Here is a 60,948-nt window from a genome sequence, read left to right on the forward strand (position 1 = left end):
CACATGAGTTCTTGCATATCATAAAACTACTTCAAATTGAACCAAACAAAGCAACAGGAACGATTCACAGATTCCTTCACATTCTCGATTCTTTTCACCAAATTTCACATTCTCGATTCTTCTCACAAATTCCAAACGAACATTGTAATGATAGATAATTCCATCAATAAATCAACTGACAAAACCCTAAAACCCTAACTGACCTGAGCATAAGAACAAATGTTCAAAACACCACCAACTTTGGTAATAACTCTGCCTATTCGAAATGATTCACATAACCTTGTAAAGAAAGCTACTTTGGACAAAAACCCTAAAAACCCAAACTTTCACCATTCTAGTGACTGACCTGAGCAGAAGAAGAAGAACCCAGGTGGTCAAATTTCAAAAGAGCCAACGCACCAGACAAATCAGGGTCAATCCCGATGACGCAGCTTGACTCAGCATTTTCCGGAGTCGTATCTTCGTCTTGTGAGGTGAGAGAGAGAGAATCCAACCATTTCTCCTTCATCAACGCCACGTCAATAGCTTTCGTCGTTGGAAGAGCACTAAACGAGAAATCCCGTCGCCGCCGGAACGGGGCTGTAAAAGACGGCGAGGAGAGAGAAAGGAAAGGTCTGAGCTTTGAGAAGAGACTATGCATCTGTGGCAGCGACGGTTGGCCGTACGCCGTTGTTGCCATTACAAGAAGGATTTTAATCTCGGCAGCCCCTGTGCTGGAATCATTCTCTACTTAGCCCCAATATAAAAAACATATGTTTACTTAATTATTTTTATTTAGAAAAATAGTAAAAGACAAATAAAACTGGACTTTTCGACTTATTTACTGACCCAACCTTATTTTGGATCTAGATCCATATCAGTTTCGGATTTTTTATCCCCAATTTTGAAACCTAAAAACTCTAATTTTTTTTCTTCTCTCCACGACACTCTTTCATCTTCTTCATCTTCTTCATCTTCTCTCTATTGGAGACCGGAGACTAGAGTCGTCAATACGACAAAGACAAAGCTTTCGATCTCTTTTCGTCTTCTTCTTCTCTCTTCTTTCAATTCCGTCGATACTCTTTCGTTTTCTTCTTCTTCCCTCTCTTGTTTCTATCGATCCAAAGATCCATTCTCTTTCTTCTTCTTCGTGAGAAATCCCGCCGTGAATCCGAGGAATCCGCCGTGAGAAATCATCTATGTTTTCTCTTTGTAAGATTTCTCTTGTTTGATCCATTTTTTCGATTGATTGTTTAATTGGTTTGATTAGGGTTTGATTTTTCTTTGAAGGTTTAATAGGGTTCGATTGATTGTGTTGGGTTTAATTAAGGTTTGGATTTGTTTGAAACAGATTGATTATGGATTGGTTTTCGATTGAATTTGGTATTTTTTTTTCTTTGAGGGTTTAATAGGGTTCGATTGATTGTGTTGTGTTGGGTTTAATTAAGGTTTGATTTTGTTTGAAATAGATTGATTGAATTTTTTTTTTATGATTATAATTCGGATTTAATGTTTACAATTTGGATTTGAATTACAATTCGGATTTGAAATTGTCTCTGTTAATACCCATTATGACTAGTTGTATGATTACAATTTGGATTTGATGAATTTGTTCCGTATAGATGATTTATGAAATGAGTTAAAAACTAAAGATTATGAGATTGTTTATCCTTTGAATGTTTGATATTGAATATCATGTGTTGTTGTAGGTACTAATCACAATGATTAATTAGAGGAGAAGGATATAGTTCTAGAAGGGAAAGATTATCTTCTCCTTGGAGCAAGAGAAGGCGAGAGAATCGGAGCAAGAGAAGGTGAGGAAATTGGAGCAAGAGAAGGCGAAGGAGATGGAGCAAGAGAAGGCGAGGGAACATGAAAAGATTATGAAGAAGTGTTGGTGGTTGGGTTATTAGATACAATTGAGTTCGGCTTGTATTTTGGTTTCTGATTTTGATGTATAAATCTAAACGTTTAGGTACAACTGGTACGATCATGTACAACTATGTTTCTGGGTTTATGTTTTTTTGATTATGTTTGAATCATTGAATCTGAATCTAACTATGTATGAATCTTTTAATCTGAATCTTAATATTTTTATGTATGAATCTATGTATTGAATATAATCTAAGAGGTTTTGAACCAAAAAAAAAAAAAAATCTAAATTAATCAAAAAATCTGACAAATATGTAGGTTTGTAAGGGTTTTGGAAAAAAAAAAAAAAAAAGTGAATCTAGTTGATATTTTGGCATACCTGGCGCCGTTATTTTGAAAAAAATCTGACAAATGGCATACCTGGCGCCGTTATTTTGAAAACAATTATTAAATAATAGCTCAAATTTGTTCATAGTTGTACATTTGTACTCGGTTGCACATTTTTGCTCATAGGTGTACAATATAGAGATTTTAGTAAATCTAGTTGTTATCAACTATAATTTAATTTTTGTTGGTGGAACCGATGGTATTGCCTCATAAAAATACCATTACTTTGTATTTGTGCATTTATATTTATCAAAATACAAGTATTTCAAAAATTTATAAAATTTTAGTTCAAATCTACAAAGTAACCATGAAAGTATAAGGTTGTTAGTGTATGAATGTGGGATTTTGAGTAAGAATTTCAGTATTTTTAAAAATTATGAAATATTTTGTCAAAAACTTGTTGTGTAGTTTCATTGCCATCGTGTATGCATTTTTTAAGTTTTTTTTAATTTGGTTTTAAATTTTCATATTATATAAAATTCTGAAAATTGGCTAAGACATTAGACCTTAGTTGTACCTGTGGTACTTAGTTGTACCCAGACTGACAAAATTTGCACAAATACGAGAAGAAAATCAACCATAGTTGTACATGCTAAAACTTAGTTGTACAACACAGAACATATAAGTTTCACAAACAAAACCAATATAAACAACATCGTTTCTTAAATTGACCTAATAAATAGCACTGAGAAATCAACCTTGGTCCCCCGCATCGTCTCCATCATCGTCTACATCGTCTCCATCAACGCCCAAACCGCTCGATCCATGCGACCTCTTCTTACGTCCTCTTCCTCTATGTTCTCCGACGAAGGGGAATCTTGTTTCTTGTCTTCTTCCTTGTTTTACCTCATAATCTGGAGGATATGCAAACAGTTGCATTATCTCCTCAGGAAGAACACATTGACTATTATGGGGAACCGGATAAATTATCCTCGTATACGCCAAAACCTAAAGCTCGATCCAATAATACTTTGAGCACAAATCATGTGCCCGAAGATCGGGAGTATGACTGAATTCCTTTTCATTGTCCCTGAAAAAAACAGAGAGAAAAAACGGCCTATAATTTCATAACTTTCGTAGCAGACCATCAACATAGTTATACACATTTGTCCCAGTTGCACCAAACTTAGGGTTTCCGTAAATATTCTACTTAGTTGTACCCAGTGGTTTCAGTTGTCCCAAATCTGCAATCCTAAAATATTTCAACAAATAACCCTATTCAAGCTACGAATTCAACTTAATCATACTACACTAAGAAAACAAGTATACTTACCTTACAGTATGGTGGGAATAGAAGAAAAAGAAGAGAAGAGATATGTCTTTGGAGATGCAAGCTTTAATGGTGAGCTTCAATGGTAGATGGAGAAGAAGAAGAAGAAGAACGCCGGAGCTGAACGTCGGAGCTGCTGAAGAACGTCGGAGCTGCAACGTCGGAGCTGTTGAAGAAGAAGAAGAAGAAGAAGAAGAAGAAGAGAAGAAAGTCTTGTAGGTTTAATGTCGTAAAAGGTGAGACATTTGATAGGTTTGTTTTTTTAATGAGAGAAGAGAGAGAAATTTTTTGATTGGTTGAATAAAAAATGTGTTGGTTTAAATTAAATGTAAAATTAAAGGGATAAGGGGTAAAGTTGGTTTATGGAAAAATTGGGAAGGAGAGGGGGTAGTGAGAATAAAGAGGGGTTTTCCAAAAATTGATTCACCCCAAAGGGGCTAGAGAGATTAAAATCCTTACAAGAAGAAGCCCCGAATTAGAGCAAAACTAACTCTCAATTTCAGTTTTGTATTTTATTTTGTATATTGTTTTATTAATATTTTATTTAGATAAATTATTTTGCTGGAAAAAATTGTATTCATACAATTCTCACGAATTAAGCAAGCTTTGGTTTCAAATTTAGCACATAATTTCTAAAATTCCAAAAAAATAGCACAAATCTAATATTAATAAAACTAATATAAATATTTGATTAACGTTTTATGCGATCATATTATAATCGTGATTTTCAATTATAATTAATTTATTATTTTAAATAATTAGATAAATATAAAATAGTTATTATGTAAATTCACTAATGGTAATTTTGGAAATTTGTGAATAGTGTATTATAATTATGCATAAAACTTGTTTTAGTGCTATTGCATGGTATTTCCATAACCATAAATGCAACTTTTATTTTAACAACTAAACAAAAAAACAACTAAATTTTTATCTAATACTCCTTTTGATTTACTTTGCTCTTTTAGAGCATCTCCAATAGTTACCTTCAAATATATCTTCAAAATTGAAGGTAAAAATGAAGCAAGGTTTTTCCAATGGTTTTTTTCATTTTCTACTTCAAAAAGAATATTCTAAGTATATTATATATATGTTTTATTATTAATTATAAACAAAACTCTTTACTTTCTAAACTTATGAATTTTAACCCATTTATTTTATAGTAAGCAAATAGTTCAACAAATTTTATTTAAAGTACATTATTATCACACTACATAACATTAATTAAAAAACATATTTTTATGATGCAATTGTAGACATATACTTCTCCCACAAATGATCAATTAATGCATTTCGAAGTGAGAAATGAACTTTTTTATCCTTTATTTTTCTGAATCGAACGAGAAATTCTTGGAATTGGGTATTTTCATCAGAAAAGAAATGAAGAAAAACAGAATCAACAAGCTCCATCTGGATCAACCTCATTTGGGCAATATTTTAATTATCTTAGTGGATCCGGAAACGAATTACCAGATTATTAAGTTTTTAATATATGCTATGGTATATTTTTTATATATTTAATGTTAGTATTAATTATGTATTTTAAATTTGAAATTTGAATTTTATGTTGCATTTTAAGTTGATTGGATAAAATAAAAATAAATATTTTTTTGGTATAAAATAAATACTTTTTATAATTTAAAAATCATTTTGTAAATAAAAAAGTTCATCTTCAAAATATGAAGATATGAATAGTATACTTTCAAATATGAAGATACACTATTCACTCCTTCATTTTGAAGGTGAAAATGAAGTACCATTGGAGAAGATTTCTTCATTTTTATCTTCAAAATGAAGGAAAATGTGAAATTTGAAATACCATTGGAGATGGTCTTAGAGATTCAAATTTTAATTCTAAGTCCGAGTGTTAGTTTTTCTTTAACTTGACATTTAGGTGGTGTTATTCAATGATGGATTTTAATAGAATTGAAATCCAACACTAATCTAGTGTTATTCAACTAATGATTCTAAATCTAACTTTAAAATCTGGTGTTATTGGATCTTATAATCTGGTATTTTAAATCTTAGTTGAATAACACCAAACTTTTAAAATCTAATGAAGTATAAGATCCAGTAACACTAGATTTTAAAGTTAGATTTAGAATCATTAGTAGAATAACACTGGATTAGTGTTGGATTTCAATTCTATTAAAATCCATCATCGAATAACACCAGATTTTAAATTCTATTAGATAAATTTCTGACAAAGAGTAAATGTTAATGAAAATCCTAAGGAGGGGTTATTGGTTCATGGATTTATAAAGAATTAGAAATCCAAACAAAAATCATTTGTTATTTAATCATTGATTTTAAAATCCTAATTAAAATCATGTGTTATTGGTTCTATGATTTATAAATACTAATTAAAATCCTATGTTATTCGTTTAGTCATTTTTTTTTGGATTTGAGAATCCAAATTATGTTTTAAATGGATTTGTATGGAATTGAAAGAGAAAAATAGAAGGATTCAAATCTATGGGTAAACACATGTTATTTCAAAATCCATATATCTTGATTTCATAATTAATAGAGATTTCCAAATCCTATATGGATTTATAAATTTTTTTTTTTTTTTTCCGGCAAATCAAGTATATTGATATTAAAAAGTGTTTACAAGATACATTAACATTTCGAAACGACCAATTACGCAAATACATGAAATTATTACAATTTCGATGAAGGAGTGGAGAGTAACCATGCTATCTTTAGACTTATAGGCTAACAGATATAATCTGTTATGTCCTCCCTTCACACACTTTTTATTGGCTATCAGCATATAGCTGAAACTCCAAAATGCTCTTGGCATTACATCATCTAAAGAAATGAAAATAAGTGTCGTTGGAAATATTTCTGGAACTTGTCGTCTCATTGTAATCAAAGTACTTGATAGTTCCCGCAAAGATTCTTTATGTTCATCGTGATATATCCGTTGTTTTCTCTCCCACGCTTCTTGCCATAGTGATTGTTTCAAGTGAAGCCAATCAATATTTGCAGGTTTATCCCATATAGGACACAAGTCCCTGACGTCTAGTGATCCTCTATACCAAGGAACAAATACAATGTCGGATTTTATGAATTGACCTTTTGCAAACGTTGCCTTTATGTAACGAAGCTTCTCAGCAACAACATCAACATGTTGGTCAAAATCAGAGACAAGAATATAGTCTCCCCTAACCTTATTTGCTTTCTCTATTAATAGAATAATATGGTTTGAAAGATACTCTGCAGGAGTGGAATTGATTTTGATGCTTCATCTTGGAAATTGGGAGGCCATCGATGGATTGTTATCATCCAATAAGCCAAAAACCACAGACCTCTTTGAATCACTGAATTCATCTCTTCCTCTAACGATTGTGGAAGTGCCACCGGTTCATCATCGAGTCCGAGACTAATCCTAATTTCGAAGCCCAACAATGTCTCCCTCAAGCCAAAGGAAACAAAAGGAGAAAAGAAGTGACCACCAATAGGTAAAATTATCGACATCTTCGTGAAATAAAGAATCGAGGTCTCCATCGCCAAAACAAACATAAAACGGCTTCCGCTGATGTGATCAATTAAGAGTCGTATTCCACCGTTTGCAAATCTGCAAATAGGAACTCCTGGATCCCAAATCTGGGTTTGAAAGCCCTTTCTCAATTTGAAGAAATTAACGTCAAGGTCATGGGCTTGACGATGTTGAAGAGGAATGTGTTCAATATTGAGACAACGGAGGCCGCCTAGACAAAACTCCAGCGGAAAGACGCCGCCACTGTTCCGAGACCATTGCCGGATTGTGGTCGGAAAGAAACTCTCATGAAAAGAGAGAAAAAGCGATGAGACATTGAAATTCTATCACCGAACAAATTGATTTGGGAATCATATGCCGATGTTATTAGTTATCTATAGAAGAAAGTTAAAGCAAGGAAAAGGATCCGACCGACGCCAGAGAAGCCAGCGCCGGCCGGGAAACGCAGAGAGACCGGAGAAGTTAGTTTTCGTGAAAAGTCGTCAATTTGGAGAGAGAACAGAGCAGTTCCTTATAAATTAATAAACCAATAACACCCCCTAAATTTGAGAGTATGGTTCAATCTGATCATTTTGATGATGACACTAGTTATTTTAGTAAGCATGATAGTGTGCGAAATGGATCTAATGTTGAAAAACATGTTCTTGAATAACAAAGTTCTATTGTCCTCTTTTCTCGAGGGTTCCATCTTCTTTTTAGACGAACCCACACACACACACACTCACACAAGAGAGGGAGGTCACACACACACGAGCGTATTTTACATATTATTGAACGTGTTTAACAATATTAAAACCTGAATATCTCTAATCAATTGTATTAATTTTTTCCTATACAACACCATATTTCTTCTCAAATCGAACAACCTCATTTTCAAGTGACGCAATAATTTCATGTATATTTTTACTATTTTATCAATAAATAATTAACGATCAATTATACATTGGATACAAGAGAAAACACTTCTAAAATTAACATCCTACTCCAAGATGGAGGATGGCCAAAGACGCTTCCACATTTCTATATCTTCTTTACATTTTAGCTTTCGAATTCCTCCATAGAACCCGTCTTCCTCGTTACCTTTCTCTCTATGATCTCTCCTGTTAATCATCGTTTTTCTCCACCTTGATCCGACTGTGTACTGGTTAAATTCCAACACCATCATCTCTGTTTTCACCATTCATCAATACTTACCACTTAGTACAACATGTGAATGCATATTTGGACACAACATTAGTAGAGAAAGGTTAATGCTATATTATTAGGGGGTTATGTTTAATTCCATGCAAGTGGGAAGAAATTCCCAAACCTTTTCTTTTTTGTGGTGATTCTAAGTCAACAAAAGGAGGAAAAAAAAGATTTTTAGGAGTGATAAAGAATTATTGTCCCTTGAATAGTCACCATATTCAACTAATTTTATGGAATCTAATAGCCTTTGTGAGCAAATATTTGAATGTGACTTCCAATTTTAAAATAGCCAACCAAGACTCCATTTCTAGACCAAAGGAATATAAAGCTGAGGACTCACCGCTAATATGGCATTGACAATGGTTAAGATTGCCATCACAAGATTCCAAGTGGCCAACAACACTATACCACCATCCTACACAACAACATTACACAAGCTTGTTTAGAATCATATTATGTCCAAACCACAAGCATTATAGATTATTAATACCATAAGGAAACTCTTTGTTCCTTCTCCACTGGATCTCTATGTGATCTCCAGGTTTTAATTCGTTTAGAGAATCTGACACATAGAGATGATGAGGTGATGCATCAATGGGAGCTGCTCTTATCCTTTCCCATGTCACATCCTTTTCAATCGCAATTGCTCTTCTACCATGTGGTGGATACCTACAATCCTCAATATAATATAGTCTATAGCTTTCTATGAAGAATATATAAGCAAAAGATTGTGTTGAATGTGGACATGAGATATTTTATACCTAGCTTGAAAAGTATTAGTGTGGGTGTCATAGCTGAGCTCAGCATCATAGCATGACAACATGAACCCTACATGTCCATTCTGCTCTTACACCAAAAGGTCCTCATTACTTTAGTCAAACCCATAAAGCATAAAATGGAGTAGTTATGTTTATGAAATATAGATGATTACCTCACGGTTGTAAACTTGAGCTGGAAACCAAAAGCGACCTGTTTCAAGGGAGAGGTAGAAGCTCATGGTAGAATCAAGAGGAATAGAAGATGGATATCTCCTTCTATGATTATCATCTCCTAAAATCGATGAAAGAGATCGAATAAGAGATATGATTTTGGTCAATCCATGATGACTAGTTTGGTGATGAGGAGAATCAAGATGATATGGAGAAGAGAGATAGCATTGCCACTCTTTGTGAGCAGAAGGTCCAAGGATTTTTCCCCATTTTGTCTTCAAGTGTTTCTCCCACAGATGATCACTTACACATCTCTCTCTTAACGAGCTACAGACCCTAGCCATGCTACATAGTCCAGAGGGTGAAAGATTGTCAAGAATGCAATCGAGAGGAAGGTCAGGGAGGTCAAGGATCGACATTTGGCCGAGCACCGGAGAGGCTAGATCAGGTGTGGTTGGGTGTAGACTGTTCGTAAAAAAGTTCTTGGAGAAGTAGAAGGAGTGCAAAGTTTTGGTTTTAGATACCCATGGAGGAAGGGGTAAAGATTTGGCAAAGAAGAAAAAAGAGAGACAAGTGATGAGTAAGTAGAGAAGCATTTAGAAAGTACTATTTTTGTTGGAATTAAGGGATAACATAACCAACTCTTGAAGACAAGAAACAATTCTTTCTCTCCCTTGTTTATGAACTTGAAACCAAGTTGTTGAAATCAAGAGAGAGAAAGAGAGAGTTGGATTATATATAAAAACATAAACAACTAATGAGGAAGAAGAAGAGGAGGAGGAGGAACAAGAATTGAGATTCCCTTGGCACCTCCACCTTCAGAAAACAGATTTCTTTCTTCTTCCTCCCAAAGTCTCAATTCTGAAACAAAACAAAAAATATGCTAACAATCAACTGGTCCTTTCTTATAAACCTCCTTAATTTAGTCAAAATTATCTATTTTTCTAATCTCTCACGAAAAATAGCAAATACTTTCATTAGGATAATTAAGACGAGAGGTTACTACTTAATTACCTTTTTTTGTCAATAATCTACTTCTAAATTCTTCAATATATATCTCTTACTTGCTAATCCATTATCCTTTCTCTTTTAAGATTCATATAAAGCAGCTTGACCTCTATTGGACTCTTCAAATAGCAACTGATCTAAAACTTCAAACACCAAACATATACATACTTCAAGGTTGATTAAGGAAATATGGAGTCATCAAAGAGAGATGATTATCAGGTACATATTTCATTTGAAAGCTAGTTCCACATTACAGTCAAATAGATACCTAGTTCGTTCTTGGACAACAAAAACAAGCCTAAAATCCAGAGATCGATACAACAACTCCTTGATCATTTTCGAAGTTTCTACTCTCGAACATAACATGATAAGTGCGATATTGATGAGGACTTCAAATGACAAGCATGCTTCAAGATATAACTCACAAAATCTCTCTCTTCTGGTCTTCTCGTGTACCCAGCAAACTCGAAAATTTCAAGACTATCCAACAAACATTTAGGAACAGAGCTCTCATCATTATATTTCCAGCTAGCATGTTCATACTCCTCATCAAAGTCTGGATCATCCTGAGATTCAATTTTTTATTTTAAAGAGAGAATTAATAAGACTACACTATAGAATGCTTTTTAGATTGTAAATGAAAAACCTTACATCGACAAGAAGCTTGAGGACTCGTAGTTTAGGAGAATCTTCGAGCAACCGAACAAGTAATTTCGACCAGTTATCGCGGTATATATGTAGCTTCAGATGTTCAAGCTGATTGAAGTAAATACCATTATGATACATAGACTGCACACAAAAACGTAACCAAAAAGAAAAGGATTCAGTCTCAAGCCAAAAAAACAATTTAGCCGTTTTAAGTGCTAGTAATAAAGAAGTATATACCTCGTCTTCAATGTCGAGATATACGAATAATGACAGGCGTTTGACAGATGTGATTGATTCGAAAAGCCTCTCAATCTCTTGCTCAACACTGAGATCTGCTTCTTCCACCTTAGGCATATACGTAATCAAATACGAGAAATCTTCTCTATAATGGCCCAGAACTTGGAAATATTTCAAAGAAGGAGTAACTATCACATAACCATCACAAGAATAAGCCCCATCTATCGGTAAACTTAGTCTCAGCAAAGACGGAACAATAATAACCAAGGTTTTCACATTGTCATGCCTATCTCGATGAATAGTCAAATCTTCCAGAACAGGACAATACGATAAAAGCAGTCGAAGAGAGTCTTCGCTTGAGTATGATACACCACTAAGCACCAAAGTTTTCAAAGAAGGGAGACAAACCGTTCGAGGAACATCCACAATAATGCTATTGCCTGTAAGTTTCAAAGTAATGAGCGATGTGCAAGTATACAAGCTGCTTGGTAATAACTCAACAGGTTTGCCAGGGAAAGACGACAAATCACAATAGTTGATAATCAGCTCACGAACGCAGCGAGAAATCGTAGTACCAACCCAACGCTTAACATCCTCCGGTTGAAATGATTTATCAAAACATTGGAAATGAAAGCTTTCTATAACATGAGATTTAAGTAGTGGCAGATTCTTGGTAATGAAATCCCTAATAGGAAGATCTGGTTGGAAGTGATTTATCAAGAACTTGAGTTTAGGCACCCACAACCAAAGAAACTCCCATCGTTTAGACAACATGCTAGTCGATACAACTTCTTTTGTCGGAAGAAAGGATAATATCTTAACTAGTAATTCATCAGATAACCCACTGATTCTGTCCATTTCTTAAACAAAAGCCCAATTGTAGTAAAACGGCTACACCACCACCAATAAACTGAACTTCGAGTTTATCATTTAGTTTTTCAGACCCTAAAAAAAAAAAAAAACAAGTAAACGCAGTAGAACTGAAAAGGATTTGTCTGAAATTAAAACAAACTTAAACAGAGGAACGAGTCAAAGAACCCTAGAAAAAAAAGCTGGAATGTTGAAAGCTGAAAAAAACCCTAGAAAAATACCTGTGAAGTTTCTTTCTTTCAGTGGAGGCTGGATTTTCGCTCAGGAGGTTGGTTAATCGGAAGCTTACTAGAGAAGTGTTGTCACTGAGCTCTAACATTGTGGTGACTGCTGATTGTATTTGAGTGTATTTGATGTAGCCCATTATTAGGCCTTTGATAGATTTTCCGAGCCCAATAACGTTTTGTTTTTCTTCGTAAATCCCCGCGGGATATATTTTTATAAAATAATTTTATTTTAATATAAATATAATTAGAAAAAATTGATTACACTATTAAAATTTGATATTTTGCATATTATATATTACTTTTATAAAATAAACTATTGATATAAACTCAAATATATTTTAGTAGAGTTACAAACTAAAATTTGTTTTCTTATAAAATCATATGAATTTCAATTTTAAGATTCAAAAACAAAACCCCCCAAGGATAGCTTCTATTTTTTTTTTTTTAATTTCACTATCAATGTAAATTCTAGTGCTAAATTTAATACTAATGGTTCATCTTTATAGGATTTAATAATAAAATGATTTTCGTTCATTTATAGATTTTTTTTCTATATTTATCTTCATTTAAATATGATTGCTAGGTTTCATTCTAATGATTTTATTCTATTTTTTTATTCTAACTAAATTTAATTTTCATGAAACAGATTATTTATTTTTAAAAAATCTTAAGGACCAAAGTTTTTTAGTGAAGCTCTTTTTATTTTCGAAAAAAACTTTAATTTCAAATTTTTAAATATGTTGGGAAATTGATAAAACTATCCATTGGATCACAAAAACTAAATATAATGATACATGTATTAAAAGTGAATTACCAAAATTTATTTGAGAGGTAAAAAAATTTATTTGATAAATGTACTAGAATAATTTATTTTATTAAATATTACAGAAGTAAAAATAACAAATATATGAATATGATAGAAAATAATCAAACTTCAAAAGTAGAAAATGGAGATGGATCTTTTCAACTTTATTTTGTTGTTGTTTATTTTGTTGTTGTGGGATGATTGGAATTGAATTAATTTAACTATTCATCACCAATAAACCTGAAAGTTTTGTTATAGCCATCAAAACTTTTATTTTACATATGTGAATTTAATTTAAAAGTATTAAAACTAAAGAAGAAATAAGTATAATGGCGTTAGAAATAAACTAAATCTTGAAAATAATGTTAGATATATATCATACTTTCTAAAATAAATTGAATTTTAGTTCTACACATCCCATATTATTGACGATATTTTTAATTCTAAATAGTAATTCCCACACTTCTATATATTTAATTAAGTATGTTTTTTTAAAAAAAAAATTCAATCTTACACTTTCCATTTTCCAATACAATTTAACTATCTATCTCATCATAATAAACTAGATTTAATTCCACACACTTCATCTTAATGGATAAATGCTAAATATTTTATATCAAAATAATATTTATATCATATCTTAGTTAATATTAAAAATAATTAACAAATAACAAAACATAATTAATAAAAAATAAAAATCCAAAAATAATTTAAAAACAAACATTTTTAAAAAAATAGTTTTTCTATGTAGCGTACTCTCATAAGTTAATTTTACCTCCTGTCAAATTAATTTTAAATAAGTTAAAACTTAAAACCTGATAAATAAAACATAAATAAAAGTATATTAGCATTATCATTAAGTAATCAAAAATTCATTCCTATGAGCTATTTTTTTCAAACTTATGGTGTTTTCACTTATAACTGTATACGTTGAAATTCTTAAAATAAAACATAAGTATAACTATACTAATATTCTCATCAAACATTCAAAAATTATTCTTATAAGCTAATTACATGTTCAAATTTTTGTTTTCAATTAATGAATAAAAACACTATATTACAATGATAAATACATTTTTTATCCAATTAAATTAATATTAAATAAATTATAATATTATTTTTAACTTCAGTAGTCATTGTTTATTAGTTAATAGCTATGTTAAATTATTTTTTTAATTTATACATGTCAAATTTAATTAGAGCAATTGCAAAAATACCCATTTTGGTATGTGGTTTTTCAAAAATACCCCCTCCTATTATCCATTTTTAATAAGAGTCAATTAGCTGCATGCTAATTATTTGAGAAATAATTAGGTGTGACATACACAAGTTTTTTTCTTTGCAAAACAAGAGAGAGAAAACTTTGGTTTGGTAAAATTCGGACGAAATTGCCCCTCAAATTAAAAGCGGAAATTTTCTGTAGAAGATATATGCGTCATGGAACTTACAGTGGGCCACCACTTATTAAATGCTTCCATCGATAATATATTCTACTACATAATTAAATGTCGTGATATCTTGTTTTTTATCGGATACATGGATATATATCAATACATCGTAATATTCTATTAATATTGTTTACATATGATATATCACTATAGAACATTGTAGTGGTTGTGATAGGTGAGTGAAGTAAATTTAACATTGTAGTGGTTGTGTTGAATTGTATGTTAGTGGCGGAGGAGGTGATGGTGATGTGAATGAAGAATATATTGCGGTTGAAGAGAAGGTGGTGATAGTGAAGGGGATAGAAATTATATTAGCGATGACATAGGTGAGACTATGACGATAAATGAATTGAGAGACAAAGATGCTTAACCATCACTAGATTTGCTCTTAGCGTCGTCGGTTGACGGTGTCTCAAATCATCTTTAACAGAAGTTCAATAATAACGAACGACACTCAAACATACGACGTCTCTATACCAAAATATTTTAAAGGTTTATGGAGTACATTTTAATCAGAAAAATGCGACGAGTTTAATGAATTTAAAATATCATAATTTTAGATGCAATCAGTTTCACAATTAAGAAGAATCGTTTGTTTGGGGTTTTCATAAAGTAAAGAAAAAAGAAAAAGAAAAAAATAAATAATAAAAGGAAAGAGAAAAGAAGAAGGAAGGAAGAAAGAATGAAGTGTTTGATTTTAGGGGTATTTTAGTCTTTTTGTCATGTTTTCAAATGATCATTTATTTACAAGTTTGTCATTTCTCATTTGACTTAAATACTTCTCAGTCTTAGGGTATGTAATGTAATTACTCTTTTAATAATACTCCTCTTTATGTGTTAAATGACTAAATTATCCTTCTTAATTGAGAGAAAGTAATAAAAAAGTCAAAATTTTCCTCCAAAATTTATTTTTTTCAGACAAAAAAATTTCCGCCAAAAATTTATGGGTCGTCGAGTTGTAGCCCCCTGCAAAGTTTGAATTCTTGCTTCAGCCCCATGAAACTTTTGCATCTTGCCCTAGCCACACCAAAAAACTTTGACAATGTGTATCCCCATATAATTTAAAGGGATTTTGGTCTAATGTGTCATTTACTGTAGCAAAACTTATACAAATTGCCACAAAAAGTTTTCTTTTCTCAATCTGCCATTTTTCCACTTTATGGCAGGCAGACAAAGATGAAAATACCCTCCGACGAAAATATCTAAATATCAGATATTTGGTGGACAAAACTTTGTTTCGGAAAATTTTGGTAGACAAAAAATATTATCCACATTTGAAACAACAGATTGGGATGATATTTGGTGGACAACAAATATTGTCCACATTTAAAACAACAGACTTTAAAGAAATTTGGTGGACAAGAATTCAAAACGGCATATTTCGAAAATTTTGGTAAACAAGAAATGTTGTCCACATTTGAAACAATAGATTGAGAAGATATTTGGAGGATAACAAATATTGTCCACATTTGAAACAAACAGACTTCAAAAAAATTTGGTGGACAAGAATTCGAAACGAAGTAATCCAAAAATTTTGGTAGACAAGAAATGTTGTCCACATATCTTCTTCCTTCTCAGATTTAGATTCGCTTCCACTTTCCAAACCAGATTCAGACCCAGATTTTTAATCTCGCTAAATCGCCAACGATGTATTCCTAGATCGAAAACGTGATGAACTCTTATATCTAGGGAGATTGAGCTTCATTTTTTAGAGAAAAAAAGAGAGAGAAAGAGAGAGAGAGAGAGAGAGAGAGAGAGAGAGAGAGAGAGAGAGAGAGAGAGAGAGAGAGAGAGAGAGAGAGAGAGAGAGAGAGAGATGAGAGAGAAATGAGAGGAATGGAGATTGAACAAAAAAACTCTCTCTCTGAAGGGTAAATTGGACTTTGCAAGTTGGGTTAGAAATTGGATTGTGACACAATTGAAAAGGATTTGTGGGCTGTGGCAATTTTGGTAAGAATTGCTACATTGTGTGGCACATTTCTTAGATTGCTCTAATTTAAATTTCGGGTTCTATCCCCGCATCTGTTAAAAACAAACGATTTCCGTCTATTATGTTACTAAACCGGATTAAAATCGTAATGAACCAAAAATTTGAACATAACTCAATTTTGCCTAGATTCAGACCGTATTCATTCCTCATAACATCATTCTCTTCTCAAATTTCGTTTTACAATTGACAAACTACATCCATATCATTATCCATAGCAAAAGACATCAATCCATGACATTAGTTAAAACAAAAATGAATTCTGAAGTATCACAAAAGACAAAGCCGAAAGCAAAACCGATTCACTTCTTAGAAGGCAAAAGCAAAACAAAGATGCTCTTCTTAGAAGGCAAAGCATTATTACTACCTAATCTGATTGATAACTAAAACATTCTAGTCTTGATCCATTTGAGACATTGGCTGTGTAGATTGACTAGAAGAAGGTTCACCATGACCCTGAAAATGAAATCAACAAAAATGAACACAAATCAATATAAATAAACAGAGATGAATAACAGATTCCAGAGATGAATAACTTACCCTTTTGGCTCGTTTGGCACAAGACCGAGTATTGTGACCAGGTTGTCCACACTTCTTGCAATGCATTGTTCGTTTCTTCTTCTGTGATGGAGAGATTGGAACTTCTTCTTCTTGTTCTTCTTCTTGGATGGAGACTCGTTGATTCCTTTTTTCCTTTTTTGCTTCTTACTCTTCTTCTTTCTTCCACGTTGTGGTGGTTCAGGAGGTTCACCAACCAATGACACATCACCTCTGGCCCAATGGCCTGCACCTCTAAGTGGAATGATGTTATCACCATATAACTCTCTCAAATGCGAAGTAAGAAACCAATCAGATACGTAGTCATCTGAATTAAGTTTCTTAGTCAATATTACTGCATAGCCATGTTCAAAAGGGATCCCACATATGTCCCACTTAAGGCAAGTTCATTTTCTGCTTCTCATATCTACTCTCTTTAAATGACCATCGATTTCAACCTTAAATCAGTCAACATCAAACACTCTCCGTTTTGACTACAATTATGATCAGTTTTAAACATTGTGACCTCCCATATGTTCTTCTTGGTACTTAGTGAGCAGTATATTCTCCAATTGCAACCATCCATACCACATTTGTATGCAAGCTTTGTCTGATCCCACCTAGATTGTTTTATATTGTTACCTGTTCTAAGAGCATAGTCCAACACAGCTTCCTTAAACGCAACACCACTATAAAATGTTTGTCGATAGTGTAACCTTCCATCTCCTCGTCGTCTGATCCGTTGGGCTCCTCGATTCACATGAACCACTTCAGCATGTTCAGAGTCGCTGTCACTTTCAAGACACATTATGCCGCATCGGATGCTCATCTCTAAATTGAACAACAATATCTTCAATTTCTAACTGAAACTTGTTCATCAACTCTTCATCACCACCTTCATCGGATACGCTATCGCTAGAACTTGAATCATTGTCATATCCATCTTCATTAGGAATTTCAAAGTCTGGGTCACTTGGATCACTTTCATCTTTATAAAACTTTTACTTGGATCACTTTCATCTTTATAAAACTTTTATAAAATTTCAAAGTCTGGGTCACTTGGATCACTTTCAAAGTCTGGGTCGCGACCCAAAATTTATAAAACTTTTGTAAATCTTTTTAAAATCCTTATAAAATCTTTTGAAAACACTTATAAATCTTTAAGACTTTTGTAAATCTTTTTAAAACCCTTATAAAATTCTTTTAAAACCCTTGTAAATCATATAAAAATATTTGTAAAATCTTTTAAAAACCCTTGTAAACCTTTAAAACCCTTCAAAAACCCTTGTTAACACTTATAGCCTCTTCTTAAAACCCTTGTAAATCATTTTAAATTCATTTAAAATCCTTTAAAAACCCTTTATAAAACCTTTTAAAACCCTTTAAAAACCAATGTAAATATTTTAAAACTCTTGTAAACCTTTAAAACCGTTTAAAAACCCTTATAAAAATCTTTTTAAAACCCCTGTAAAAGTTTTTAAATCATTTTAAAATCCTTTAAAAACCCTTATAAATCTTTTTTAAAAAACCTGTAAATCTATTTAAAACCCTTGTAAATCTTTTAAAACCCTTGTAAACCCTTTAAACCCCCTTATAAAATCCTTTTAAAACTCTTGTAAATCCTTTTAAATCCTCTTAAAATCCTTTAAAACCCCTTGCAAAACACTTGTAAATCATTTTAAAATCCTTTAAAATCCATTGTAAATACTTTAAAACCCTTGTAAACCCTTTAAAACCTTTTAAAAACCCTTATAAAATCTTTTTAAAACCCTTGTAAATCCTTTTAAAATCCTTTAAAAACCCTTATTAATATTTTGAAAACCCTTTTAAAACACTGGTAAATCATTTAAACCCCTTTAAAAAACCCTTGTAAATCTTTTAAAATCCTTATAAAATCTTTTTAAAACCCTTGTAAATCCATATCCCGCAAAGCTTTCTGGGATCATATTTCCCGCCAAAAATAAAGGGATCACTTTTTCTGCCAAAAACAAATTTGGTAGGAAAATTTTTGTCGTTAAAATTTTTCTTGGAAATTTTTTTGGCGGGAAAATTTTGTCGGAAATATTTTTGGTGGGAAAATCCACTTGTCATTTTGTTGACTTTCTTATTTTCCAAATAGGGGTAAAATGGTCATTTAAAATTGAAAGAGTGCATAAATGAAATGGCTAAAAAGGGGTATTTTTGAAAAGGGGTATCAAAAAAAGGGTATGTCTAACAATTTCTCAATTTAATAAACCAAGAACACATGTAAAAACAAACTTTGCCAGCTTTCTCTTTTTGGTTAAGAAAAATAAAAGTTAAGAAAATCAAGATATAGACATATAAATTAGTATATGTAAATATGTTTCTTTTTTAGTTTTCCTATTTTTTAAGAAAATAAAATAAAACTTTTATAACACAAGTCAACATCTAATCGATAGATTTGACACGTGTCACGATCATGCGAGTTACTAATTTTAAAAACCAAGCTTTATATGATAAGATATTACTATATTAGAACATGTCCGATGTCCGGGTTTTAAAGTTTTGTTCTCCGTGCTTTATTATTTTTCTTTTCGGAAGGGTGACTGACATTCATTTCGATATTTATTGCATCCACTTATTAGTCGAGCTTTGTCATTATTTTCGTGCAAAAATATTTTCTTGTTCTCTTTGTAACAAGATTGACAATATTTGACATATAGATGATGAGAGAGAAAATGGGGAAAATATCATTTAAATCATCAGTTTACAATTTTCGTTGGTTTAAATCATGAACTCTAGACCTGGTGATTTAAATCCTTAATTTTATGTTGATTTTTATTTTAATCATGAATTCTAATTGACAAAGCCAAGTGAGGCACATTGCTAAATGACTAAACGGATCAATAAGACGATATCATTGCATAACTGGCACTTCGAAGCTATCAAATAATTTTTCTTCTACACCAACATGGTTTCCATCTTCCTCTTCGTCTGATTGCCTCGTTTAGCCAGTGAACGATGTGCCTCAATTGGCTTAGTCAACGAGAATTCGTGATTAAATTGAAAGTCAACATAAAATTGAGGATTTAAATCACCATGTCCACATAAATTGAGGATTTAAATCACCAGGTCCAGAGTTCATGCTTTAAACCAACGAAAATGGTAAACTGATGATTTAAATGACATTTTTTCCGAGAGAAAATGGAGTAAAGGAAAAAGAAGGAAGAAGTTGACATAGATGAGATAAAGAATTCGAATGTTACCAGCGGATAAAACAGTGTCGGCTAAATAGATTGAACGGTGCAATACAATTCAAGTGCAGTTCGTTGGAGAGAAACATACCATACCAAACAAGTATGATTAATGTGTAACAAACGGTACTACACAATATTTGAATATTAATTATCATAAATACAGTACGGGTATAATAATTATCAAATATTAACTAGTTTTTAAAAATATTTAGAGTGACCAAACCAATTTTTATTGAATAAAAATGTGTAAATTAATTTGTATATATTATTTAAGAATATTTTCAATTAAAAATATATATAAATTAAAGAAACCGCATCTAGCTACATCAAAATTGGTCTGATTCATACTTGTATTCACTTTTTTAACCACACTAGGCACTATTTAAATTAAGGTATGAACCCAAACTGCATTTCACATATATGTGTGATTGATAAATAAGATTATCTTTGATACAAAAGCTACATATATCATCAGAAAAGCAAGCAAAGCCGTAGGCAGCCAAATGGCCTAATCCTCGCTAGAGAACAAAGGCAACAAATACGTGCTTCTCATTCATTACCAAAGTGCATATGTATTTTTAAAGCTAAAACATAAATTCTACGCTTTTGCATTTTTCTAGCATTATGCAACTTTTTGAATTGATAAATTTTCATATTGCATTAAAAATATAATCCCGTTAGTGTGCGGGTTACCAATCGAAGTAAAATTAATAATAGTAATACCAAGATTCAACCACTTTCATTCACACGACTACTCATATATTATATGTGTTTGTGCTTTTAAAAAATCACCAATTTGAGCATGGGAGAGGATAAACATATAATTTATCATCTTATTAATCAAACAGTTGCATAGAAATATTAAAATATCTTAACGATTTTTCATCTATAAAAGCAGCATATATTTTATATTCAATCAAAACAAATAAAATTTTATTGATGTTTTTGATCTTCCGACTCTATGATAGGGTTCCTGGCTCTCATTGCAACCGGTGGAGATTCGTAACATTTTTTACGACAAGCCGCACATTCTGATGCTGGTGATGAACGTTTACAATGCTCTCGGCAAATCTTACTGCATTCTATCTCCGTTTTTGCTTCGCCTTCTATCACAATGACCGCTAGTATCATCATTATCAACGCCATGCTAATTACTTTCCCCATTTTTCAACTTTAATTATTTTTTTCTTTATGTTTATGAATGAATCTTATGAAAATGCCTGTATTTATAATTTTAGACCATGATGACTACACTGTTATTCAACTAATATTAGTCAAAGTTTTATTGTTTTCCATGTTTGGTCTCAACTTGTAAGGTATTTGTTTTTGATATATGTCATAATTATTGTTCAAATATTTTTAGATTTTGATGTTTGAATTCTCCAAATGGACCTATGTTTATATTCTAATATTTTTTACTAATTCGAGCATAGTAATGAAAAATTACATTTTTCTTAGTTGACTGCATTAAAAAGGAAGAGAAATTGCACTCTATAGCTATATAACAATTAATAATTAGTAGGATAATCATTTGAGATTAAAATTCAAGCGTTTTTTCTTTACATAAGTGATACAATACTTCAAGTTACAAATCGATAAATTTCAAAATACAATGGAAAATATATCATAGTTTACTATCAAATGGCGAGAAGACAAGTTTACATATGTAGAAAGACAAGATGGAACATAAACACCACAATTTTATGATAGCTAAGATGTAATAACTTGCAAAAAGATCAAAACAAGATTGGAAGACACAATTATATTTCTCCTCTATAGCCATGAAAAAAAAACAAAATAGTCTATTAGAATTAGATATGGCCACACTCTTATGGAACTCCAGTATTGAGCAGTCTCGAATACGATGTTCGAGACCACCACAATAAGTACAACCCTTGACACCACTTGCATTAGCAATGGTCTGTTTTTTCCACTGGATCACGGGTAACATGAAAGGGCGGAGGCAATATGACAAAAGGGGTCTCAATTGACAGCCATGAGTTTTAAAAAATATGTTGGTTTTGTTAAGTTTTAAAATTGACCTTCTTCACAAAATATTATTGAACCTCCATCAAATTAATATAGCCAATACATAAATTAATAACTATAATATGTCAACTCAATTAATTTTATCCAAAATATATACATAACAAAAGTAGATCATGTGGATTAAGGGTTAATTAATGCTTCTACACCAAGAGTTAATGACTCATTGGTTGATTAAGGGTTAATTAATGTTTCTACACCAAGAGGTTTGGGGTTCGAGTCCCAGATACTGCGATTTATTAATAAATTTGCAGATTAATGGAGGCAAGTGTGCAAGAGATCTCCAACGATATACAATTATAGCCGTTCGCCAGGATTCTACGTAGAGAGAAAAGTGTTGTCAGGTCGTGGATCATTGAAAGGTGTCCATCAAGAGCACCAAAAAAGAAGTGTCGTTTGTCGTGGATCTAATAAAAGTCGGAAGGAATTGTCCGTTGTAGAATCGTCGATGTAAGTATGTAACAGTTCTCATAATTTGCAATAAATAATAAATCCAGACGTTAAAAAAAATAAAAATAGGTCCATTAAAGATTAAACCTAAATATTATTTTTAAAATAGGCCCATTAAAAAAGTACGTATTTTTTCAATCCTACTAAAAATCTTATCTCACAACCTTTATTACAGAAATAGAACCCCAAATGCCTATTTTGCAAATTTTAAATACTAACCCGACTTTTTATCTAACTAAGTACCAAAAATTGTCTAAATCAACAATCTTCACCCATAAATCAATTGTCCAAAACAACGTTTTAGTTTTATTTTTTGTTTACGTAGCATATTAAAAAAGTTGATAGTTTGGTATTAAATTTTAATTAAGAAAAGTGTTACTTTCCCACATAACTTTAAAAACAATCCGTTTATTTTATTTATATTTCTTTATCAAATTAAGAATCCGTTTATTTATAAGATATCGGGGATTTGACTTATAAGTATGAGATCAAGATGTGATAGAAGTTAAAGGAAGAATGGGAAGTCAAGCTTAATGTCTTCTTTCGGTGAGGGAAGGTTTCATATGGACAAGCTCTTCTTTATTCGCTCCCATGGCGAGAGCCATACGACCAGCCTCTAAGAATCGTTTCATAGCATCTTCCATGTACCTCTTCCCTTCAATCACCGTCATTCCTTTGCTTATTTCTTTAGGAAATGTTGTGAGCATATTATCACCTTTTAGAACCGCAGCTAGTTGTACAAGCTCTTGCTGAAACTCAGTCAACAAAGCTTTCTCATTCGCCTCTCCCATTCTTATCTTAACCGGTTCCGGTAGCGTCTCGGGACAATCAGTTCGAGGCTCCTTTCGGATCTGTAAGATGTTCTCAAAAGTCCCAGCCCATTCATCTCTCTTCGTGAGGAAAGGCGATGATAGATTGAACAGTTTCTTCACAGTCGCGGGGATTGAAGAGTGCTCGTACTCTGACGATGGAAATGGAGACCCGTTTGGTCCATGTACGACCGTTCCTTTCTCTATCCATGGGGACACTGCTATTGTTGGTACACGAATACCTAACCTGTTAAACTGAAATAGGAATGGATCCGGTCCAACTATACCGTCCGGGCTAGGAACATTGCGAACGGGTGTGGGCACGTGGTCAAAATATCCACCATGCTCGTCGTAAGTGATAATCAATAAAGTTTCGTTCCACTGTGGGCTCGCTCTTAGGGTCTCGTACACTTCCTTTATAAACTTCTGAAATGTGTAATAACGTACCAAGTTTTACGTGAAAATAGTTTATATGATAATATTTTTCAAACTAACTATAAAATAAATATAAACAAGGGAAACAAACCTGTCCTTGGTAGACATCATGGGATGGATGATCATCAGAAGCCGGTTCCAAGAGGGTGTCCATGTAACGTTGCTCAATGACAGTGTAGGCAGGGAGCTTCCCATTCTTTGCATGATCCTTGAAAGAGTTCCCATAGCTATGGAACTTAAGCACGTATTTGAGTTTCCTTAGGCTTTGATAAAACAATACCGCCGGAATATTCTGGTAGTATATACCGAAAGAGAATTCTTCGTCGTCAAGATTGTCGAAAATGGTTCTTTGAGGATAACCCTTTGCAAGTGAGATAGGGTTGTTGCTGGTGGCTCCCGCTGACGTCCCTGAGTGCACGAACATTCGGTTTGGTTGTGTCGATGATGGAACCGATGCAAACCATCTGTTTTTTTTTTATATATATATAAAAAAAATCAGATTTATTCCATTTTAGTATCAAATTAGTACTAATGATTTCAACATGAGCTAACGGTCGTTTTCCCGAAAAACTAAAATAATACATGAGCTAACATGAGCCAACGGTCGTTCTCCCCAAAAAAAGAAAAGAAACATGAGCGAACGGTCAAACAACACCACCACAAAAAGAGAGCGCCAATAAGACTATATTATTACGTACTTAACAAAAAACTAAAAAATATTATATCACGTAATAATAATTTAATAATACTTCCATAAACCATTTAACAAAATAATAAATATCAATAAATCTTCCATATAGAGAGGAAAAAACAAAATTGTAAAGGAGAATATATTGAAATTCCATGCATCTGTTTTCATCTCAATTTCAGAGTGGAAAAATATATTAGTACTACTGATTGTTGTTAAACAGTATACGGTTTTAACATGAGCTAACGGTCGTTCGCCTCAAAAAAAAAAAAAAAAAAAAAGAGCAAACGGTCAAACAACAACAACAATTCACCACAAAGAGCTCGCCATAACAATACTGCACAGTCTGTACTTATTATTATTAGATACTTAACAAAAAAATCAAAAATATTATATTACGTAATAATTATACTTCAATAAACAATTAAACAAAATAAATAGATATTAATAATTTTTCCATTTAGAGAGGAAAATATAAAGATAGTACAAAAGGAGAAATGTGGCCGAAAAAAAAAAGTAAAGGAGAAATATATTTTAAAAGTGGAACCATGCATCTGTTTTTCCTTCTTAATTTCAGAGTGGGGGAAAAAATTCTGATTTGGATTTTTAGTAATATTTTTAACGAAAACTGTGGCGTAATATATTAATATAGTGTTTTAAGATATGCCAATAAGACGACAAAGGATACGACAATAAGATTATGTGACGTAATAATAATTCCAAAAAAACAGGGAAAGTATATTATTATTACCTATCGAAAACAGCGAACTCGGAGACAAGAGACTTGTAGACAGGAACCTTATCGGGTTCGAAACCATTCATAACACTTGCCGACATGTTACCACTAGGGTCCTCGGAATATGCTTGTTGAACAAACCCGTTCATCGGTGGAGGATCCATGGATGTATCATTTGACCCGAATACTTGCTCCCTTATTGCTTGAAACGAATGACCCGGGTCTGGATCTACGTAATGCGAACCCGACCCGAATTTGATTTTTTTAGAGGAAGGGTCCGACGCTGAGACCGGGTTTGACTCCGACCCGTCAACACCGTTGATCTCCGGGTTTAGTTTCTTCATCCATCCAAGCATGTGATCGAACGATCTATTTTCCATCACCACAACTACGATGGTTTTGATCGGACTTGTTGCATGAACATGGTTGTATAAAATTGTGACGGCTAGTAGTTGAAGCAAAGCAAATGTTTTAATAGACATGTTGTTTTGGGGGGATTGGTAGATGTTGATGGTGGAGATGATAAATAGGTGGATAACTTTATAGGCTTCTTTTTCTATTATTTGTTTTTTTTTTTTTTTATGTTTGGATTTTTCTTGGTGTGTATGTTCTAAATCTCTCTTCAAGCATATATATATATTAAAAAAAAAAGATTAACACAAGTACATGGAAACGAATTTTAAACAATTTTTTATTTGCCCAAAGAAACAATTCAAAAGGAACATAATTTAATAGAAAATCTCACATTTTTTTTATATTAAAAGTTAAAAGAATATTCTAAAGCAGATTGTGTAATTAGACCTCCAGTTATTCAAAAATCCAGAAAAATTGATTACCAAATACAAAGTTAGCATATAATAATGGTAAATAATTGCAAGCCTTAAACAAAAAATAATATACTAACGATATATTGACAAGTGAAAAGTTTGATGACAGTGATAAAAAAGATGTCAAACATATCTTTGGATTATTATGGTTAATAATTTATAAAAGACTAGCAAATTTTGCAAACATATCTTACTACCAAAACAAGCAATTCAATATTAACAGAATAAAGAAAGATATGTTAAATTTTTTGAAATAAACAGAAAACTGTTTCTTAAGCAAATTAAAACTCATCTAAAGATTTATTAAAAAGCATTGAAGAAAGTAATTTGTTTGTAATAACAAAACGAATAAACTCTATTTTCCATCTAGAAAATGTTTACATAAAATTACTTGTTTATGTAGGTCCGAGTTACACATTCTTCTTTGAAATTGAACTTAGAAACAATAAGAAAAATAGAGAAATGAGAACATAAATTTTAGAACATGCTAATCTCATCTAAAAACTTAGAGATAACAGTCACTCGTTAGGAGACTGTACAATTAAAACAAAACCAGCATAATTTGATTCGAAAGCATGATAATATATCTTTATTATACGTAGAATAGTCTTTATCTCCCAAATTAAAGTTTTCAACTTCTAGTGAAGTGGGAAAGGGTTTCTGGGGTGACATTGCCCCTAACGACATGGTACGACTCTACGCTGAAAACAATCTGTAACGACCCAAATTTTGAATTAGACCGCGAGCCCATTAACGAGTTAAACCCGCAATAAACCTTAACTATCCCACAAGTGTATAATAGAAAAACACAAGTTTCGAGACAAGTCGCAAAAAACTGTGTAAATGCGGATGAGGTAATATAAATTGAAGAAAGTAAACGAGACAAAAAATTTGTTAACGCGGTTCGTTTTTTCCTACTGCCCGGGACCAAGTCCAGATTTCGATTTCACTAGAACAAGAAAACAAATTACAACCAGTTCGCAAACGCGTAAAACAAGCACAACCCTCTTGATTCACCGCTCCGTTCTATTAACATGAAATCTTAAGGATAAATCTCTACCCTTAACTAAACTCTCCGAGCCTAGATTTAATCAAGATAACCTGACCCTGAGCTAAACTCCCCCTGAGTCTAGACTTCAATTCTCCAAGTCTCTGGAACAACCACCACACACGAACCGTCACACCAACGAACCCAACGATCACCAAGATTCTTGCCAATATGAACCATCAACACCAATACACAAATAAACTTGATCACACAAGCACTTAACCCGCGAAACTACGTCGCACACGATCACACACACAATCTCTCACATCGATTTTGTCTTCAAACAAAGATATTTTTCCTTTTCCTGACTTGACAAACGCTCCAACATCCAAGTTCTCGAGCTTCTCATCAGTTATTATGCATCTCATCTTCCTTAATCACTTCTTGTACTACTTTCTGTACTACTTCGACGACTAGTATAGAACACCAAAATAACTGCATCAACAATCTCCCCCTTTTTGACTATGTATGTGAACTCAACAACTCTATCTTCAATGGCTCCATCACCAGTAACACAGCAACACCGGCAGTTCCAATCTCCCCCTTACTTGAGTCACTTCATGGTCAAAAACTAACCAAACGATCGCCTCCATCTAAACGAAGAATGAAATCCCATCGCACCATCACTGTAATGATTAACTCTCTTGGACCAAGTATTCCTGAATTGTATGAATCCATAACACACGATTCTTAGCTCTGGTTTACTTCCTGAACGATCTCCTGAATGATCTCCTGAACAATCTCCTGAATCATCTCCTAAACGATCTCCTGAACCTCACCCTGATCTACCCGAAACAAGACTAAATCTCTATCGAGAGTCTGCTCTTATACCAATTGTAAGTGCCGATGAGGTAATATAAATTGAAGACAGTAAACGAGACAAGAAATTAGTTAACCAGGTTCATTTTTTTCTACTCCTCGGGACCAAGTCTAGATTTCGATTTCACTAGAATAAGAAAGTAAATTACAACCAATTCGCAAACGTGTAAAACAAGCACAACCCTCTTGATTCACCGCTCCGTTCTATTAACATGAAATCTTAAGGATAAATCTCTACCCTTAACTAAACTCTCCTGAGCTTAGATTTAATCAAGATAACTTAACCCTGAGCTAAATTCTCCCTGAGTCTAGACTTCAATTCTCCAAGTCTCTGGAACAACCACCACACACGAACCGTCACACCAACGAACCCAACGATCACCAAGATTCTCCAATCTGAACAGTCAACACCAATACACAAATAAGCTTGATCACACAAGCACTTAACCCGCAAAACTATGTCGCACACGATCACACACACAATCTCTCACATCGAATCTCTTTGGGATTTTTACTCTTGCAAATCCACTTTATCATAAGGTCACGTCCTCCCATAAGGAAAAAATTTTCCTTTTTGCCAATTTCCTTTTTTTTCATGCAAACTTCCCTTTTACTTATATGAATCCTTTTATCTTCAAACAAAGATAATTTTCCTTTTCCTGACTTGACAAACGCTCCAACATCCAAGTACTCGAGCTTCTCATCAGTAATTATGCATCTCATTTTCCTAAATCACTTCTTGTACTACTTCCTGTACTACTTCGACGACTAGTACAGAACACCAAAATAACTGCATCAACAGGCCGTCATGTCTCTCAGTAAGTCTCGCAGCTTTGACCAGAGTCATCTGTTTTTGTGTCGTTGTGACTCGATCTTGACTCGAATCTTGTTTATGAACCGTTGTAGCACCACCCAAGTCATCGGAGACTCTCGTCTTACTCAACCTGTGTCACCGCGTGAAACATCTTCACCGGAGAGGTAAACCCATGAACCATAGATGATATATATGTCTCTATATTGCTTGATTGTTGGAACCAATATAATCACTAAACTTGAAAAACTATTATAGACTATTATATACTTCCTCCTCTCCGGAGAAAAACAGTATTTCCCAAAATAGAGATTTCAAATTTTATAAAAATATTTACTCAGATGTTATAGAAATGTTGAAATATTACTATCATATCATACATTTCTTTAAAATTACTCATATGTTTAGTGTTCTTCTGTAGTTACAATTAACACCCTTGATTAGTTTTTTCTAGTTGAGATTTTTTATTTCTTTTTTTAAGTAAAAAATGATTAATGAAAATTAGTTTAGTCCACCTCATTAAGAGAAAAAAAAATTAAAGCCACGTCATAAGAGAAAAAAAAGAAAGGAATACGAAAGGTTACATAACTTATTGTTTCACGGCAAATTTACATGTCACGGCTGAGTTATAATGTTTCATGAAAGACGAAAGGTTGAGTAAATTTACATATTACGGCTGAGTTATAATTATTCACGGCTGACTTATCACACCAACTTCACAAGGTTATCATGCGTTGTTTCCGCATATATTTTCACAACTCTACACCCTCTATCGTCGGTGTTAAATATATATTTGTGTTTCTTTACCCAATTACCGAAAACAACAATTACCGGAACCGGATCTATCATATATCGTGAGAAAGATGAACGAAAATGAAGAAGAATAAGGAAGACGATGACGAATTAGATGTTCAAAATTTAAGTTCTGGATATCTCTGTTGATGTGAAAAACACAGGTGAAAAACAACACAGTGAAGAACAAGACAAGTAGAAAAAAGACGTTTTGTATTTCCTTTGATGATGATGACATGAAATGATGACATGGAATGTTGCATCCAACGTCATTTTTTAATTGATGAAGTGGCAAGTAAGCCACGAAACGAACATATAAACCAGCCTAAATAAACAAGCCATCAAACAAAACTTTAAGTCAGTCGCAACATTAAGACTATTACAGTAATTAAAAAACGAAAAAATGGCTGCCAAATTCATTCGTTTAATGTCGTAACTCAACCGAAAATCTTTAACTCAGCCGTATCGTTTAATAAGTCGGCCGTAATTGCATGCTATTCTAGTAATTAATCTTTTGCTACTAAGTCAGCCATAATTAGGCCGAGTTTTCCGTTAATCCAGCTCATTACGACTGATTTATGACACACGAACATAAATCAGCAGTAACGACATTCCATAACTAAGTCGTCTTTGATAAATCAGCCAGCCGGAGAAAGTTAATTCAGTCGTGTCGAAGCAATAACTTAGCCAAAATTTTGACAAATAAACCATCGGGTAAAAACTCAGCCGTAACTTAGGCTGGGTTAAGCTCGAAAATCAGCCATTTTCTCATAACTCATACAGATTTCATTAAGTCAGCCGTAACTCGAGGCTGGATTATACTTGTAAGTCAGCCGTTTTCTTATAACTCAACCATTTTCCTTAAATAAGCCGCAACATACCGTAACTCAGCTGTCATTGCCGCTTTTACGGAAGAGTTCATTAATACATGTCAGCGATTTCTGACGTGGCGACGTGGTTTGTCTGACGTGTCAGTGACATTCTTTGTAATTAAGTTTTTTCCTATAACGTTTAACAGGGGCACGCTGGATATACAAAATATATTCGAAATATGATAGTTATAAAAAAAAGATCTGTATGTTTCTTGTCATTTCAGCTAATTTGTATGATATCTGAGTAACTTTTCCAATTTTATATGACTCGTTAGGAAGCTACCAAAAAGTATTATACCCGAACAAAACATTCATGTTTAGAGAGAAGGTGACACTCAAATAAAATAATATTTTATGGTTTTTTCCACCAGACCACAACTCTATATTTTGACAAGTATTATCACATTTTATCTTTCGTTGAGTTTTTCTGAGGTGAACAACATAGAACCTAAATCTATCTTCCAGATTAAGTGTTTGAGTTTTGGTGGCACACTAATTTTCCTTTTTTGGGCTTTTAAAACATTACAATGCATATCCTGGTCATTAACGCCTTCCAGAGACTAGGTGACTAGGCGAGCCATTATCCTTATTTAATCATATATCTCTAGAGTTTGCATTGTGTCATATTAATATACGAGAACTCTAACTAATGTGCCACTTCCTGTTCAAAAACTGAGTAAAAAAGCCACAAAACATAAATCTTTCCAAATGTGCCATAATGGTGGACAACATTTCTTGTCTACCCAAATTTTTGTATGTCGTTTCGAATTCTTATCCACCAAAAATCTGTTGTTTCAAAGGTGGACAAGATTTTTTGTCCACCAAATATCTTCTCTATCTGTTGTTTCAAAGGTGGTAACATTTCTTATCTACCCAAATTTTTGTATGTCGTTTTGAATTCCTGTCCACCAAAAGTCTGTTGTTTCAAAGGTGGACAAGATTTTTTGTCCACCAAATATCTTTTCAATTTGTTGCTTCAAAGTCTTGTCCACCATTATGGCGCATTTGGAAAGACAAATGTTTTGTAGCAATTTCTGTAATTTTTGCTACAGTATATTGCACATTAGACCAAAACCCTTAATATATCAAGCTTATAAGTCTGATATATCGCAATTAAAAAAACCAAGACTAAGAGATCAAGCAAGCACTTAACGAGCCGGTTCAAGAAATTTGGACAAGGAATGCATTCAAAAATCTATTAGCTAGGGATGACGTCAAGCATTTTTCAACGTCTTTTAAAGTCATTATAAAAATAATAATATTAATAACAAACAAATGTAAAAAAAAAATCAGATTTTTTCTTACATTCTTTTCTATAATTATAAAAATTATTATTAATACTTTTAGTTTTAAAACGGCACAAATCGACATTGGTTTGAGTTTTTAGAGTCACACTATCAAAACGACGTTGTTTATTAAGAAAAGTGACATGGCATTGCCACCATGTCAGCTAAATCAGTGGTTGACTAATTCATATTTAGGTCACCTCTGTTTTAGGCAAAAATTAAAAAGTTAGGATAGTTTTTAAAAATGTTTTAAGCGCCGAGATAGGAAACAATATTAAAATCTTTGTTGAGGTATAACATTAAAAATATATCGTGCTGTTTATTTTTCTGACATCATCTCCAAATTAGGGTTCCCATTGATATTAAATGTCGTTGCATCAGTACAACTTTCTCCAGCGGTAATTTCATTAGGATGTGCCTCTTGGGGGAGACCAACGTTTGTCGTTGTAGTGTTGTTGGTCCTGCAAAATTGTGAGTTATTAATGTTACCTCTTTCCCTTTGTATTTCCAGCTCATGGCTCATGAAATCAAAAGGGTATTTTCTAGGTTGATTCATACCCACAATTGGATTATTTTTCATGTTCTGATGTTGTAATGGTTGAGAGGCAGATCCAACGAAATCCTTGAAAGTCATCACTTGGGGGCAAACTGACATCGTCTCCAAATTAGGGTTCCCATTGCTACTGCTTTTATGGTATGGATAGTAGCCTCTACGGTTTGGATTTTCATACCCAATTTGCTGGTATATTACAGGTTTAGGCGGTTTGGATGTTGGAAACCATTGTTCAATTAAGTAATAACTTTTATTCTTCCTTAAACTATCAATGTTATTCATTTTTGTTGCTTCATTCGTGTTCCCAGCTCTCTCATCATCTTGATCACCTCCTAAGAAAGCATCATTTGTGGTGATCTTAAACTGTTCGACTTGCGTTTCAAATGGAAGCACAGGTAGATCACGAAGAGGAGAAAACTGCATGAAATCTAGCTTCTTCCTAAGAGATATGATAGTATCCCTTGAGAAAGATAGTAATGTATAGATCTCACTTAAGTTAAGAGCATTGATTGTACGACCGCATTGCATCATCAACTCATTAGTGACATACTCTTTACTCTTTTGACAACTCTTTATCATTTTTTCATTAACCTTATTTGTCTTCTCATTTAGATATAATTCGACATCCATCTCTTTCTTAATATGCTCGTACCTCGGTAAAGCAAAGAAATCGTCTAGGAGGTCACGAGCCGTCTCAACTGATGGCCAAACCACTGGCTCAGCTTAATTAGGACTAAAAATGATCATACAAGCATTTACATCACACAATATGGATAGTTCCTTCACTTTTTTCAATAACCCTGCCCTCCTTTTCCTTAAAATTATTGCTCTTGTATTGTCATTCTCTATCCATGCAAGTTTTACTTTTTTTTCTTGTCATCGTCACTTTTTAATTTTAATCTCTCTCTTTTAAAATTAAAATTATTGTTGGGTAGGTGATGAAAGAACAACTCGAGAATTCATTTATATAGAGTTGAAGTAAATGGGTGAGATTTTGGACATCAATTCTAGTCAAAAGAAAGAGACAATGTGAATGATTCGTAAAGATATAAAATTAATTACTATTTCTTAAAAAGTGTTGACTGTTTCTTGGGTGTGGTTATGATAAACCGAACCTTTTCTATCTAAACCAAATTGAGAATATATATATCCATAAACTTAGAAAATCTTTGATTTGGTTAAAAATATTTTTTTTCAAATATCATTCATAACTTAACCGATTTCAAACCAAAATGAAATGAAAAAATGTTTTTAAATAGTAAGCATAACTTGCCTAAGAATTGAATTCAAAGCTAAATTAAAATTCTACCAAACTATATTAGATTTTGTTTTGTTTTGTTTTATATTTATTATTCTTTTTCATAACCAAATTAGTATACCATAACTGTGTCCCGGATTAAACCACCAACATGTTAGAATATCTATGTGGTTGTACTATTACTACATGGAATCAAAACTAAATTTCTGTCCAAATTTGTAATCCCATTCAATATTCTGAATTAATGAGTTAATTAACTTTTCTCTCATTATTTAAAGCTAAAAGATATATTGACCATATTATCTTCATTATTGTGTATTAGATTAATTAGTATTGTTTGAAAATTATTTGGAAACTAAATATTGACTATACATTTCCTTTATAAAAATCATTTTAACATTTTCATACAAATTTTTTTTTTTCTAAATGTTTTACCATATTTTGTACACAAAAATGACTTATTCTTTACTTATTTTTATTTTTAGTTTTAATGTTTTCTTATCAAACGTTATATTAAGATTATAAAATAATATTGGTATGGTCAAGAAAGTCTAACAATTTTTTTTTTTTGACAATCAAACTCCATATATTAATTCACGAATAAAAACTCTCTTATAGAGAGAGTCAGTCGGATACCGTCGAACTTACATGGAAAAAACAAAACCTGCAAATTCTTGCACATTTAGCAAGATGATCGGCGGAAGTATTACCACTACGAGGGATATACTTAATACTAAAAGTAGAGAATAAGTTCTGTAATACACAAAATCCCTTATCTCTGTAGAAAAAGTAGGTCACTCCTTGGGGCTAAAAGTCATCTCTAACAGATCCCTCATCCTCTGTAATACACATATATTAATTTACGGATAAGAACTCTCTTCTAGAGAGAGTCATCCGGGTACCGTCGAATTTACATGGAAAAACAAAACCCGTGAATTCTTGCACATTTAGCAAGATAATCGACAGAAGTATTACCACTACGAGGGATATATACTTAATACTAAAACTAGAGAATAAGATATGTAATACACAAAATCCCTCATCTTTGTAGAAAAAGTAGGTCACTCCTTGGGGCTAGAAGTCATCTCTAAAAGATCCGAGCAATCCGTCAAAATAAGGATAATATTCATCGAGATCGCCAGTAAGCATTTCATCGTCCACAAAAGAGTCTCCAATTCAACATGCAGGGGAGATAGACTTCTGCGTCAGCCCTTTAATCCTAAATGCAACAATCTTCCTCCACACAAAACAGTCCAACCATGTCCGCTCCTAGACTCCATTCCATGCTATGACCCGTCAATAAAGCATACCAATCTATCCGCTAGAATTGGCGTCACTTGCACTATATGGTTCCTCTCGGGTTGGGGCTCTTCTCACCGGTTTTCTTGCCTCCACGCCTCTTCTTCTTGAATTGCAATGTCCAAAGTGTTCTGAGGTGGTTCGCTCATATTATCGAAAATCTTTCGATTTCGCACCTTCCAGATTTACCACAAGATCCATGGAAATACTCTAAGGCTCTCCTTATCCGCACCCGCCTCTTTACCCTGCCAATACAAATAATCTAGATTATTGTAAAGCGAAGGTAAGGTGAATAAGGCTGGAGATGATGGGATATTGGAGAGGGTCCATACTTGTCTAGGTGGAGGGCATTCAAAGATCAAGTGATTAATCGTATTTTCTTCTGCTCCATATCTAGGACATCCTTTACCCTCTACCAACATGGAGATAAAATAGTCGTTGGCACGAGGCCAAACAACCTGACACACATTACCACACGAAATGTTTTAATTTTCGCATAGTTTTTAATTTCCAAGCTTGCACCTGAAGTGCTGTGACACTAGATCCTTAGAAGAGGATGGTCGCAATCAGGACGAGAAATAGTTTTCGCGGCCTCCTATCCAAATTTGGCGGAATAATTGCCAATCTAACAAAATTTTAAAAGAATGATACTAATATATTTTTAAACAATGGACATTTCATCACCCTTTTTTCTTCGTTTATCGATCTTGCTTTTTTGGCTTCTCGTTGTTGTGAGGCTGTTGAAGGTTCTTTTTGACTCGGAATGTTTGTGATTTTTTTTCCCAGGATTTTGTTCCTTAGCTTTGGTTTGTATCTGAACTACTCAATTTTTTTTTTTTTTTCTGATTTCAATAATACTCTGACGCTAAAAAAACTATAAACCTAGGTTTTTTTAAAATAATGTTATTAGTTTTTCATCAAAATAATTTTATTGATTTGACTAATAAGATGAAACATTTGATGTCATATATACATATTCGCAAAAGTATTGTGAATTTTCAGATTGACCAAATTTAATTTGGTATTGATCAGGTACAAAATCAAAACGTGTTTGCAAAAAGATAATAAGCCCGAGCCCGGCTCGGCAGCTCGCAGAAGTTTGCTTCTTCTTCCATAATTGGTATCAAGGTTTTGAACCTTGTTAGAACTTCTCCACTATATATAAGAGGAATTTTCACTTTATAGTTTCCAAGCAACCCACTTTAGACTTTCATTTCTCATCCACTTTAACTCCAATTTTGACATATGAGTACACTACGTTATAGTGCTCGCATTGAGGAATCCATTGCTAATCTGCTTATTCCGATAAAGGAATTCACGCGAAAGTTACCCGGAAAACAACATATCTAAAAATTGAGTTCCAACAAACATTTGCAGTATCAAACGGTTCCAAAATAGTCAATGGAGCTGACATTGAGCTCTTATAAATTCAAAATTATAAGTAGACGATTAGGTATTCTGCTTTCTTAAAAGAAGATAAATTTTACGGTTATTACTTCTAAGTAAATTTCAGATTAGCGTCATTTACTCATCGATGATTTGCAAGAAATTACAACTTTAATACTATAGTACCTTTGGGGAGACTTAAACAAAATATACTCTATGTTTTATATTAAGTGCTGTTTTAGAATTTAAATACTATTTTATTTTAAACTTTGTAATACAAATTTTTTATGTAAACGTCTGGCAATCCCTCTCCTCTAAGCTAGTTTTTGGGTTTGAGTTAGGTCCACACTAATACGATATCAGAGCCAAGTTCCAATCTTCTCAATTGTAAGCTATTACCTGTGGATGTCCAGTCCCACAAACTTCATGCTTTACATGTCCAGTCCCGAGCGTCAGGAGGGTGTATTAGAATCCCACATTGGAAGTTGGCAAAATTTCTTGGACCATATATAAATATGTGACAACCCTTCACTTTTGAGCTAGTTTTTATATGTAAATTAGGTCCACGCAAATACAAGGAGCTTCAAGCTGAGCTAGCAACTGACGAGAGAGCTGTTCAAGCTGTTGAAGTGGATAAGATCATACCGTTAGTCTGTTAATAGAGAAAAAATTTTAGGACATTTGAGTGTAGAAATACAACTACTTGTAAAATCATTCTTTCTGTTTTGACATATTGTTAGAAAAGATTATGTTCTTATCATCGTGCGACAAAGTGAGTTGTTCAAATAAGTAATTCAGCTGAAGAAGTTACGACACTGAAGGAGCAGATTATATTTAGATTCAACGAAAGACATCGAAGATCAAAGATATGGAGAAATTTGGCTTATACATGCATTTAATAAGGCACAAGTAAGTTTAAACTTTAAACACAAAATATAAAGAAGGGACCAGTTGTTTGGATATCGCCTACGACCCCGTGTAGACAGTAACAACCACAAATCCTGTCATCAGACCGTAATTTCACTGTTGGTCCAAGAAAACCACAAATATTTTCTACTTTCTCATCAAACATTTACAGACGACAGTATTTCCCTATAGAAAAAAATAAAAAGCAAGGAAAAGATTGAACTTTACAAAAGGATATACAAAAGGAAGAAATGGTCAAGGATGCGAAGGTGGAGGAGGAGCGGTAAGAGCGTAAGTGAGACTGTTGGATGAGTTCTCAATAAAGCCAGCCACTCCTGCCGCTGATTGTGTATTTGATGGCAGGAACAAGTCGTGCTTTTGGTCTTTATATGCACTCCATACCTGTGAGAAATCCATTTGGGGTTAAAAAAAAAAAAGTAAACACTTTGTTGAACAAGACTTTATTCGTAGTTTTTCAATATCACAACTTACTTCTGACGCATCAAGTATCTCACGCACTTTTGAGCAATGTGCTCCTTCTGTTGCAAAACCATGCAATACCTGAGACACATAGTAATTATTTCATCAATCACATGTGTAACAAACATCTCGCTAACAAATTCAACACTAACCTCAACTGCAAGCACCCGCCCGATCGATGCTTCCGATTCATTCCATTTCAAGTGAGAACTGAGCCCGTACCTTCCCCCCGTCCTCCAGTCAAGCAACCCAAGAAGGACCTCAATAAGACCAACCCTACCAATTTTCACAATCATTTGTCTCAGCCAAGTAGATATATCCCATTCAAAAATGGGCCCAAATTTCAAGCCTTGTAGCCACTTCTTCTAAACGACTATTTTCCACAATTTTATTCTGTAACTAGGTATTGTCAGATTAACACTTCAGCAGTCTTAGCAGAGTTTGCATTTAGAGATAATTAAGATGTGAGTACCCGTCAGCTTGAGTACCAAAGACATTATCATATAGTAACAGGATTACTCACTTTAGACCCTGCGCAACAAGTGCATCTCTGGCCCGATTTCCAGCCACAACAACACGCTTAAGTGTCTCAAGTGCCAAAATGCTTCCACCAAGCCATCCTATTGCTTTCATGAGAAGTGGAACCACCTGGTGTTTAATCAACTCAAGAGTCATTACACATGTCATAGGTAACACCAATTAGTTTCAATTTTTACCAGCGTGTGCTTAGTAGGAGGAGAGAAATAGAGTAGAGAACCTGGGCATTTCCAGCACTAGTTGCAGCCATTGCTTCAGCACATGCGGTACTAGCTGCAAGTTGATGAAGCACACGTAAACAACTAAGGCGCACGCGTTCTTGAGGGGTTTGCCCAGGTAGACTTGAGGGATCAGCAGACTCATTCACTCCATCAGATCCAATTTCTTCAGCCTTCACTTCGCCAGAAGACATTGTTTCCCGCCTCCCCTCATACGCCACAGCAGCGACAAGTTTCGGGACATACCCGAGATATCCTATGTGATCTGCAAGTGCAGGATGCACACGCAACAACGAAACCAATGCAGCAGAGAGAAGGAGAGGGAGCTCAGGGTCAACAGGATGTTGTTCATAATGTGTTGCCGCCATTGCTGACAAATACTGATCCAGTAGTCCTTCCAAGAATCGTTTTGGATTTCTCAGAGGAAATTTTGGATCTTTTAAGAAAAGCCTGACATTGACTCCACCAACCTAGACAGAGAGAAAAATTTCATCAATAACTATGCTTCAACGCAAAGGATCTCTTTCCCTATTGATCTATATATTGGTTTAAATAAATAAAAATAACCTGTAGCTCGTATCTCATTTCTGGTTGACCAGATGACTGCTCTGGTACGTCCCATTCAATAACAGAACCCTTCTGTTGTTCACGATAAATATCTGATGCCATGGTTGCAATCTGTGCGGATAAAGATGCTGCCATTGCTGGTGTCCACACAAGTTCTGGAGTCTCTGTGGTCCGCTCAAGCGCATGTACAACAGCCTCCCCAGGTCCATCACGAATTATAGATACAAGACCGTCCGGAAGGAATCTCACGAGTGTGATAGCAACTCTAGGCCCATGCATTGGTTGTGCGACGAGCTTACCCAACAAAGAAGCCGCTGCAGCTCTTTGCTGCAAGGGAATTTCTTCTGCACAAGACCATTTTGTGTCATTGACTCCATATTGTATGTAATCAGAAAGCCAATGGGAAAAGAAAAAGAGTTCAGAATGATTACTTTGCAAAGGCAATAAAAGTTCCAGAATATATACTACTCCACCATGTTTTGCAGCAGCCCAAGCAAGTTCTGGTGTGCTTGCCAAAGCATAAAGAACATGGAGAGCACCCTCTCGAAAAGAAGGTGCAGAATGAAGCATTTGTAAGAGGAGAAGAAGACTAGATCCATCAGATACCATCGTCTCCAAGCAAGGAGCATAAGCAGTTAGACGAGAGAGGACGTTCAGGCAGAGTTTTGGAATATCCGTTTTTGATGCAATGGACACCGAAAAACATTCAAAGAGAGGTAATAGTCTCTCCTTAGACGAAAACACTGAAGCCAGATCTGGATACTTTGTAAGCAAGTTCTGAAAAAAGAGGCAAAGAAAAAGGTCAGACATGCTGAATTCTAGGATATCTACACATTCACATGCGCCATATGATTACCTGAAGAGCAGTCAATCCTAATTGAAGGTGGTCAATCAGAAAACATTCTTCCTTCTTCCCCTCAGATGATGGCTGATGATCGGAATGTTCTTCAATCAATGACGGTTCTACGACGCTACTTTGAAGTTCCGGAGTATAATTAGATGAGCTGCCGTCTTCGATCAAATTTTGGTCCTCGGAAACAGAGGGCAACTCAGTATGCACTAACGATGATATAGAGTCGATCAGAGCATTGCAGAATGCTTCTGGTTCACTGATCTCTGAGTCGGGCTGATCATTATAGACCTTCAAGTAAACATTGCCAATAAAGACCTCTTTTGACAGTGCGTCATATGAAAAAGATTGAGCAGTTTTCAGATCATATGAACCATCGGGGCACTGGCAGGTGCGTTGTTCATCCACAAAATTTAAAAGCTCTGATCGAGTTGCAGAGTTCCAGATAATCTGTCAAACAAAAATTTGATCCAATGATAAGCATGCACCATAAGCTTAACATGCTTTTAACACTCAATGAAGTGTTCATCAAGATTTCGTATGAGCATGTAGAGAAATATCTTAAGAAATAGAAATTCTGCAATATGATGGCATCAGACATATCTTTTTTATGAGAGATACAAAAACACAAGACCAAATATACATGGAAATGTGAATTCTAAAGATGTTTATGCACCATTCATTTCAATATCCTGCTCAGACAAACAATTCAGTAAAAAGAAAATGTTTACCTCCGGTGTCTCCAAATTTGTGTTAAGTTTGGATAACAAATCCTTGGCAACTTCATCTTTCAACAAACTAGCAAGTTTTGGAGTCAGTAATGCTCTGATAACATCAGCCGCAGCAGCATTGTAAGGTGTCAAACTCTCATCTGCACATAGTCCACTAAGCCTTGATAGGGCTTGCGATGCTTGTAAGGCATGCTCATTCTTGGCAATTTGAATGCTAACTCCGACCCCATGAGACTCGACAGAATTAGATTCCTCTACAGTTGAGTCATACTGTAGTAATAATGGGAGAATATACCTGATCAAACAGACACACAAATCGAAAGAAGCACAGCCGTTAGTCATACTTGTCAGAAGCAAAGGTCCAAATGAGTGTAAGAAAGATACAAAGTTTAGTTGGAAAACTGTGCTGCTGACTATTAGATCGCTATGCCTTCATAATGATTATATAGACATTATACTTGGAATTTTACATGCATTGACAGTGATGCCACCAAGATTATGTCTTGTGATTGATCAAAAACATATTAACGGCGACAAACAGAACAAGAATATAGCTCACCATAAGGCACCAGCCTTTAGCAGACCATGCTGAAGTTCAGGGAAGACAGAAACCTTGGCAATAGACTGGAGAGCAGCATCAACGGCTGCAGGCACAAGTTCTAGTTCCGTACAGTGCACAATGTCTTCAATCAGACTGGGTAACTCTAGAAATACAGCCCTTGCACTCTCAAACTGACTTATTACAGAAAGTGTACGCATTACATTTGTGACAATGATTGCAGCTGGTTCGTGTTGTGAAGTTGTTGGCTGAACCACACACATGCAGCGAGAAAGAAGAGTCGATAGAAGCTGCACACCACCATCTCTCACTAATTCTTCACCATTCAACGACGAGGCAGCACAGCTACACAGAAGATAGGAAAATAAAATAGATAACATTGAAGGAACGGAAATAAATAAACATAGAATTGCACAGTTTTAGCAAGAGAAATAAGTACGTTAACGAAACAAGCTCAGATGCTGCAACAAGAAGAGGGGATCTATCATTAGATAGAAAGTTGTTGTCATCCTTGTCCACTGTAACTGCATCAAGTAACATCGGATAGCCAGCATATTTGAATGGCCGTAACACATGTCCATAACGTCGATATAAGATGCACTGCGCTTTCAGTAAAAGCAGCAACCTCCACGGCTGAGGACCTTGCAATCCTTGCATTGTTGCCTATAAGCAGAAGAACGGATATGTATAGTATGATAAATATGAAATCTAGAGACAGAATTATATATATAAACACAATCATATTTATGGACCTAAAACACTAATCTACAGTGGAATAGTTTCAGAGATGGGAGTACACAATAAAATTCTTAAATACAAATCGACTATGTTCTTAGCGGAACTAAATGATAATTGATAACTTCATGTACAAACTATGATTAAACACTTGTTTGACAAGCAAACACCGAAAAAGGAAAAAGTTGACCAATGTTATCTCTACTAATAAGAACACAGTAACATAATGAAGGAGAACTCAATTGCTACATATAGCATTCATCAAATAACTTGAACATAAAATAACTGCTGGTATCCAAGAATTATGTACTTTTCAACATATAACGTGACCATCCAATGGTCCAATGTTCTAAAAGACAGGTACAATAACAGACAAAGATGGTAAACATATAATTGAAGAAAACATCAAATCCCAGATAATGATCAGAACTTTGTAGACGTACCTGTAGGCATTCATAAGCTTTTTGAACAGCCAGGAACTTTTCTCTTCCTTCTGGATTCTTGTCAGGATGGTACCTCATCGCAAGCTTCCTATACTGGCGCTTTAGTTTCTCTTCATCAAGGTTTTGAATTTGTTTGGATATATTAGATATTTCCTCATTCAACTCAACTGGAGCAGTCCAGTTTAGGTCATCACTTGATGCATCATTCAGGGATATTTCTAGAATTTTGCAAGCTTCTCCTTCAGAAAGATCCATGGGTTTCCTAGTCAACTCTTCACGCCACATCACAAGTAATGATTGTAAGAACTCGACATGTTCAACAATCGGCCAATTAGGAAATCGAATCTCATCACATAAATTTCTGAGATAATAACGGTGACACCACATCTCATCTCTAAGTTCTGGATACGTAACAGGTGGCATGGGAGCATAATCATAGAGAGAATGGCAGTGCTGTGACAATTTCTGAGGATAGTCACCAAGATGCTGCAAAACCTGAGGAAATAGAAACGAGAATTAAAACTGAATAATTGAAGTGATAGTTTACAGATAGTCTTCAAGAAAGTGACCTTAAAGCCCACAGTAGTGAATATGTAAATACCTGACATATAAGATTTTCTGCTCGCATTTTATGTGTCCATATAATCTCTGGAGTATCGGAATCAGAAACCATGCCAGCTGCAAACGCAGCTGGTCCACTGCGCTCTAATACATATAATAAGGACTCTGGGAGAAGACCACCCAATACGCTTCTTTTAGCCAGGGGCAGAGAGGAGGAAACAGTAGCTTCTTCCCCACCATGAAAAGCTTGATGCACATGGGTGACCGAGAAGAGTTGTGCAATTGAGTAAAGATTGGATCCAGGGTAAGCAAGGGCAAAGTAAAAGGCCCCTGTACTGTACAGGCGGATCATCGCCTTGGAGTTTCTGGTAACAACGTCTTTTAAAAGAGCAGCACCAGCCTCCACAATAACTGGTTCGCCAGAGAGCAGAGCCTTTTCCAAAATTTAGAAAGACATCAGATTAACATAGGGTCATAATAAACAGTTTTTGGTCAAGGGGAAAAAAAAAACAGCTCAGATTACAACTCCCAGTTTTCCAATGAAGGAAAATTAAATGAGCAGAATTTTCAAATACTGACCGATTATTTTGCAACTCATCTCTAAGATAATACTGAAAACTAGCACATAGACAGCAGGCGTGCCTAATGCCATTAAATAGTAGGGGAACTAGGATACTTGGCTCAGCTTAATAACACCTACCAAACACATCATAGATGCAGCTAGAAGAAGAATTATGGAGAGAAAGAAAGACATTACCTGAGCAATATGAGGAAGACAACGTGTACTAGACAAGATACGTTTTACTCTTGGTGTTGGAGTTACAATCTCTCCAGCGTCATCCAAATCTGAATGTGCCGAAACCATGCTATGTAATATGGACAATGCAGCATCCCCTACCTGCATAGTGTTTTATCAATTAGAATAAGTATTGCATAAACATGTAGGAATGAAACAGAGGAAAAAGGTAATGGACATGAAAAGCATTTGTCTTTTGGGATGTTAAGCATGATAAATTGAAATGTCCATAGCCAGTCACACATAAAATTAACCGTAAAGCTTAACCTGAGTAGGTGTGAGGACTGGAACTCGAACAGCTACTGCCCATCTAAGTTCACGGATATCACGCAATTTCTTCCAGTCTAACATTCCTAAAGCCCGACACTTAGTTGTCCAGTCAATATCCTTTTTGGACCATAAACTTCTGATGACGTCCTTCTCTACAGGTCCCACTTCTGCACCACCTTTGTCTATGTACATCCATTCCTTAGGTGGTTCCATAAATGCAGTAGCAGCAATTAAATTGGACTGTAATGGAATAGGAGTCCTCTCCGAGTTTTCATGAACAACAGTCAGCAGATCTACAGCTAGGACACAACCACCAACCACAACACAACCTTCAACATTTAACAAGACCTTAACTAGAGCCTGCAGGTACGAGGAAAAAGTAAGCAACCAAGCATGAAAAGAATATCTCCAGAATGATTTTGTATGTGACGACGTAAAGCATACATCAAAATCTAATGAAATTAAGTGGAGGAACAAGAGTAACTAGAATTAAAAGAACAAGAAAGCAATATTTTAAATAGTTAGTGATACCTTCAGGAGAAGTAGTAGGCGATGCCTCAAAGCTCTATCATTCGTCCTATCTATCAGTGTTGTAATATGTGCAGTGCCTTCGAAAGGACCTATTGTGCTGTAGTGTTGCTCATAGACAATCGCCATCGCTCTTGCACAAAGCTCCCTAACAGAAGCTCCTCCCCCTCCACCAAAACCATCAAGCCTACTCATATCACACCAGTCGCCTGATGAACCCAATTCATCTGGAACAGCACCATCGATAGTAAGCCCCATATCAGCATCACACTGGAAACGATGATAGAGTGCCCTGAAAAAAGCAACTGGATCACGGAGAGGGAAATCTTGTGCCTTGCCAGCGTTCCCACTTTCAAGCAATAAGCGTAGGTAATATTGACCCACACAAACTTCTTTTGACAAGCTACGATAACTAACAGAGAACTCAGAATAGTTCCAAGATATACGTGGGACAGTCTCCTGGCCAGTTGTGGCCTCGACATCACCGGGGGAAATATCTTCTGTGCGCTCTTTCTCGACATCTAGGTTGTGAACCTCAGCCTTCAAAGCTTCCCTTAATTCTTGCCTTGTACGCTCATTCCATATGAGATCTGCACGATTATGATCAAGGCCAAAGGCTCGCCAAAACTCACGCCAATTTAGAAGGAGCTTTCCGGAACCTACAGGTGTACTTTCTACAATAACTTGAGCAGGTGCTGGAAGCACTGAATTCTGGATGCCATACAAGTTTGGGTCAGAACCAACCACATCGGATGCATTAGTCTCAGGTTGCTCATGCCCATTTGCATTTGTGGTGATTGAAGCAAATGCTGGATAGCCATTTTGTGAAACCCCAGCAGTAGTACTGTCACCACCTGGAAAAGCAGAAGCCTGAAGATTCGAAGCTTCAGAAGAAGAATCTGCAACACGCCTTTGAAAGTTATCGGGTACACTAGCATTTGCACTCATCTGTTTTGCTACATCGCCAGTCTCAACATTATTACCAGGGGGAAGAGGAATATCTTGAGCACCCATTCCCTTAGCTATACGACCTCTTCTCTGCTGAAGTAATCTTTTCTGCCGCCTATTTGTTGACGAACCTTCTTGATCTGTATCATCGACAACATCATCGGGACGTGTATGCAAATATGCAACAAGCCCAGGTGGCAGAACTCGAGACAGTAGATCCAAAGCTGGTTGGTAAGAATCTGCCCAGAGTGCCACAAGCTGCCTACTTACCTCGAGCCGCTCACTGGCAGGAAGGGAAAATGCATTCAATAAATGTCTCAACAAAGCACCATCGCGCAAAGCAGCATCACGCATTGACTCTGCAGCAATTGCATCTTCTTCAGCTATTGTACGCATTATAACAGCAATGATTTCCCTAACACTTTCTGCAGGATGTGCAAAGAGTGCAAATAAACGACGTCGTAGGGCAGCTATTTGTCGTAACAATTCTACAAAAACAGTGTATTGGGTAGTCTCTCCATGTGGATCACAAACCATAGCCTCAAAGACTTCAACAATCGCCATGGAAAACAGAGGTGAGACTGACATGGGTTTCAACCGATTGACCAGGATAGTAACATAACCTTGTTGAGCAAACAAAACAGACTTGGTATGCATGATAGTTGCATGTTTTTCTCCTCTGGAATCCGGTGCAGTGCTCAGATCTGCTGACCAACCGCCTATGAGAGACGCAATAAGCCCCGCAGCTTCAGCAGCCACACCTTCAGAACCGTTCCTAAGTAAACCCATTATCCTGTTAACAGCAGCAGGGAAAGACATTATATGGGATGCTGCACTCCTGGAGGACAATAGCCTACGCAAACACGCGACAAAGCCAATGACAGTTGCTGCTGCTTTGGGTGAAGGAGGTGGCAAAGGAGGGGCGTCTACAGGGAGATTTGGAGTTGATGGTAGCATTGTAATCAATGCCATCAAAGTCACCTCAGGGACTTCACTATTAGTGGGCACACCTGTATACGGGATACAAGCATTGAACTCCCTTATTCTGCGCCATAATCTAGCCCTACTACCAGGAACAGAACCACCTTCGGCAACTGCATCTTTTGCAGCAGCAGCTAAATGTTTCAGATGTAGGGAGCAAGTTTCCAAATCAGCAACAAGATGTTGTGGTCCAGAGATCAAGCTAACCCTTCCACAAGGTGGATCAATGCGATGACCAGGCATAGTAAGCCTTGGTAATACTGGTATCGGGCATTGTCCCTGCATCATATGTCCCCCATATATTAGCATTCCCATCTCAAATAAATTTTGCGTGCAATTACAGCAAAGTATTAATATATGAAAATGTTTAGGACCAACATATCACATTCTAAAAATGACAGAGTATACGTACTTCTGTTTGCAGAGTATCGAGAATCGCTGCAAGTAGGTTGTCTCGGGATATGCTCGCATAGACCTAGAATAAGTGTCACAGAGGTTAGCTAATTATCATGATTAATAGTATATAACATAGAAGCATAAATAACTTACATGAACTGGACACCCATCACAGAATTCGATAGCAAACATTTGGGGCTCCTCAGCGAACCGGACAAGTGAACTTACTGAAGATAGAGGACGAACGATAACAACCTGCACACATCTAAGCAGTATTCTCAGTATTTGACAAAACAAAACCAAACTAGACAAGTAGAAAGTAAAAGCTACTTCCTACTCATTTTCAGTCTTACTTTATCATCCCAACATTGTAGTAACTTATTTCAATTATGTTCAATTTAAGGCACAGCCATATCATGGGAAACTTTTTACATTAAAAGTCTAATAAAACCAGAAACAAAAACAATAGAACAAAGAATAGGAACGCAGCATAAAGTAGTAATATAGATAGAAATTATGTCTAAAAACGTGTTGCCAACTTACTTCATAGTTATCTATTCGTCTCTCAACAAGGGATGCCTTAGTAAGAATTAGCTGAAGGGCAACAGCATCTCCATGCTCACCAAGTCCTCCTTTGGGGCCAATTGCTAAGCTTAGTCCAGGCATGTTTAGAGTTCCATGAGCAGCAGATCTTAATCTAGTAACAGACCACCACCCATTAGGAGTTTCTTCAGCTCCAACTGCTTCTTTAGCTGCATAGTCAACAATTGGCATCAAAAACAAGATAAAGAAATGATAAAAAAAAAAAAAAAGTGATCTAGACAAGACACAGTTGTAAGTACCCCTTCGTGTCATATACTCCGATACTGTCAGCAATTGTGAATCATCGACTGACAAGAATACCCCAACCATGGACTTTGCAGTCTTAGCCTGCAAATGATATTTGCAATTATCAAGATTAACAATAATTTAGTAACAACTTCTCAACTAATATGCAAGCATCTCATTAATACCAAACTTGCGACAATGGAGGAATTTGTTGTCCCGGGTGCAGCTCTAAAAGCTTTTGACTTTCTCCCATACATGGGACACAGAACAAACCCAGCCGAGTCCGTAGATTTTGTCCGATATGCATCAGAGAGAAGAATGATTGCTGGGGAATTCATGTCTCTGAAATCCAAAATCCAGCGCGAATCACCAGATTTTGAGTCGACGAGCTCCAGACCGACAAAGGTGACCTTCAATTTCTGCGAACAAAAAAAAAAATCACTTCACAACAAAATCTAATTGAAACAATTAGTAAAAGCACCTCACTTAATTTCTACTACCAGTCGCAACTTTCAAATGATTCTTGGTTCTTGCAATAACAAAAATTTAAAAAAAAAAAAAGAAATCAATCCCATAGAAAATAAGAATAAGACTACTCATGTGAACTATAATTACTTACTGGAGAAAAAAAACTCCCCTGCCCAGTTCATGATTACAAAAATTTAAGAGCACATTAAACATTGAAAGATACTAACATCAGCTTAATGCCTAATACCAGACTCTGGCTAAACTATCTAAAGATCAAAACCTTCTGTCGCAAAAAAAAATCAAAGCACCAACTATACCAATTTGACAAGAAGACCAACCAGCACAGTATAACATCAGAGAAACCATGCATAAAAGCTTGAAGATGGAGCCACTGTAGGAAAAATACTTACATAAGGAACCCATTCTGCATTCCGTCTCCTAAGATGTAGAACCTGAAACTCAGCCACAGGTCTAATTTGATGCCATCTAAGCCGATACAACTCGGTCAAAATACTTGCTCTGCACCTAGATGAGAACTTCATAGCCTTAAATTTCCCTTTCCCATCCGTCCTAACATTGACAGTAAACTCACCACCAACACTCTCCGTATTCTCATCTCTTCCAACCAAAGGTGAAGCACCATCAAAATTACTTCCAGTATCATAAGAATTAGTAACAGCAAGAGTATTCGGATCAAGCGTAACAATTCCGCCGCTCGAAATACAAAGGATCCTCTTATAACGACCTCTCCACGAATGTTTAACAACAAGATACCTAGCAAGATACTCCGGCTCTTCCACAGCACCGGTTGTTGAAGCAACGGTACCTCTAGAGACGGAATCCATAGTGCGATCAGATCCGACGGTGTTCACAGAATCGAGAAACTGTAACGTGTTGTTTCGTGGAGGATTACCAAGAAGAGGTCGTAGAAAATCCCAGAATCCTACCCTGGAATGATCGGAAACGCCAGGATAATGGCGGAGGTGAGACTGATTCGCCCCCAGTTCTTAACTTGGTTATAGCAAAAGCCACCGGGGCTAGAAGATCGTTTTGCAACAATCGGATCCAAAATCGGAAGCTTAAACCCTAATTTTCATATGCAAGAAAACCTCGGGAAGAAGATGACTGCGATGGATTTCTTCTTGAATACGAAATTTGGTGAAGGATCAGAGAAGAGAAATGAAGCAAAAATTCGATCTGAGATTGGGAGAGAAAGAGTCGTGAATTTTTGTGATGTTGTTGTTGTTATTGGTTTTTACAGTCTGACGACTTTCTTTGTTTGAGAGGGTTAAAGGCTAAAGGCCATTTTTGTTGATTCGGTGTCTCTCCGGTGTATTCATCATCAATTTTTTTTCCTTTAATTTAACAAGGATTACAGATATTGTGTCAAAATGAAATTGTGTAGATATTTCTTTGGCTCTTTCAACAAAAGAATTAGCACGTATATTAAAATAATGTGAAAATTAAAAATTTTAAAAACGCTTCTCCCCTTTGCTCCTATTTTTTAGAGTGATTTTGTGCAAAGAAAAAAATGAAGTATGAAATTAGGAGAAAAATACTAAAAATGTTTGTTTTTAACAAAATACAAATAACGGTGGAAAAGGGCTTGAAGTTGCGGAGTTATTACAGAAAACCTATCAATTGTTTTGTTCCTGTGAGTGAAGGGAGATATTTGACGTTATGAAAAACCGAAAGAACAATCTGACATTTAAGAAATACTGACAGTTGAAATGAGTGTTATCCGGCAATAGACAGAAAGAAGTGACGGTCATTAAATACAACCACCTTTAATTTGAACTCTCTCAAATTTTGATGTGGGACGAAAACATTAAGCGGGATGCAAAAAATTTAAAGACCTAACTTAGTGGTGTGGACACCCAATAAATAGTCTGTCGGTAGTAGTAAAACGTAGAGCCATAAAAAGTGAAAGAAAAAGAAAACACAAACTTCAAAACAACACGGACCTGGTTAACATCATGAGTAGAGAGATAAGAAATCGACCAACCTAATCAGTAAACATAGATATTCTATTTTACTTGGAAAAACTTAATCATATGTTCTAGTTCAGTAATTATTTGTTGTGTGTATTACAAGGGTTTCTAATGAAGGTTACGATCGAGTTAATCAGCGACCTTGTACGTGTTCTACTTGGGGGTAAAGATGACGATAGGGTTTGGAGATTCACGGCGGCGAAGGACAGAGTTGGCAAATGTATACGGTTTAGAGAAGGCGATGGAGTTGAAGCAACAAAGACAAAAGTCATTGGTGAACTAAACATAGATCGAACGAGTGAAAAGGTGGAGCTAACGTATGAGATGCCAGAGTGGATGGACATAGACTGATCGGTTAAACCCGTTCCAATCCACATCGTGATTGACGACGACATGGGCCTATTCCTTGCAATGCGGGTGGATATCCATGAAATGAAGCTCTATGTCGTCCCCATGCCGCTTAACATGACACTTGAGATTGACGGGTTCAAGGTAGTGCCTATCATGGACGAGTTCTCCTTGGCAGAGGTAATGAGCAAGGCAGAAATCAAAAGAGAAAAGAAGCGGCGAGAGGACAAGGAGGCAGTAGACAACATCATCTTCACATAACTACCACCAGAACATGTAGCGGACATCGGAGATGGTTTACTTGGCTGGGTAAGGCATTCATACACATATGGGGGATTTGTGACGATGTCAGCAGCATTGAGACACTACAAAATAATTTCCCAAGCGGGACAGGAGAATGGCTCTCCAGTGAGTGTGATGAACCTGAATGGTAGATCCTCTACGGACGATAACAATAACAAGGTTACTCGATTGACGAGATATCTATTAACTGAGAAAGGTTGAAATTTCATAGGTCACTAATTAATCATGTAGACATGAATAATAACATGTGGATCTCTAAGTACATGTTATGGTTTACATGAACGGGTGGAAGCTCAAGCGAGGAAAGAGGAAGCCAGGCGGATACACAAATTCATGCAACAGGTCTAAGAGATGTGTCACCGCCTAGAGGTGGTAAGTATAGACTATATGGACAGATATGCAGTATATGAAAAATAATGACATATGAACTAATGGTAACAAACAACAATGACACTTGTACAGAAGGTGTGGTTATGGCTAACTTCAACACCAACCACACAGTTGTGCCACTTGTCGCAAGTATGCTTTGTTTGCTTGATATACCAGCACACACTTTTGTCTGGGACGTAGCACTGGTGGTTGATAACACAGACCCAAACGGTAATAGATCAAACGAAATGTAGAGGCCTACGTTTTGAAATAAATGTTTATAATAAGCTGTGAATATATAAGGGTTAACAACAATTGTTATATGTGAATAGGTGGTGATAGACAAGATTGGTCGTGCTTGATGTAGATTACGAAGGGGATGAATTGTTTGCAGGCGGGTGTTCAAGAATAAAGACGACTGTAAAGTCAAGATCGTCATACACGCAATCAACAAGAAGTTTAGCTTTCGTAACAACCGCACGACAAATGACGTGGTCATTGTACGGTGCATCTCTGATGCTTGCCCATGGAGAATCTACTGTGTACGGTTAGAAAACACAGAATACTTTGAAATGTGGACAAAGAGGGAATGCAACAAGTCGAATGATTTTAGCAAAGCAAAACATTCCTAATAACGCCTTTTTCAATCTTATTTCTTTGCTCCTATTTCTACTGTACAAGGTACAAGCATTACATTGTGATCACATTGGTTGTTTCGACAATTAAATAAAGCTGATGTTACAAAAAAATAGGACACATTCCAATAATTTAAAGACCAAAATACAATGGGACTCCTTAGTTCCCTTATTGATACCGAGATCAACTGGCCACATTCCAATCAAGTTTACATGTTTGATTACCATTTAAGCATAGAGTATTAGGTTAATTGTTGGAAGTTGTGTTTTCATTAGCATAAAGACCCCACGACACAATCTTAAACGTAGGTTCATAACCCTAATAGAAAAGGAAAACACTTGACGCGATCCCGGGAGGGATCTAACCCAATTTCAGCACTGGAAGATCTGGAGTGGATATTTTTCGAATTAGAGACAACATATGACTCAAAGACGAGATGCTGATTGAATTATAACGCCATGAAAGGATGTGGAAAAACCTTTTGATAAGTCGTAAAAAGATCAAGATTCGACAAACAAAAATGGATCAATAATGATCTATGTTTAATAGAGTTTGAGAATAGAAAGATAGATGGGTTCTCATAAGAGATTACAAGGGGTTTATAAAGAAGAAAAGAGTCTTGGAACACACTCACAAGACTGCCTCGAAACTTAGCAAAATATTAAAGATAGAATTTGTATAGAAAAGACTTTTCACTTCCTTTGGCTTCTCTTAGCTCATATAATTTTCTTACGTCTTCAAACTTCTATTTTCTTCACTCCTCTTGACCAGCAAATTAATGATTTGGTTTGGGCTCTTCTTGGGCTTGTAATGGCCATAAAATGGGCTGGACTCTATATATATTCCATGGGGTATAGATTTCTGAATGTTATGTCATGGGCTGGATCAAATGGGTGATTTGAATGTGAATCATTTGCCTCATTAAAACCCTTGTCAAAACAACTCATTGGGACAAAACTTGACAAAGGAAAAATAGTACAAATGAGACACTTGCCCATTTGATGATCATGTATCGAAACCAGTGAGATTAAGATAACTTCTTTTCCGTACTCTTTTTCCGCTACAAGCTCATTCTCTTGTTCAAAATGCTCCTCAGGTTCAAGTTGCTCTTGTGCTTCAAGCTCCTCCACGGCTACAAGCTCTTTATAAAGTTCCAAGTCCTTTGTGCTTTCCATGATCACATCAACACTCATATCTAATTTAAAAGGGAAAATCACCAAAACCACCTAATGCTAAAAACATCAAAACCGTATGTACCAAAATAACATGAGTTATTATCATTGTTGACAAAAGACGTAAGTCAAGGCTGGAAATGAGAGAGTCCATTGTGAGAGTAGACACGATTCTGGGAACAACGCTAATCCCAATCTGAAACTTCAATTCACGACTGTAAAATTTGGAGGTGTGCCAAAAAAAAAAGATTTGTGTCCATTAATTGAGAAATAAGAGAAAATTGACCACAAGTTCTCATGCGCGCCCTTGTTTTGATGTCTCTTAAACAACTTTTGTTTCATGATTTTCAAAACAAATTTTGTAATGTTTACTAACATTACAACAATCACATCGAGAAGACACAGACTGCCTTTCCTACGTCATTTACTCTTTGAAGTCATCCTTGTCATCTGCCGGAATTGGTAGGTTTCTCCAGAACACGGCCAGGCCGCTCCCGCCAAGCTGCAGAATGCCATTGAACAAAATTATTACACTTTGGAAATTTACATTTACATGTTACGTTTTGTGAAATGGCTATGAAAACTTACCGCCATACAGACAACACTGACTGCAGAAGGAACAGCAACTAGAGGGTTTGTGAAATGCTTTTGAGCAAGTAAGAACCCGAGCGCTGAACTCTGTGGTTTGCAAGGTACACGGATTTTTAAAAAGAAGCCTAAATAAAGCAGACGGCAATGAATATCTATGGTAAAGGAGAAAGTAACTTACTTGCATTCCACATTCTATAGAAATGGTACGCGAAGTGGACTCGCCGAAAGAAAACTTTGAAATCCAATAGCCAATAGCAAAGGCTGCAGCATGAAGGAGTGCCACCGGGAGTATAAGTTGAGCTCCTTGGGTTTTCAAAACCTCTGAAACTTGTCCGATCTTTTCAGAAGAGAAACAGTAATAATCAATCCCAATTCCAGTCTCAAAATTCAATAACAAAAATATTTCTGGCGATATGAACTGCTTACAGGGCTGGCACATAGCAGAGTGGTCAGAATGACTCCGATTAGAGGTGTCACTGTTATGATCTTAGACGTAAATTTAGGAAAGAACTCGTTGGCCAGAACTGTCACACAAAGCAGAAAAGACATTAGTCCCTAAGGATATATAGGAACAAATTCATTTTTCTGGAAAAACTTAGCACCATACTTACCTCCAACTATAGTAGGCACCAACACTACTTGGAAAGTACTAACAGCAAGTCCCTGTTATAAAAAAAAAAAAAATGGATCCATAAACTTTCATTGTGGCCGGCTGCAACTTCCTTGTTATAGAGTTCTATTTCACTTCTTTCTACTTTATATCATGCAATAACTTTTACTGAACCATGACGATTCAATTTTGGCTTAATGCAATGTATATTATTAGCTACAATTACTGCAATTTTGCATGAATTAATTCAAAGAAGTTATAAAGAAAACTCACAGCAGCATCAACGGGAACAAGCTGGCCAGCAAGAAGCTTAGTGAGAAGAGGAGTCATTATAATAGCCCCGATGGTTGAACACCTAATGAATTAGAGAACAGATTATGTATAAAATTTTTGAGGTCTCCAACAACATTAAAGAACGAAAAAGAAAAACAAGTGAAAATAGAAGTATACGTTGTCATGAGTACAGAGAGCGCTACATTCCCCTTGGAAATGTAGGTAGCAACGTTAGACGCCTGTCCTCCAGGGCAGCATGAGACTAGGATAAGACCAGTCGCAAGAGGTGCCGAAAGCTTAAGAGTCTAAAATAAAAACGCAGAAAATGTTTGCATTAGTTTTCTCCTTAACAATCATCACCAACCAAATAGTAGTGTTCACAAATGCACATAGCACAAGTTTATAGCAATCCTCTCTACAAGAGGAAGCCCTCAAGAAGTGAGCAAGTATGCCTAGAAATGTTGCTGTAGATAGGAAATGTTGATTCAACCTAAGAAGAAAGTGATACTTGAACATGCAACAAAACTCAATCAAATCTAAGTTTAATCACGTATTAATCAATAATACATCACTTACTCGACATTTAACTTGGTTAAAACGTATACAGACTATAGAAGTAAAAACGAATAGAACCAAAATCTTAAACATTCTAGAACAAAACAACGAAGTGATCAATATTACTGCATAAACATCCATTTCAGAAAAGAAAATAGAAGTTAATGTGATAGACATTACTGGAAACATACCATTGCAATGAGAAAACCTAGAATTGGCTTGATCATATATTGAGCAAGAAAACCAACACCCACCTGCAAGAGAAGGACTTTAAACATTAGACGGGAAACATATCTAACAGAACAAAACAACTACACCAGTGTTCATTAGCTCTCACCGTCCATGGATTACGTAAACATCTTCTGAAATCTTCAAACGTAAGAGTTAATCCCATAGAAAGCATGAGAAACCCAAGACCTAAAGTAAAAAGATCTGTTTCCAACCATGTAACCTACAAAACTTAAATCTATAAGCCCCAAAAACCACAGATTCCTACAGATAAAAAAAAACACAACAAAGAAGCATACTAAAGATGGCTTGAAGATGCCAACAAGTGTTCCCAAAATAACCTGCACAACAACAACAAAAACACATTGCCCCATTTCGGTTATCAAAATCACAAAAAGTTTCAAACTTCATCAAAGAAAGGTATAAAAACAAGTACCCAAAGAGGAAAAAGGGTCGTCAAAAGCTCAATAATCTTCTCATACTGACTAAGTTCCTTAGGAGTACTTTCAGGTACATCACCTGACACACCTGTAGCAGCTTTGCAAGCAACCCTCCTGTAAAAGTTACAATTTTTAACAAACCCAAATCCTTAACTTGTTTACAAATTCACCAAATTACAATCAATTTCCACAAATACCTCGAAGTTGTTGCTTCAAGAGCAAAGACAGGGCTAATTGGTTTACTATTCTGAATCCTCAAACTAATTCCAGACTTACTAACAGAAACCAACTTGGGATAATCTGAAAAAAATTACCAAATGATTCAGTTAAATCTGTAACAAGAGAAGTTATAAAGGATTAAGGAATAGGTACCTAAGTGAGTTTGAGGTCTGGTCGTAGCAGGAACCCAAGAAGTGTTGATTCTGCATTGACTTAATCTGCCGTCTGTTGGTAAGATTCTGGAAATGGAAGCCATTGGTGATCGAAAGGGTTTTAGGATGTTGGTGAATCAGAGAAGATGAGTTAGTGACATCTCCAAATAAGGAGGAGACAAAGGGTTTTGTGGAGTGTTGTAGAAAGAGAGGAGAGCCACACATTCTTCATCTGCCCCTTTCATCAACAATCCTATCTGGAAAATATCTCAAACCATTTTGGATCGATTGTAGAGAAATCCAAATCAGTCGATGTGCTTTTTTTTTTTTTTTTTGTTTGGTCGTCCGTCATTTCCTATGTGTTTTAAATCTCAAATTAAATCATTAGTATATATGGTTTTTCATAGAAAAACCATATAAGGGATTACATATATTTATTGATCATATTGAACAAAAACGTAGTACTAATTCATATATAAGTTCCGATTGGTAACCACGTAACGGTGGAATGACGTTTTCTAATGTAATTATGCAAAAAAATTTGTCAATCAAGAAAATTTACATAATCGCATTAGAATACGCAAAAATGCAGGATTTGCGTTTTCGCCTAAAAAAACAGAAGTAAAAACTCATTATGCGAATAAGTAAGTATATAGTTGTTTATTTGCATAATGAATTTTTATTAGAATTTTAGCAATTAAAAAATAAGAAAATAATTGTTTACTATGAAACCCTTTTAGACCACAATATTTCTACCGTTGAAAATTGTGTTAAAAAAACATAAATTAGTGAAATTGGAAAAGTCTTGCATCAAGTTGGAGAACAATTTGCTGAAAATATGGTATTTGATAGACGATATGATTTGCCTCGATCTTTTATGTGAAAATAGCTATATTAGTTAGATAAACTCATAAAATGAAAAGACAATCACATGATCAAATATTGATTTTAACACATTTTGAAACACTACACGTTAATTTATTCGACTGAACAAATAAAAAGTTTCCATTAAATGTGAGTTTTGATAACAACTTGTCTGAATTTTGTGGACAATGATTATCACCATTGCACCATCCAAGAAATATACTTTGCTAGTAAACCATTTATATTAAGATTTTTGTTGGCGACGGACAAATCTTTGGTCGACAAAAACTGATATAATCACTCTTTGACTACCAAATTTTGTATGTTTGATCAACTTTTTTTACATTTAATTATATTTTGTTTTTGGTTTTGTTGGGGGATATGCAAGAAAAAATAAATTTTCTTAAAATAGAGAGATAATAATTAGAATCATCGAGAGAGGTCTAATCTAGTTTATGTTTCTTGGCCCCAACTTCACTCTTCTCTCGCTTCTTCGCTTATCTCTTTCTTTGCATCTTCTTAAATTCCCTTTCTTCGTTTATTTAAAGATGCATGTTGGATCTTCTCTACTTCTACAAACTATATGGAATGAAACAAATTTATGTATATATATATATATATATATATATATATTTTGTATGAATCTATATATGGATATTAAACAAGTTCAACTACAATGATTTAACCCAAGTACGTTGTTCAACATTCACTCCCTCAGCTTTGGCATCTTAAGACTATACGACATTTCCACTCCTAGTTTGCAGGGAAGAACAAGACCACATTTTTTTTGTCAACAACTATTAATTAGAGCTTTTTTTTTCATCATTTTTAATTAGAGCTCAAATGAAAAGAAGCATTCCTAAGAAATATTTTTTTACATATGTGATATGATGCAGTTCGGTACAAACTTTTCGTTGCAAATTATCCGCTTTAACATTTGCACAGCGAGAGATCAAAGATAAAGAGAAGCTTGTGAATTCTTCATTGTCGCTCTGAAATTCTTTCAAATACACTGAAAATATCCGCCATTCGGTTGGGGATGACACTATTTTCACCAGATCTGAACAGTCTATAAAAAAGCTACATCTTGGTTATCGACACCAATCATACACTTTATTGCCCAGAGAAGAGCTTCCACTATATGTAGTGGAGATAGACTTCTACGGAGGTTGGAAGCTCCCATGGTTGGCGACTTTCCATTTGATGATGTACATAACCACCATGTTCTTGAAAACTTATCACTTTCTTTCATGATCCGTCCACAAAACAACAATATCACTCGAGTTCGAGTTTCCAAATCCAATGAACCATGGTTTTCTAAGCAATAAGACAGTCACATCTTTCACAAGAAATCAACCCTCAACCAAATATTTATTTCCTTTGTTTCGTTAGATGCTTGATGTGAGGAGAACTCTCGGGAGCAGTAGTCGTTGAAAAAATTTGTCCTTAAGATACTATTTTTTTTGGTATGAAATTTGGGATGTTAACTTTATTCCACAAAAAATTATTTACATAGTTTTGAAAGAAAATTGAAACAAGAGAGGACCAAATGAAACAAAAACATAAATAGAGTGCTTAAAACAAAGAAAGAGATAGAGGCATATGGATCCGTTATGAAACCAAAGAGAATGGATCCGATGGCTAATGTATCTCTCAATGTGGTAACAAAGAGTAGCTTCGATCCTAGATGAAAACAGGCCATACCCATACTTCGTATATCGTTTATCTTGTAGTTACTGTTTTTTTGTAAAAGAAAAACTATATCTATATATAACAATATTTGAGAAGTGTTTTTGCTGATGTGTCGGACTCTCGGCTCTTGTTGAGTCCTTGATTTTACGTAATTACTTAAATACCCTCTATTAAATCAAGTCGAATATCAACTAATGTTCAATTACATAAATAACCCTAATAAGTGAATATTTGATATAATTTACATTTTATAAAATTAATAAAATTCGTAAACACGAAAAAATAAGAAAACCTAAAAAAAATGGATCGATTGTAACATTTTTTAAAATTAATAATATTCGTAAACACGAAAAAAATAAGAAAGACGACTCTTAATTAATATCTTGTCCATGCCAAGTCTTCAAACCATCATATTGAATTATTGATGCTATCCTGCACCATAGAGTTCAAGCTAATAAAAGAGGGTGTTCTTTAAAATTACCTTGAATTATCTGATTGGATCATGCACGAATAATGAATATAGACTCGATGAAAGTGTATTAACCTCCATTGATCGTAATGAAAAACGTGGGATTTCGTAGAAGGAGACGGAGAATGGTCGTGTGTCTTTCTTTTTTTTTTCTTTTTTTTTTTCGTTTTGTTTTCCGTTTTTTTTTTGTTTTTTTTCTTTCTTTCCCAACCAATCGTTTGTGATAATTATGAGTTAAAAATTAAATTTTCCTTTTTTGATAAGTAGATATTGGCAAAAAATATCAAAACAATCCTACGTATATTCTTTAAATCTGATTCATATCTCTAATAAAATTTTATTTTTTAAATATTTTATGTCGATAATGACGGAAAATCTAAACAAATGTAAGATATAGTAGTAAATCTAAATCGTTATGTTATTATTCCATCTTTATCTTAAAATAAAATGAAACGTTACTTAAAATTAATATGTATAATATTGAATAAGACAATTTTAAATTATTAATTGTTATGATATAGATTCGCTTCTTAAAAAATATATAAATCTTCCTTTTTGTTGTAGATATTACACCGCCTCTTAATTTTATATAAATACCTGGATTGGTAGTCACCTTTAGATCACAACTAACCCCTGTTTTTTTTCTTCTGTAGTTTATTTATGGCTCGATTTTTATAAAAATATTAATGTTGTTTACATTACGTATGATTGCAGGATGAATTTGCATACACAAGTAGGTTTGTAGAGAGAAAGACGTGAAATATTACGGCTCACAATCGGTCTGATTTCAAAGTAGACCACTCAGGTACGGTGGCACCGGCGATGATGGTTTGCGGTCGGATTCATTACTTGGATGGACCGCCCCAAAAAACGTGACCAACATCAACGGTAACGGATGGACCGCCCCAGAAAACGTGACCAGCATCAACGGTGACGTTAATGGCACTCTTTGTCTTCTTTAAGATTAGTGTCTGATTAGGGTTTATGTGTGAATTGAAAGTTTTTGTTTTTTTAATGTGGCGTTTGTAGCTTGGATGTAGCGGTTAGGGTTGCAAAACGGTGGTGGAAGTGAATCGTATCCCGAACGACCGATTGTATATATATTACTTAAGAACGGTGTCTGCGGGTACGGGTCGAGACCCACAAAACTCGAGTTGGTAATCAACCCTCTCTTTCTCTCTGGCTTTGATAAAGTGTCTGTCTTTCTTTTTGTCTTCTTCCTATGTGTTTTTATTTTATTTTGATGGAGTATTTTTGTTAATAGGTGAAAAGTAGTTTATTAGATATCGCTGAAACAGAATCTATGATTTCATTTGTTCGGAAGCTCTCACTGATGTTTTTTTTTTCTCTGCTTTAGAACGTCTAAAAAGCAATCGTTTTGGAATTGGTTTCACTTTGGTGATTTGAGGAGTGTTTGAGTAAGAAGATTGATTCTTAATATTATGTTTTTCCATGGCAATAGGTATATGCCAATGATGGAGCTTGGTGTGTCGAGTAACATGTTTGATATCAAGAAGAACGCTTTGAAGAAGCTGTCTAAGCAACATGTGAAAAGTTGCATTTCAATACTCTCTTCGTCTTTCGTTTCATTCTCATGCGTTCAATCTCTTTCGTTTTAACTCACAAACTAAGTCTTTCTATGTTCAGAGTGCTTATCGAATCAAGCTTTTATCGTCGTACAAGGAAATGGTGAGTGTGACAATGCTAAATCTTGTAAATTTGGGAAATTTATTCTCTTGTAATTTGGAATCTATAAAGAAAACTTTAGAAAAATGCAGGTAGCCGTTGTTGTTGAGATGGTAAATGCAAGCAGATCTCTGAGATGTTATACCAAGCTAGGTACCGAGTCACTTGTACAGTTCTCTTGCTCTAAGGAAGATTCAAGTGATGCTGGAGATTGTGGTGGCATCCCTGTATTTAATTTTTGGAATGTCTCTACATTTGGTAAGACCCAAAAACAAAAGTTCAATAGTTGATTCTCATGTGTGGTCTCTAAGGTTTGGT

General features: G+C 35.0%; 8 protein-coding genes and 1 long non-coding RNA gene across 10 annotated transcripts in view; 1 reads left to right on the forward strand and 8 right to left on the reverse strand.

Annotated features, from left to right (window-relative positions):
- Positions 1 to 720, reverse strand: part of LOC9316906 — a 1,681-nt gene extending 961 nt beyond the window's left edge. Inside the window, exon 1 of the mRNA XM_021030018.1 lies at positions 347 to 720. Coding sequence (XP_020885677.1) covers positions 347 to 679 — 333 coding nt within the window. The 5' untranslated portion in view covers positions 680 to 720. The remainder of the gene's footprint in view (positions 1 to 346) is intronic.
- A 78-nt stretch (positions 721 to 798) lies between these two features.
- Positions 799 to 2,102, forward strand: LOC110229537. Its single transcript, XR_002332935.1, has 2 exons — positions 799 to 1,191; positions 1,689 to 2,102. It is a non-coding gene; the product is annotated as an uncharacterized LOC110229537 (long non-coding RNA).
- A 5,712-nt stretch (positions 2,103 to 7,814) lies between these two features.
- LOC9316907 (F-box protein At2g26850) lies at positions 7,815 to 10,047 on the reverse strand. Its single transcript, XM_002880794.2, has 5 exons — positions 9,133 to 10,047; positions 8,963 to 9,042; positions 8,692 to 8,870; positions 8,542 to 8,616; positions 7,815 to 8,180 (listed from the first exon to the last, which is right to left on the reverse strand). Exons 1-5 carry the CDS (start codon positions 9,724 to 9,726, stop codon positions 7,993 to 7,995), a joined length of 1,116 nt encoding a protein of 371 aa, XP_002880840.1. The 5' UTR covers positions 9,727 to 10,047; the 3' UTR covers positions 7,815 to 7,992.
- A 250-nt stretch (positions 10,048 to 10,297) lies between these two features.
- On the reverse strand, positions 10,298 to 12,296 carry LOC110229526 (FBD-associated F-box protein At2g26860). Its single transcript, XM_021029981.1, has 4 exons — positions 12,115 to 12,296; positions 11,024 to 11,968; positions 10,790 to 10,927; positions 10,298 to 10,704 (listed from the first exon to the last, which is right to left on the reverse strand). The coding sequence occupies exons 2-4, from the start codon at positions 11,879 to 11,881 to the stop codon at positions 10,486 to 10,488; spliced, it is 1,215 nt and encodes a 404-aa protein (XP_020885640.1). The 5' UTR covers positions 11,882 to 11,968; positions 12,115 to 12,296; the 3' UTR covers positions 10,298 to 10,485.
- An 8,632-nt stretch (positions 12,297 to 20,928) lies between these two features.
- Positions 20,929 to 21,352, reverse strand: LOC9316908. Its single transcript, XM_002880795.2, has one exon. It carries the CDS (start codon positions 21,277 to 21,279, stop codon positions 21,049 to 21,051), a length of 231 nt encoding a protein of 76 aa, XP_002880841.2. The 5' UTR covers positions 21,280 to 21,352; the 3' UTR covers positions 20,929 to 21,048.
- Positions 21,353 to 22,994: 1,642 nt separating this feature from the next.
- Positions 22,995 to 25,917, reverse strand: LOC9316909 (non-specific phospholipase C2). The gene is made up of 3 exons (XM_021030073.1): positions 25,295 to 25,917; positions 23,947 to 24,319; positions 22,995 to 23,846 (listed from the first exon to the last, which is right to left on the reverse strand). Exons 1-3 carry the CDS (start codon positions 25,759 to 25,761, stop codon positions 23,142 to 23,144), a joined length of 1,545 nt encoding a protein of 514 aa, XP_020885732.1. The 5' UTR covers positions 25,762 to 25,917; the 3' UTR covers positions 22,995 to 23,141.
- A 6,136-nt stretch (positions 25,918 to 32,053) lies between these two features.
- LOC9316910 lies at positions 32,054 to 33,093 on the reverse strand. Its single transcript, XM_002880797.2, has one exon. The coding sequence runs from the start codon at positions 32,915 to 32,917 to the stop codon at positions 32,054 to 32,056; it is 864 nt and encodes a 287-aa protein (XP_002880843.1). The 5' UTR covers positions 32,918 to 33,093.
- Positions 33,094 to 37,129: 4,036 nt separating this feature from the next.
- Positions 37,130 to 49,481, reverse strand: LOC9316911 (dnaJ homolog subfamily C GRV2). Of its 2 annotated transcripts, XM_021028326.1 has the most exons (22): positions 48,443 to 49,481; positions 47,750 to 47,983; positions 47,579 to 47,666; positions 47,280 to 47,488; positions 46,890 to 46,991; positions 46,753 to 46,815; positions 44,415 to 46,619; positions 43,881 to 44,243; positions 43,575 to 43,715; positions 42,858 to 43,250; positions 42,257 to 42,751; positions 41,518 to 41,741; positions 41,079 to 41,423; positions 40,520 to 40,814; positions 39,795 to 40,238; positions 39,370 to 39,715; positions 38,939 to 39,282; positions 38,374 to 38,841; positions 38,140 to 38,264; positions 37,769 to 37,892; positions 37,629 to 37,697; positions 37,130 to 37,538 (listed from the first exon to the last, which is right to left on the reverse strand). In XM_021028326.1, the coding sequence occupies exons 1-22, from the start codon at positions 48,875 to 48,877 to the stop codon at positions 37,392 to 37,394; spliced, it is 7,659 nt and encodes a 2,552-aa protein (XP_020883985.1). In that variant the 5' UTR covers positions 48,878 to 49,481; the 3' UTR covers positions 37,130 to 37,391. The 2 variants fall into 2 exon arrangements, with proteins under 2 accessions (XP_020883985.1, XP_020883987.1); XM_021028328.1 differs by lacking the exons at positions 47,579 to 47,666; positions 47,750 to 47,983; positions 48,443 to 49,481 and having other exon boundaries at positions 46,890 to 47,001; positions 47,280 to 47,377.
- A 3,607-nt stretch (positions 49,482 to 53,088) lies between these two features.
- On the reverse strand, positions 53,089 to 56,169 carry LOC9315084 (sodium/pyruvate cotransporter BASS2, chloroplastic). Its single transcript, XM_002880799.2, has 13 exons — positions 55,921 to 56,169; positions 55,746 to 55,848; positions 55,545 to 55,662; positions 55,408 to 55,449; positions 55,218 to 55,331; positions 55,072 to 55,134; positions 54,503 to 54,630; positions 54,326 to 54,407; positions 54,054 to 54,105; positions 53,869 to 53,966; positions 53,621 to 53,779; positions 53,440 to 53,529; positions 53,089 to 53,353 (listed from the first exon to the last, which is right to left on the reverse strand). Exons 1-13 carry the CDS (start codon positions 56,021 to 56,023, stop codon positions 53,276 to 53,278), a joined length of 1,230 nt encoding a protein of 409 aa, XP_002880845.1. The 5' UTR covers positions 56,024 to 56,169; the 3' UTR covers positions 53,089 to 53,275.
- Between the last annotated feature and the right edge of the window lie 4,779 nt (positions 56,170 to 60,948).

Source organism: Arabidopsis lyrata (assembly GCF_000004255.2).
Source record: "Arabidopsis lyrata subsp. lyrata unplaced genomic scaffold ARALYscaffold_4, whole genome shotgun sequence".
In the NCBI taxonomy this organism is placed as follows: Eukaryota; Viridiplantae; Streptophyta; class Magnoliopsida; order Brassicales; family Brassicaceae; genus Arabidopsis; species Arabidopsis lyrata.

Coding starts and splice junctions, on each gene's coding strand:
- LOC9316907 (XM_002880794.2), bottom strand. CDS start 9,726: ATGCTTCTCTACTTACTCATCACTTGTCTCTCTTTTTTCTTCTTTGCC. Junction 9,043..9,132: donor CTCAAGTTTACAACCGTGAG/GTAATCATCTAT, acceptor GTGTAAGAGCAG/AATGGACATGTAGGGTTCAT. Junction 8,617..8,691: donor GAACAAAGAGTTTCCTTATG/GTATTAATAATC, acceptor GTTGTTGTGTAG/GATGGTGGTATAGTGTTGTT.
- LOC110229526 (XM_021029981.1), bottom strand. CDS start 11,881: ATGGACAGAATCAGTGGGTTATCTGATGAATTACTAGTTAAGATATTA. Junction 10,928..11,023: donor ATCTCGACATTGAAGACGAG/GTATATACTTCT, acceptor TTTTGTGTGCAG/TCTATGTATCATAATGGTAT. Junction 10,705..10,789: donor TCCTCAAGCTTCTTGTCGAT/GTAAGGTTTTTC, acceptor ATTGAATCTCAG/GATGATCCAGACTTTGATGA.
- LOC9316908 (XM_002880795.2), bottom strand. CDS start 21,279: ATGGGGAAAGTAATTAGCATGGCGTTGATAATGATGATACTAGCGGTC.
- LOC9316909 (XM_021030073.1), bottom strand. CDS start 25,761: ATGTCTATTAAAACATTTGCTTTGCTTCAACTACTAGCCGTCACAATT. Junction 24,320..25,294: donor GAGTTCGCTGTTTTCGATAG/GTAATAATAATA, acceptor AAAAAAAAACAG/ATGGTTTGCATCGGTTCCAT. Junction 23,847..23,946: donor ATGATGTCTACCAAGGACAG/GTTTGTTTCCCT, acceptor TACACATTTCAG/AAGTTTATAAAGGAAGTGTA.
- LOC9316910 (XM_002880797.2), bottom strand. CDS start 32,917: ATGGATGTCGAATTATATCTAAATGAGAAGACAAATAAGGTTAATGAA.
- LOC9316911 (XM_021028326.1), bottom strand. CDS start 48,877: ATGGATTCCGTCTCTAGAGGTACCGTTGCTTCAACAACCGGTGCTGTG. Junction 41,742..42,256: donor AAGCTTATGAATGCCTACAG/GTACGTCTACAA, acceptor TTCTGCTTATAG/GCAACAATGCAAGGATTGCA. Junction 37,893..38,139: donor CTTGTTGCGCAGGGTCTAAA/GTGAGTAATCCT, acceptor GAAAATTGGTAG/GGTTGGTCTTATTGAGGTCC.
- LOC9315084 (XM_002880799.2), bottom strand. CDS start 56,023: ATGGCTTCCATTTCCAGAATCTTACCAACAGACGGCAGATTAAGTCAA. Junction 54,106..54,325: donor TTGTTCCCGTTGATGCTGCT/GTGAGTTTTCTT, acceptor TTTTTATAACAG/GGACTTGCTGTTAGTACTTT. Junction 53,530..53,620: donor CTATAGAATGTGGAATGCAA/GTAAGTTACTTT, acceptor TGCAAACCACAG/AGTTCAGCGCTCGGGTTCTT.